General features: G+C 51.2%; 2 protein-coding genes across 4 annotated transcripts; both read right to left on the minus strand.

Moving 5' to 3' along the window:
- Positions 1–24,274: 24,274 nt before the first annotated feature.
- LOC135307615 (TOG array regulator of axonemal microtubules protein 2-like) lies at positions 24,275–27,931 on the minus strand. Its single transcript, XM_064432024.1, has 3 exons — positions 27,071–27,931; positions 25,229–25,783; positions 24,275–24,749 (listed from the first exon to the last, which is right to left on the minus strand). Exons 1-2 carry the CDS (start codon positions 27,141–27,143, stop codon positions 25,548–25,550), a joined length of 309 nt encoding a protein of 102 aa, XP_064288094.1. The 5' UTR covers positions 27,144–27,931; the 3' UTR covers positions 24,275–24,749; positions 25,229–25,547.
- Positions 27,932–27,940: 9 nt separating this feature from the next.
- On the minus strand, positions 27,941–52,652 carry LOC135307614 (TOG array regulator of axonemal microtubules protein 2-like). 3 transcript variants are annotated; one of them, XM_064432022.1, is made up of 13 exons: positions 52,425–52,652; positions 51,373–51,419; positions 48,601–48,815; positions 47,596–47,756; positions 47,115–47,161; positions 44,342–44,556; positions 43,337–43,497; positions 42,193–42,239; positions 40,534–40,622; positions 39,434–39,581; positions 38,178–38,339; positions 35,671–35,776; positions 34,801–34,939 (listed from the first exon to the last, which is right to left on the minus strand). In XM_064432022.1, the coding sequence occupies exons 3-12, from the start codon at positions 48,763–48,765 to the stop codon at positions 35,751–35,753; spliced, it is 1,221 nt and encodes a 406-aa protein (XP_064288092.1). In that variant the 5' UTR covers positions 48,766–48,815; positions 51,373–51,419; positions 52,425–52,652; the 3' UTR covers positions 34,801–34,939; positions 35,671–35,750. The 3 variants fall into 3 exon arrangements, with proteins under 3 accessions (XP_064288091.1, XP_064288092.1, XP_064288090.1); XM_064432020.1 differs by lacking the exon at positions 52,425–52,652 and adding an exon at positions 51,503–51,547; XM_064432021.1 differs by lacking the exons at positions 38,178–38,339; positions 39,434–39,581; positions 40,534–40,622; ... (6 more) ...; positions 51,373–51,419; positions 52,425–52,652 and adding exons at positions 27,941–28,459; positions 29,631–29,835; positions 31,213–31,316; ... (1 more) ...; positions 32,271–32,388; positions 33,537–33,689 and having other exon boundaries at positions 34,704–34,939; positions 35,671–36,736.
- Positions 52,653–69,808: the final 17,156 nt, after the last annotated feature.

The raw sequence follows: 69,808 nt of genomic DNA on the forward strand, positions 1-69,808 counted from the left end.
ACACCTCAAGGCCTGGATGTGGAAGGCACTGCTAGGGCACGCTCAAGCAGGTCTGCATCCTCACAGCTGCAGGGGGGTCTGGCTGCCCTTGGGACACTGAGCTGGCAGCTCCCACATGAAGGGAAAAGCCGTGGCGTGCCCACATGATCTGTGTGCGGGTCAGCCCTGGAGCCGGGCCAGAAGGCTGGACACCCAGAGCGGAGGGACGGACAGCCACTGCTGAGTGATGGAGAACTGGTGCTGAGCTTCCGGGCCTGACCCGACCCTCCCCACATCCTTGCTCCTTAGGAAGCTCTCTCCATGCTGCACCCTAAAGCAGCTGCAGCCCCTCACACCTCCCCTGGAGCCTCTGCCCCTCTGCCTGCCCCGTGCTGCCTTCCTGGCTCAGCCATCCCTGCTCCCGGCCCCGCTGCTGCCAGCCAGGCCTGTGTGCTGGCCCCTGCCTGCCTACCTGCTCCCTGCCCAGCTGCTGGAGCACTCTGGGCATTCTGGGCTGGCAGGGCCACGAGAAAGAGCAGCAGGAGGTAGCGGCTCAGGACCATGATCCCCCCTGCTAGCAACACTCTGCTGCTGCTGCTGCTGCTGCTGCTGCTGCTGCTGCTGCTGCTGCAGTGTTGCCCAGAGCGAGCACTGAAGAGCACAGTGGGGCTCTGGAACCTGACATCAAACAGAGCTCTGTGACCTCAGAACAAAGTGATGGCTGTGAAGGCCCCAATGTACGCCCACGTTGCCTGTGAATTCCTGCACCTCCCCTCTACTGAATTTCCTTCTTCTGCACAGGAATGGAAGGAGCCAAATGGAGAAGGGCTGGAGTATTTTGGAGGCAGCATTGTGCATGGGAATGCAGAGGCACTCATGTCTTATTCCTCAGAAATTCCCTAGAAGAAGACCTGGATGAAGGCTGCTGTAAAAAGCCCAAATTCAAGAGTGTTTCTTTGGTAGTATTTTTGTCTGAAAGAATTGTGGCAAAAACCTGCTTTTCCCATGACTTCTGCTACACTTTCATGACCTTTGATGGCAGCACTGCTTCCATCCTCCACTGTCACCCAAACATGGCTGTGCAGTGCTGACGCATCTCCCCCGTCAGCCTGGTTTACTCCCTTTTCCACTTCCAATGCTACTTAAAGCTCTCTCAAGGAGCCCTGCTAACTCTGGAGCCAAGAGCCTTTTTACCTTTCAGGCAGATGTAGCCCATGTGCCACCATCAGGCCTGCTGTCCTGTAGAGTAACCCACGGTCAAACTCCCACACTGTTGCTGGGAACACCGGGCTGCCGCCTATTCACCTCTAGAGCCTTCCTGGGTCTGGCTCACTGCACGTGGGGGAAGAAAATACCACATGCGCCCCAGATCCCTCAAGCAGTCATCCAGAGCCCCTGAGCTCCCTCTGCCTTGTCCTCGGACACCATCAGGCACCGCCACGGGACACACACAAATGTCTTGGTTGCTGCAGATATCAGGTAACACTGCTGGCCTTTTAGCCGAGCAGCTCTTCTGGCAAATAAATATGCATGACTTATGTGTGCCAGGCAACCTACGCTCAGAAGCTCTTGGACAGCCTTCTAGAGCACCTTTGGTACGGTTGTCCCTGAAGCACTACTTAAGCCCCAGGTGTTTCCAGCTGCAAGCAAAGAGGCACTGACAGATTTCCACCCCTCGGGTCTCTCTCCAAGGCTCGTAAGAGTCCTATGCAGCTGACAAGCTGCAGAAACTCGGCCCATGGCATCCTCTGGAATCAAGCACACATCACTGCCCACCGTGAAGGCCGCAGCCCATAATGAGCAGAGGGCCAGAGCAGGCTGGAGGGTGTCTTGGTGACATCTCCTTCCTACGTAGGACCCAGGCAGGCTGCCCAGCTGCCTCGGCCTTGGCTCTGAGCGCCATCTCGGGCCCTCCATTCCTGCCCCAGGGGAGGCACCGATGAACACGGCCCTCCTTTTTTCCTTAAGGGGCCACACGCCCAGGCTCTCCGTTACCGCGCTCAGCGCCATTGTGCTGCTCGGCGGCCCGTCACCAGCTGCGGCACCAGTGTCCCCAGAGCTCCTGTGCTGCTGCTGAAGCCGCCCGCGGCGTGTGGCCCGGCGGGGCGGCAGCGCTGCCCACAGCCCGCGGCCTCCTCGTCCCCTGCTGCCGCCATTGCGCACGGGGCCGTGAGGGGCGGGCACGGGGCTGCGGGGCTGTGCCGGCCCCGCTTGCCGGGCCTCAGCCCCAGCTGCTGCCGCTGGCTCGCAGCGACCACTGCAGCAGGAAAACACCTCGGGGTTTACTGGAGTGCATACAAAAACTGCCCCTGGGCTTCTCCTTGTGTGTTGCTCTAGCCACTTGCCAGTCCCTTGCTTGCCCGCTGTTCTTTGCCACTCGCTCTCTATTTTGTTGTCCCTGCAAAGCTTCTTCAACAGTCTCCATCCCGCCCCAGCCCAGCGTTCGCTCTCTCCTGCTCCCTCCTGCTCATTCTGTGTCTCTTCCTCTGTCCCTGCTGCCCCTTCCCGCAGCTCCGGCCCCGTTCCCTGGCCCTCTTTTGCTCCCGTTGTCTCTCCGTTCTGCTTCCTGCCCCTGTCTCTTCGGTCTCTATTTCTCGGCTCCGCTCCCTGGGCCATGCTCGCTTCAGACTCCCAGGCGAACCGCCCCGGCAGCCGCTCTCTGCAGCCGGGACACGGCCGGGAGCTCTCCTGCGGCCGCACGACAGCGGCCAATGGGGCCCGGCACCGGCGCCTCGGCCCTGGCGCCGGAGCGGGGCCGCTCCGAGGCAGCGGCGGCAGCTGGAGCTGCGGCCCGGGAAGCGGGGCCGGCACAGCCCCACAGCCCCGGGCCCGCCCCTCCCGGCCCCAGTGGCAGAGAGCAGGGATGAGGTGGCAAACCAAGGCACTGGCCACTGGACAGAGCAACACACAAGGCAAATGCCAGGCACGCTTTTTGCCGGACCCCATTGAATCCAGAGCTCTTTTGCTGCTGCAGTGGCATGTCAGCTCCCTCAGAAGCAGCCGAGGCATTTCAGAAAGGGCACTGCAGGGCATGAGCGTGCATATGTCCCACAGCTCTCAGTTGTGCATCTGGAAGGCTGCAAGTGTGGGTGTCTATATGAGAAGAGTTTGTGAGGCTTGCTTCAAGGCTTGAGGCACAGCTCTCTTCTGAACAGAGCCTTGGGCTGCCCTCTCAGGAGGTGGCTATCTCAGAGCTGCTGCTATCTCAGAGAGGCCCATGAGAGACAGCGCAGAGGCGCAGCTGGAGCTGCTGTGGAGAGCAGAGGAGAGGAACAAGGGTGAGGAGCTCAGTGGTTCCTCTTCATCACTTCAAAGGGAAGAGCATTGTCTTGGGACAGTCTTTACCGCCCGAGCAAGAAGTAGAAGGACCCCCCCAAAAGCCCACTGTCCAGAGATGCCTTCAAGCATCTCTCGGGCAATTGCTGCCGGCAATATCCTCCCCACACACTGCAGGCAACAGTCAGCCTCAACAGCAGCTGTGCTGCGTTCCTTGGACAGCAGCTTTGCTGCACTCACACCTCCAGCTTTGGCTGCAGATGGCCCAGCTGGAGCAGGCACGGGCAAAGGCCTGCAGGACCACCGTCAGTCGGACTCGTGAGCCCAGGACAGCAGTTCCCTGGCATGCTGGTTTCTTGCAGTGCCTCGCTTTCTTCATCTGAGACAGGCACTCCGTCACTTCTTTCCACCTGGAAGGCCTTCCTACATTCCATCACTTGAGAAATCCAGCAGGAAATACCCCCATCTATATTGCCTGAGTCTTAATCTCCCTGAACTAAAAGTTAAGTCAAGTCCAAAAACAGGAATAAATGAGCCTGCATCTGCCACACTCGCTCAAGCAAAAGATCACATCAAAGTTTGTGGTAATCGGCGGAAGAAATGCGGCACTCAATAGGAGTGATCAGCAAATCTCAAAACTTTATTGGTAGGCACATACATTTATATTGGTGTTAATGAGGCCAATACATATTGCAAAAGGTGAGCTCATTATTGGTTAGTTACTTATCAGCTAACTACGCCTACCTTAGCATTCTTGTGGCTACTATGTTGCAGCTGTCCACATCTTTTCTTCATATTTCTAACTAACCATCCTCTCCCCCATCCTGATGTTGCACCAAGGGCTCAGTGCCCTTGCCAGGTTTGGACACTGTCCGCTGACTCCTATCCTCATCTCCTTCTTGCTTAACTAACGGTATTATATCAGTGTGACCTTTGTCAACTAGCTAGCTGTTCACAAAATCCTCCACAAAAGTTCTCTGTTCTATTCCAGCTCTGGGCTTTTTTCCCATACTGCGTGCGACAAGACTGTAATTTTTATTATAATTATAGTCGCTGTTATCCATCTAATTTTTAAGAAGGCTCCTGTGATTGATAGGACATTCCTTCCCCTCTCACACAGCCCGGCTCCAGCTTTCTGCTCCTTGATGCTCCTCTCTTGAAGCTCTTCGGGGAGGGACTGCCACGACCTAAGTCACCACCTCGGGTCTCTTGATGTGCTCACTGCTGGACAGCCATCCCTCGCAGAACATCTTTCCCTCTCTGCCCAGACCTTCCTGATTCAGGGCAGCATCCCAAATGAGCTCCCAGAGAAGTTTCTGCATGTCACTGCTAGCCAGCGTGTCCCCGTGCTGGTGCAGGAAAGCTTTGTGAACGGCCACTGCTGGGAAAGCAGGCTGAGGTGGCACAAGCAGCTCCTGCACTGCAGTGCAAGTTTCTCAGAGCTCCTGTCACAGCCCCAGCCCTGCTCCCAGCTCTGTGCATTCTACCCCAACAGAAACAGCCACACCAGGCAAGAACTTACTGCTTTTGGAAAAATATTTATTTATCAAGATCAAGAAAACAATCATTGTCTGCCAATACCAAGTATCACTATCACTAAATGTACCACTATCACAAAAACAATCACCATCCTCCAATATTAACTATCACTATTGCTAATACAATCATTGTCCTCTAATATCAAATAACGCTATCATTAAAACAATCACTATCCTCTAATATTAACTATCACTATCATTAAAACAACCACCACCCTCTAATATCAAGTATCCCTATCACTATCACTAAAACAATCACTACCACTATCACTATTTATGACTATCACTATCACTAATACAATCACCCTCCTCTAATATCAAGTAACGCTATCATTGAAACAATCACTATCCCCTAATATTAACTAACGCTATCATTAAAACCATCACTATCCTCTAATATTAACTATCACTATCATTAAAACAACCACCACCCTCTAATATCAAGTGTCCCTATCACTATCACTAAAAGAATCACTACCGCTATCACTATTTATGGCTATCACTATCACTAACCATCTATCACTATCACTAATCTTCGTCCTCTAACAGATAGTAGTCCTGCAGGTATTGGTAGGAGGGCCAAGAGGATGCTGTGGGCTGAGGTGACTCCAGGGAAATCCAGTGGTCCCGTGAAGAGGTGTTGTCAGCCAGAGCACAGAAGGAGCAGGTGGGCAGAGGTGACGGGTCTGCGCTCATGTTCTTGTGCAGCTGGGCAAGCTCTGCTGCAAAGAGCTCAGGAAACAGGCGGCAGCTCTCCCTGAACCCGTTGCCTTGGGCTCTCTCGCTGCTTCCTGCTCCTTCTCCTGACTCTGCTTCACCTCTAGGCTGACCACAGCTTTCCCAGGAAGAGTCCCAGTCCTGTCCTGTTGCCTCTTTGTCCTCCTGGCTCCTCCTGTAGAAACAGATTTCCAAGAAGACTCCTCACAGATAGGAATTTGGAGCACAGTTTCCTCAGAGCCCTGCTAGGAGCCGCCTGGGCGCTCCTGCATGCTGCAAAGACTTCCTTGCCAATGGCAGCAATTAATAACTCACCTGTCTCTCTTCAGCAGCTGATGCATGACTAGATAGCCAGACACTGCCCCAAGCAGAAGCAAAGCTGAGGCTGCTACTGTCCCTACTAGGATGTAGTACTTGCTCGGGTCACAGTGTCCAGCAGTCTGGGCTTTTTGCCCACCGGATGACCCTGGCAGGAGAAGAGACAATGCAAGAGTCAGCGTTTGTGCTCTGCACTAGGCATAACCCCACAGTGTGCTTCAGCTGCCCAAGGACTGGCACTGCTAGTGGATCAGAACTGACATCTGATGTTGTCTTCAGAGATGGCTTCCTCTGGCTCTGGTGTCTTAGCATCAGGGACCAAGAGGGATCCCATCAAGCTCTCATGCACAAGAGCCCAGTGTGTGCCAGGGAGCAGCACTGCCCCATCTACTCCTCCGGGCTGCAGGCCCGGGCTGCGTGCTGGGCACCTGCAATTCACCCATGGAGAGCACTGCAGGGATACAGCAGAAATGCTGCTCTTTGCCCAAGACAGCATCTAGCAAGCACTCACCTGAATATTCCTCAGGCTCAGCAAGTGTCCTGGTGTCCTCTGTTGGTTCTCTTTTTTCATGTGAGCCTGGCACACTGTCACTTTCTTCCACAGCTAAGGTCTCCGGCACAGTCTCAGAATCTGTCTCTTCAGAAAAACAAAACATTGCACACATTAACCAGAAGCCACTGCCCCTCAGCACAAGCACGGTACCATGGCCCGGGCATTCCGGCAAGCGGCGCTGACGAGGCCGCTGTCCCCCCCAAGACAGGAGGAATCGACAGCTGGATTTTCTGCAGTGCAACAAGAAGTGCAGACCCAAACCAGCCAAGACTTAACCAAATGACCCACAGAAGGAGTACCTTCAGGTTCCCCCTCACCCTTGGACTCCAGCTTCAACCCGTCCCTGAGCCTGAGCTTTGCAAGGGGCAGCCAAGGCTTGCTCTGATGTCATTGCTGCCTCCATGCTGTGCTGAGCGTGTGGCGAACCCAAATTCAGCACTGGCCTTTGCCCAACATCTGGATGCCAATGTCTGCACAGAGCAGCCCTGGCCAGGAATGCTGCAACTGCAGCAGCAGCTGGAGAAGCCCCTGGCAGTCATCTGGAAGAACAGCTGCGAGCGGAGGCTGTGCTGGACCATCTCTAGGGCTCCCTGCAGGAGCTGTGAAATGGAGTGGGCCTGCAGCAGGACTCTGACTGAGTGCTTCTGCCTGTCCAGGATACAGCACATGCCTACAGGAAGCAAAAGCTCAGCTTCCCGGCTGCCAGGGTTAACAGAGTGGGATATACTAACCAGATGGGGCTTCATGCAAGGCTGCCAGGAGCTCCTCTGGAACATCCGGCAATCCTTCAGGGAACTCTTCAGGAACCTTGTCATCCTTCATCCCTATTGTTAGATTTACAAAAGCACGTTAACCTATGACGGTATTTTTCTCGTGAATAAAACAGGGAAAAGGGGCGCTCCTTTTTGTGAAGGCAGGACAGACTGACTACTCACGCTTGAGGTACCAGCTCGGAGTCAGCACGGTATCTGCCCCTCGCTCAGGGCCTGAAAGAGCACTCTCGGTGTCCACAACTACAACCAAACACCCACAAGAAGTTACCATCACGTGCACTGCCCTCATGGGCACACCTCAAGGCCTGGATGTGGAAGGCACTGCTAGGGCACGCTCAAGCAGGTCTGCATCCTCACAGCTGCAGGGGGGTCTGGCTGCCCTTGGGACACTGAGCTGGCAGCTCCCACATGAAGGGAAAAGCCGTGGCGTGCCCACACGATCTGTGTGCGGGTCAGCCCTGGAGCCGGGCCAGAAGGCTGGACACCCAGAGCGGAGGGACGGACAGCCACTGCTGAGTGATGGAGAACTGGTGCTGAGCTTCCGGGCCTGGCCCGACCCTCCCCACATCCTTGCTCCTTAGGAAGCTCTCTCCATGCTGCACCCTAAAGCAGCTGCAGCCCCTCACACCTCCCCTGGAGCCTCTGCCCCTCTGCCTGCCCCGTGCTGCCTTCCTGGCTCAGCCATCCCTGCTCCCGGCCCTGCTGCTGCCAGCCAGGGCTGTGTGCTGGCCCCTGCCTGCCTACCTGCTCCCTGCCCAGCTGCTGGAGCACTCTGGGCATTCTGGGCTGGCAGGGCCACGAGAAAGAGCAGCAGGAGGTAGCGGCTCAGGACCATGATCCCCCCTGCTAGCAACACTCTGCTGCTGCTGCTGCTGCTGCTGCTGCTGCTGCTGCTGCTGCTGCTGCTCCTGCTGCTGCTGCTGCTGCTGCTGCAGTGTTGCCCAGAGCGAGCACTGAAGAGCACAGTGGGGCTCTGGAACCTGACATCAAACAGAGCTCTGTGACCTCAGAACAAAGTGATGGCTGTGAAGGCCCCAATGTACGCCCACGTTGCCTGTGAATTCCTGCACCTCCCCTCTACTGAATTTCCTTTTTCTGCACAGGAATGGAAGAAGCCAAATGGAGAAGGGCTGGAGTATTTTGGAGGCAGCATTGTGCATGGGAATGCAGAGGCACTCATGTCTTATTCCTCAGAAATTCCCTAGAAGAAGACCTGGATGAAGGCTGCTGTAAAAAGCCCAAATTCAAGAGTGTTTCTTTGGTAGTATTTTTGTCTGAAAGAATTGTGGCAAAAACCTGCTTTTCCCATGACTTCTGCTACACTTTCATGACCTTTGATGGCAGCACTGCTTCCATCCTCCACTGTCACCCAAACATGGCTGTGCAGTGCTGACGCATCTCCCCCGTCAGCCTGGTTTACTCCCTTTTCCACTTCCAATGCTACTTAAAGCTCTCTCAAGGAGCCCTGCTAACTCTGGAGCCAAGAGCCTTTTTACCGTTCAGGCAGATGTAGCCCATGTGCCACCATCAGGCCTGCTGTCCTGTAGAGTAACCCACGGTCAAACTCCCACACTGTTGCTGGGAACACCGGGCTGCCGCCTATTCACCTCTAGAGCCTTCCTGGGTCTGGCTCACTGCACGTGGGGGAAGAAAATACCACATGCGCCCCAGATCCCTCAAGCAGTCATCCAGAGCCCCTGAGCTCCCTCTGCCTTGTCCTCGGACACCATCAGGCACCGCCACGGGACACACACAAATGTCTTGGTTGCTGCAGATATCAGGTAACACTGCTGGCCTTTTAGCCGAGCAGCTCTTCTGGCAAATAAATATGCATGACTTATGTGTGCCAGGCAACCTACGCTCAGAAGCTCTTGGACAGCCTTCTAGAGCACCTTTGGTACGGTTGTCCCTGAAGCACTACTTAAGCCCCAGGTGTTTCCAGCTGCAAGCAAAGAGGCACTGACAGATTTCCACCCCTCGGGTCTCTCTCCAAGGCTCGTAAGAGTCCTATGCAGCTGACAAGCTGCAGAAACTCGGCCCATGGCATCCTCTGGAATCAAGCACACATCACTGCCCACCGTGAAGGCCGCAGCCCATAATGAGCAGAGGGCCAGAGCAGGCTGGAGGGTGTCTTGGTGACATCTCCTTCCTACGTAGGACCCAGGCAGGCTGCCCAGCTGCCTCGGCCTTGGCTCTGAGCGCCATCTCGGGCCCTCCATTCCTGCCCCAGGGGAGGCACCGATGAACACGGCCCTCCTTTTTTCCTTAAGGGGCCACACGCCCAGGCTCTCCGTTACCGCGCTCAGCGCCATTGTGCTGCTCGGCGGCCCGTCACCAGCTGCGGCACCAGTGTCCCCAGAGCTCCTGTGCTGCTGCTGAAGCCGCCCGCGGCGTGTGGCCCGGCGGGGCGGCAGCGCCGCCCGCAGCCCGCGGCCTCCTCGTCCCCTGCTGCCGCCATTGCGCACGGGGCCCTGAGGGGCGGGCACGGGGCTGCGGGGCTGTGCCGGCTCCGCTTGCCGGGCCTCAGCCCCAGCTGCTGCCGCTGGCTGGCAGCGACCACTGCAGCAGGAAAACACCTCGGAGTTTACTGGAGTGCATACAAAAACTGCCCCTGGGCTTCTCCTTGTGTGTTGCTCTAGCCACTTGCCAGTCCCTTGCTTGCCCACTGTTCTTTGCCACTCGCTCTCTATTTTGTTGTCCCTGCAAAGCTTCTTCAACAGTCTCCATCCCGCCCCAGCCCAGCGTTCGCTCTCTCCTGCTCCCTCCTGCTCATTCTGTGTCTCTTCCTCTGTCCCTGCTGCCCCTTCCCGCAGCTCCGGCCCCGTTCCCTGGCCCTCTTTTGCTCCCGTTGTCTCTCCGTTCTGCTTCCTGCCCCTGTCTCTTCGGTCTCTATTTCTCGGCTCCGCTCCCTGGGCCATGCTCACTTCAGACTCCCAGGCGAACTGCCCCGGCAGCCGCTCTCTGCAGCCGGGACACGGCGGGGAGCTCTCCTGCGGCCGCACGACAGCGGCCAATGGGGCCCGGCACCGGCGCCTCGGCCCTGGCGCTGGAGCGGGGCCGCTCCGAGGCAGCGGCGGCAGCTGGAGCTGCGGCCCGGGAAGCGGGGCCGGCACAGCCCCACAGCCCCGGGCCCGCCCCTCCCGGCCCCAGTGGCAGAGAGCAGGGATGAGGTGGCAAACCAAGGCACTGGCCACTGGACAGAGCAACACACAAGGCAAATGCCAGGCACGCTTTTTGCCGGACCCCATTGAATCCAGAGCTCTTTTGCTGCTGCAGTGGCATGTCAGCTCCCTCAGAAGCAGCCGAGGCATTTCAGAAAGGGCACTGCAGGGCATGAGCGTGCATATGTCCCACAGCTCTCAGTTGTGCATCTGGAAGGCTGCAAGTGTGGGTGTCTATATGAGAAGAGTTTGTGAGGCTTGCTTCAAGGCTTGAGGCACAGCTCTCTTCTGAACAGAGCCTTGGGCTGCCCTCTCAGGAGGTGGCTATCTCAGAGCTGCTGCTATCTCAGAGAGGCCCATGAGAGACAGCGCAGAGGCGCAGCTGGAGCTGCTGTGGAGAGCAGAGGAGAGGAACAAGGGTGAGGAGCTCAGTGGTTCCTCTTCATCACTTCAAAGGGAAGAGCATTGTCTTGGGACAGTCTTTACCGCCCGAGCAAGAAGTAGAAGGACCCCCCCAAAAGCCCACTGTCCAGAGATGCCTTCAAGCATCTCTCGGGCAATTGCTGCCGGCAATATCCTCCCCACACACTGCAGGCAACAGTCAGCCTCAACAGCAGCTGTGCTGCGTTCCTTGGACAGCAGCTTTGCTGCACTCACACCTCCAGCTTTGGCTGCAGATGGCCCAGCTGGAGCAGGCACGGGCAAAGGCCTGCAGGACCACCGTCAGTCGGACTCGTGAGCCCAGGACAGCAGTTCCCTGGCATGCTGGTTTCTTGCAGTGCCTCGCTTTCTTCATCTGAGACAGGCACTCCGTCACTTCTTTCCACCTGGAAGGCCTTCCTACATTCCATCACTTGAGAAATCCAGCAGGAAATACCCCCATCTATATTGCCTGAGTCTTAATCTCCCTGAACTAAAAGTTAAGTCAAGTCCAAAAACAGGAATAAATGAGCCTGCATCTGCCACACTCGCTCAAGCAAAAGATCACATCAAAGTTTGTGGTAATCGGCGGAAGAAATGCGGCACTCAATAGGAGTGATCAGCAAATCTCAAAACTTTATTGGTAGGCACATACATTTATATTGGTGTTAATGAGGCCAATACATATTGCAAAAGGTGAGCTCATTATTGGTTAGTTACTTATCAGCTAACTACGCCTACCTTAGCATTCTTGTGGCTACTATGTTGCAGCTGTCCACATCTTTTCTTCATATTTCTAACTAACCATCCTCTCCCCCATCCTGATGTTGCACCAAGGGCTCAGTGCCCTTGCCAGGTTTGGACACTGTCCGCTGACTCCTATCATCATCTCCTTCTTGCTTAACTAACGGTATTATATCAGTGTGACCTTTGTCAACTAGCTAGCTGTTCACAAAATCCTCCACAAAAGTTCTCTGTTCTATTCCAGCTCTGGGCTTTTTTCCCATACTGCGTGCGACAAGACTGTAATTTTTATTATAATTATAGTCGCTGTTATCCATCTAATTTTTAAGAAGGCTCCTGTGATTGATAGGACATTCCTTCCCCTCTCACACAGCCCGGCTCCAGCTTTCTGCTCCTTGATGCTCCTCTCTTGAAGCTCTTCGGGGAGGGACTGCCACGACCTAAGTCACCACCTCGGGTCTCTTGATGTGCTCACTGCTGGACAGCCATCCCTCGCAGAACATCTTTCCCTCTCTGCCCAGACCTTCCTGATTCAGGGCAGCATCCCAAATGAGCTCCCAGAGAAGTTTCTGCATGTCACTGCTAGCCAGCGTGTCCCCGTGCTGGTGCAGGAAAGCTTTGTGAACGGCCACTGCTGGGAAAGCAGGCTGAGGTGGCACAAGCAGCTCCTGCACTGCAGTGCAAGTTTCTCAGAGCTCCTGTCACAGCCCCAGCCCTGCTCCCAGCTCTGTGCATTCTACCCCAACAGAAACAGCCACACCAGGCAAGAACTTACTGCTTTTGGAAAAATATTTATTTATCAAGATCAAGAAAACAATCATTGTCTGCCAATACCAAGTATCACTATCACTAAATGTACCACTATCACAAAAACAATCACCATCCTCCAATATTAACTATCACTATTGCTAATACAATCATTGTCCTCTAATATCAAATAACGCTATCATTAAAACAATCACTATCCTCTAATATTAACTATCACTATCATTAAAACAACCACCACCCTCTAATATCAAGTATCCCTATCACTATCACTAAAAGAATCACTACCACTATCACTATTTATGACTATCACTATCACTAATACAATCACCCTCCTCTAATATCAAGTAACGCTATCATTGAAACAATCACTATCCCCTAATATTAACTAACGCTATCATTAAAACCATCACTATCCTCTAATATTAACTATCACTATCATTAAAACAACCACCACCCTCTAATATCAAGTGTCCCTATCACTATCACTAAAAGAATCACTACCGCTATCACTATTTATGGCTATCACTATCACTAACCATCTATCACTATCACTAATCTTCGTCCTCTAACAGATAGTAGTCCTGCAGGTATTGGTAGGAGGGCCAAGAGGATGCTGTGGGCTGAGGTGACTCCAGGGAAATCCAGTGGTCCCGTGAAGAGGTGTTGTCAGCCAGAGCACAGAAGGAGCAGGTGGGCAGAGGTGACGGGTCTGCGCTCATGTTCTTGTGCAGCTGGGCAAGCTCTGCTGCAAAGAGCTCAGGAAACAGGCGGCAGCTCTCCCTGAACCCGTTGCCTTGGGCTCTCTCGCTGCTTCCCGCTCCTTCTCCTGACTCTGCTTCACCTCTAGGCTGACCACAGCTTTCCCAGGAAGAGTCCCAGTCCTGTCCTGTTGCCTCTTTGTCCTCCTGGCTCCTCCTGTAGAAACAGATTTCCAAGAAGACTCCTCACAGATAGGAATTTGGAGCACAGTTTCCTCAGAGCCCTGCTAGGAGCCGCCTGGGCGCTCCTGCATGCTGCAAAGACTTCCTTGCCAATGGCAGCAATTAATAACTCACCTGTCTCTCTTCAGCAGCTGATGCATGACTAGATAGCCAGACACTGCCCCAAGCAGAAGCAAAGCTGAGGCTGCTACTGTCCCTACTAGGATGTAGTACTTGCTCGGGTCACAGTGTCCAGCAGTCTGGGCTTTTTGCCCACCGGATGACCCTGGCAGGAGAAGAGACAATGCAAGAGTCAGCGTTTGTGCTCTGCACTAGGCATAACCCCACAGTGTGCTTCAGCTGCCCAAGGACTGGCACTGCTAGTGGATCAGAACTGACATCTGATGTTGTCTTCAGAGATGGCTTCCTCTGGCTCTGGTGTCTTAGCATCAGGGACCAAGAGGGATCCCATCAAGCTCTCATGCACAAGAGCCCAGTGTGTGCCAGGGAGCAGCACTGCCCCATCTACTCCTCCGGGCTGCAGGCCCGGGCTGCGTGCTGGGCACCTGCAATTCACCCATGGAGAGCACTGCAGGGATACAGCAGAAATGCTGCTCTTTGCCCAAGACAGCATCTAGCAAGCACTCACCTGAATATTCCTCAGGCTCAGCAAGTGTCCTGGTGTCCTCTGTTGGTTCTCTTTTTTCATGTGAGCCTGGCACACTGTCACTTTCTTCCACAGCTAAGGTCTCCGGCACAGTCTCAGAATCTGTCTCTTCAGAAAAACAAAACATTGCACACATTAACCAGAAGCCACTGCCCCTCAGCACAAGCACGGTACCATGGCCTGGGCATTCCGGCAAGCGGCGCTGACGAGGCCGCTGTCCCCCCCAAGACAGGAGGAATCGACAGCTGGATTTTCTGCAGTGCAACAAGAAGTGCAGACCCAAACCAGCCAAGACTTAACCAAATGACCCACAGAAGGAGTACCTTCAGGTTCCCCCTCACCCTTGGACTCCAGCTTCAACCCGTCCCTGAGCCTGAGCTTTGCAAGGGGCAGCCAAGGCTTGCTCTGATGTCATTGCTGCCTCCATGCTGTGCTGAGCGTGTGGCGAACCCAAATTCAGCACTGGCCTTTGCCCAACATCTGGATGCCAATGTCTGCACAGAGCAGCCCTGGCCAGGAATGCTGCAACTGCAGCAGCAGCTGGAGAAGCCCCTGGCAGTCATCTGGAAGAACAGCTGCGAGCGGAGGCTGTGCTGGACCATCTCTAGGGCTCCCTGCAGGAGCTGTGAAATGGAGTGGGCCTGCAGCAGGACTCTGACTGAGTGCTTCTGCCTGTCCAGGATACAGCACATGCCTACAGGAAGCAAAAGCTCAGCTTCCCGGCTGCCAGGGTTAACAGAGTGGGATATACTAACCAGATGGGGCTTCATGCAAGGCTGCCAGGAGCTCCTCTGGAACATCCGGCAATCCTTCAGGGAACTCTTCAGGAACCTTGTCATCCTTCATCCCTATTGTTAGATTTACAAAAGCACGTTAACCTATGACGGTATTTTTCTCGTGAATAAAACAGGGAAAAGGGGCGCTCCTTTTTGTGAAGGCAGGACAGACTGACTACTCACGCTTGAGGTACCAGCTCGGAGTCAGCACGGTATCTGCCCCTCGCTCAGGGCCTGAAAGATCACTCTCTGTGTCCACAACTACAACCAAACACCCACAAGAAGTTACCATCACGTGCACTGCCCTCATGGGCACACCTCAAGGCCTGGATGTGGAAGGCACTGCTAGGGCACGCTCAAGCAGGTCTGCATCCTCACAGCTGCAGGGGGGTCTGGCTGCCCTTGGGACACTGAGCTGGCAGCTCCCACATGAAGGGAAAAGCCGTGGCGTGCCCACACAATCTGTGTGCGGGTCAGCCCTGGAGCCGGGCCAGAAGGCTGGACACCCAGAGCGGAGGGACGGACAGCCACTGCTGAGTGATGGAGAACTGGTGCTGAGCTTCCGGGCCTGACCCGACCCTCCCCACATCCTTGCTCCTTAGGAAGCTCTCTCCATGCTGCACCCTAAAGCAGCTGCAGCCCCTCACACCTCCCCTGGAGCCTCTGCCTCTCTGCCTGCCCCGTGCTGCCTTCCTGGCTCAGCCATCCCTGCTCCCGGCCCTGCTGCTGCCAGCCAGGGCTGTGTGCTGGCCCCTGCCTGCCTACCTGCTCCCTGCCCAGCTGCTGGAGCACTCTGGGCATTCTGGGCTGGCAGGGCCACGAGAAAGAGCAGCAGGAGGTAGCGGCTCAGGACCATGATCCCCCCTGCTAGCAACACTCTGCTGCTGCTGCTGCTGCTGCTGCTGCTGCTGCAGTGTTGCCCAGAGCGAGCACTGAAGAGCACAGTGGGGCTCTGGAACCTGACATCAAACAGAGCTCTGTGACCTCAGAACAAAGTGATGGCTGTGAAGGCCCCAATGTACGCCCACGTTGCCTGTGAATTCCTGCACCTCCCCTCTACTGAATTTCCTTTTTCTGCACAGGAATGGAAGAAGCCAAATGGAGAAGGGCTGGAGTATTTTGGAGGCAGCATTGTGCATGGGAATGCAGAGGCACTCATGTCTTATTCCTCAGAAATTCCCTAGAAGAAGACCTGGATGAAGGCTGCTGTAAAAAGCCCAAATTCAAGAGTGTTTCTTTGGTAGTATTTTTGTCTGAAAGAATTGTGGCAAAAACCTGCTTTTCCCATGACTTCTGCTACACTTTCATGACCTTTGATGGCAGCACTGCTTCCATCCTCCACTGTCACCCAAACATGGCTGTGCAGTGCTGACGCATCTCCCCCGTCAGCCTGGTTTACTCCCTTTTCCACTTCCAATGCTACTTAAAGCTCTCTCAAGGAGCCCTGCTAACTCTGGAGCCAAGAGCCTTTTTACCGTTCAGGCAGATGTAGCCCATGTGCCACCATCAGGCCTGCTGTCCTGTAGAGTAACCCACGGTCAAACTCCCACACTGTTGCTGGGAACACCGGGCTGCCGCCTATTCACCTCTAGAGCCTTCCTGGGTCTGGCTCACTGCACGTGGGGGAAGAAAATACCACATGCGCCCCAGATCCCTCAAGCAGTCATCCAGAGCCCCTGAGCTCCCTCTGCCTTGTCCTCGGACACCATCAGGCACCGCCACGGGACACACACAAATGTCTTGGTTGCTGCAGATATCAGGTAACACTGCTGGCCTTTTAGCCGAGCAGCTCTTCTGGCAAATAAATATGCATGACTTATGTGTGCCAGGCAACCTACGCTCAGAAGCTCTTGGACAGCCTTCTAGAGCACCTTTGGTACGGTTGTCCCTGAAGCACTACTTAAGCCCCAGGTGTTTCCAGCTGCAAGCAAAGAGGCACTGACAGATTTCCACCCCTCGGGTCTCTCTCCAAGGCTCGTAAGAGTCCTATGCAGCTGACAAGCTGCAGAAACTTGGCCCATGGCATCCTCTGGAATCAAGCACACATCACTGCCCACCGTGAAGGCCGCAGCCCATAATGAGCAGAGGGCCAGAGCAGGCTGGAGGGTGTCTTGGTGACATCTCCTTCCTACGTAGGACCCAGGCAGGCTGCCCAGCTGCCTCGGCCTTGGCTCTGAGCGCCATCTCGGGCCCTCCATTCCTGCCCCAGGGGAGGCACCGATGAACACGGCCCTCCTTTTTTCCTTAAGGGGCCACACGCCCAGGCTCTCCGTTACCGCGCTCAGCGCCATTGTGCTGCTCGGCGGCCCGTCACCAGCTGCGGCACCAGTGTCCCCAGAGCTCCTGTGCTGCTGCTGAAGCCGCCCGCGGCGTGTGGCCCGGCGGGGCGGCAGCGCTGCCCGCAGCCCGCGGCCTCCTCGTCCCCTGCTGCCGCCATTGCGCACGGGGCCCTGAGGGGCGGGCACGGGGCTGCGGGGCTGTGCCGGCCCCGCTTGCCGGGCCTCAGCCCCAGCTGCTGCCGCTGGCTCGCAGCGACCACTGCAGCAGGAAAACACCTCGGGGTTTACTGGAGTGCATACAAAAACTGCCCCTGGGCTTCTCCTTGTGTGTTGCTTTAGCCACTTGCCAGTCCCTTGCTTGCCCGCTGTTCTTTGCCACTCGCTCTCTATTTTGTTGTCCCTGCAAAGCTTCTTCAACAGTCTCCATCCCGCCCCAGCCCAGCGTTCGCTCTCTCCTGCTCCCTCCTGCTCATTCTGTGTCTCTTCCTCTGTCCCTGCTGCCCCTTCCCGCAGCTCCGGCCCCGTTCCCTGGCCCTCTTTTGCTCCCGTTGTCTCTCCGTTCTGCTTCCTGCCCCTGTCTCTTCGGTCTCTATTTCTCGGCTCCGCTCCCTGGGCCATGCTCGCTTCAGACTCCCAGGCGAACTGCCCCGGCAGCCGCTCTCTGCAGCCGGGACACGGCGGGGAGCTCTCCTGCGGCCGCACGACAGCGGCCAATGGGGCCCGGCACCGGCGCCTCGGCCCTGGCGCCGGAGCGGGGCCGCTCCGAGGCAGCGGCGGCAGCTGGAGCTGCGGCCCGGGAAGCGGGGCCGGCACAGCCCCACAGCCCCGGGCCCGCCCCTCCCGGCCCCAGTGGCAGAGAGCAGGGATGAGGTGGCAAACCAAGGCACTGGCCACTGGACAGAGCAACACACAAGGCAAATGCCAGGCACGCTTTTTGCCGGACCCCATTGAATCCAGAGCTCTTTTGCTGCTGCAGTGGCATGTCAGCTCCCTCAGAAGCAGCCGAGGCATTTCAGAAAGGGCACTGCAGGGCATGAGCGTGCATATGTCCCACAGCTCTCAGTTGTGCATCTGGAAGGCTGCAAGTGTGGGTGTCTATATGAGAAGAGTTTGTGAGGCTTGCTTCAAGGCTTGAGGCACAGCTCTCTTCTGAACAGAGCCTTGGGCTGCCCTCTCAGGAGGTGGCTATCTCAGAGCTGCTGCTATCTCAGAGAGGCCCATGAGAGACAGCGCAGAGGCGCAGCTGGAGCTGCTGTGGAGAGCAGAGGAGAGGAACAAGGGTGAGGAGCTCAGTGGTTCCTCTTCATCACTTCAAAGGGAAGAGCATTGTCTTGGGACAGTCTTTACCGCCCGAGCAAGAAGTAGAAGGACCCCCCCAAAAGCCCACTGTCCAGAGATGCCTTCAAGCATCTCTCGGGCAATTGCTGCCGGCAATATCCTCCCCACACACTGCAGGCAACAGTCAGCCTCAACAGCAGCTGTGCTGCGTTCCTTGGACAGCAGCTTTGCTGCACTCACACCTCCAGCTTTGGCTGCAGATGGCCCAGCTGGAGCAGGCACGGGCAAAGGCCTGCAGGACCACCGTCAGTCGGACTCGTGAGCCCAGGACAGCAGTTCCCTGGCATGCTGGTTTCTTGCAGTGCCTCGCTTTCTTCATCTGAGACAGGCACTCCGTCACTTCTTTCCACCTGGAAGGCCTTCCTACATTCCCTCACTTGAGAAATCCAGCAGGAAATACCCCCATCTATATTGCCTGAGTCTTAATCTCCCTGAACTAAAAGTTAAGTCAAGTCCAAAAACAGGAATAAAGGAGCCTGCAACTGCCACACTCGCTCAAGCAAAAGATCACATCAAAGTTTGTGGTATTCCTCACTCTCCCACAATCCAAGCAATTATTGAAAGAGCACATCAAACATTAAAATGCATTTTAGATCAACAGAGTGGGGGAGCAGAGGTCACACCGCAGATGAGACTGAACAAAGCTTTGTATGTTTTTAATTTCCTAAACAGTTCGTTTTGCAGAACCCGATCCATCAATTTTTAGGCATTTTTCAAATAACACTCAGGCGAAACTGAAAGAAAATCCACCTGTTTTAATTAGAAACCCTGAATCTGGACAAATTGAAGGTCTTTTCCAATTAATAACCTGGGGCGAAGGGTATGCTTCTGTCTCTACAGGTGCTGGAATTAGGTGGGTCCCAGCCAAAAATGTCAAACCATATCGCACCCCAGAACGTGTTGACAAGTCCAGAACCGAGGAAGCAAGTACGCAGATGTGAGCCGAGCACAGAGATCCCTGGTCACGCCTGACGTTCCTTGTTCATCGGTGGAACCTGCAAATTCTGGCTTTGTGTTAATGTTATTTATAAGTGTGTCAATTGTATGTCAAATGTTTGTTTTGTAGAGCTGACTTTTGGCAAAAGTTTGGGTTTTTGTTTTTGTTGAAAGCAAAATTTTAGAAATGGATATATATGTAAGGATTCTGCCAAAATTTAGCTCATGGATAAGATGAAGCAAATGCAAGTTGTATGTTGGTATTGGTGGGTTTTAATTCTTTTTTGTCGTGCAGATTTGCCTGTGGAACAACCAAAACCAAATGTTTGGGTGACCTTAGCCAAGGCAGCCGGCTCAGATACCATATGGTTGTCTAATTCGGAACCAGAAAAACCTTTCTCAACCTGTCTGGTTGGTGTGCCAGTAAAAGAGTTGCCTTTAGTCAAAAAACAATCCAATGGTAAGCCAGGTGAAATTGACAATGGAAACAATCCCACACTGAATTGGAACCTTTGGGCCAAAAAACTTCCGAGGTCAGCTTCTAAACCCCAAGAATTGGAAATCCTTGGTTCTTTAACAATAGATTTTTGCTTTACCTTCATAGCTAGTGCTTGGCGAAAAGGTGATCCTCCAAATTTCAATGTTACTCCCCATTACTTTGCATATAGAAATTTGAGGTTTTGGTGTAATTCTTCAGTTGGGATGTGCTTCCTGAGGCTGACCTACATCCCCGGCAATTGCCTAAGGGATATTGGTTCATTTGTGGAGACAGGGCTTGGCAAGGCATTCCAGCACACCTTGAAGGTGACCCTTGTGGCATTGGGATGCTCACTGTAATTGCACCCTCAGCTAAAGCGGTCATGAAAAGGAAACAAAGGAAAACAAGATCTGCTCATCATTACGATGAGAACTGTCAGAGTGATTTCATGCCTTGGAAAACTGCAAGAAGGGTTTCAGCAAGTATATTTTTACCCCAATTGACTTCAGCAGTGGCTTTGAAACAATTAGATCGAGTTGGGTGTTGGCTGAGCAAGCAAACTAATGCCACATCCTCTGCCATTAGTGATATGTTGACCGATGTTGATAGTGTTGGACATGCTACCCTTCCAAACAGAGAAGCAATTGACTTTCTTTTACTGGCACATGGACATGGTTGTGAGGAATTTGAAGGACTGTGTTGTATGAACCTGTCTGATCATTCGGAATCCATTCACAAAAGCGTACAAAAACTGAAAGATTTGACAGCCCAAATCAAAGAGGATGGTGAATTCTGGTTGGATGATCTGTTCCAAGAATGGAGCTTTGCACCTTGGCTAAGGCAACTTTGCAAGATAGGTCTCTATATATTGGGTGTTTTGTTAATGCTTCATCATGGCCACACTGTGGGTCAGCAGCCTGTCTCTGAAAGGGGGAGAAGAAGGATGTTGTGCCACTGAGGCAAGAAAAGTGGTTTCCAAGGCAGTTCACAGGACACCCCAGGAGCTCGTCAGACAGCACAAGCTCCTGGGAGTGCTCAGTGTCTCTGACAAGCTCAGGAGGAGCTGGGCCCAGGGGCTGTTCAGCAAGGCCCAGGCCTCACAAGCCTTTCTCAGGCCACCGTGTGGCCGGACAAGGCCGGGGGCATTCACCACCACAACCTGAAGCACAAAGTTTTGATGTAGGATAAAAAGCCATGGCCCAGTGGAAGTGGGCTGTGTCCTCAGGCCTGTGGGAGAATCACAATGCAGATCCTGTGCACCTGATTCCATCTCTCCCACTTTTCTAAGTTCTTGGTGGCAAGGTCATTTAGGTTAGACACACAGCTCACTGTAGCTTTCTGCACAATGAATTAAAGTGAGATTACACATCCCAAATCGTGTTCTCTTACCGTTTAACTGACTGATTTAAGGAATTTCTGGAGCAGCAAACTTGCTTCCTCAAATCATTACTGTGTGTGGCACAGAGAACAGAGGAAAGATTTAATGTCAAAGGCATCACCCAGGCAATGCTCTTTTGACAAGTTCTGCCCTGAGCTTTCCTGAGGAAGATCGGAAAGGTTCAGTGTCACTAGCACAAGCTCCTGCAATGGCTGCTGGCCAGCAGAGCAGGGCTGGCAGCTGGGAAACAAGTGTTGCCACAAGCAGCAGCTCAACCAGGGCAGCAAATCCAGAGCAGGGAAGGAGTTGATCTGAAAGCCAAACCCCCTTTTAGCTCCTCCCAAGAGGGCTGGAACAGTTCCTCATCCCAGTGAGGTGCAGTGCTGGACCCCACAGCTCTGTGTGAGCACTGGACAAAAGTTTGCTCCCACTGGCTGGTGTGATGGTTTCTGCAGGAGCTCTGGGCTCCTGTTTGTGCTGGACACAAGGAGGAGACGAGGAGCCAAGTGCACTGACACACCTTTGCCTTGAGCATAGCCCGGCCTGGACCAAACACACTGCAAGGGTTCCCCTTTGGCCCATGTCTCGAAACATCAGGTGCACTGTTTGATGACTCAGGTTGGTTTGGTGCCAAGGAATTTCCCTCAGAAATACTGGGTTTGTCTCCCTCTGTGCCTTCCCCTCAGCAGCATTGCGGATGTTCCTGTGTGAAGCCATCTATCCCATGCAGTTTGAGACAACTTAAAACAATAAGTTGTGTCCTCTAAACTGTTCCAACAATCCCCTTCCAGCAACAGGAAATGAAAACTAAAGAAAAAAGGCCAGTGACTTCTAGATATCAAACTGTCAGACCTCACTGTCCCCCCTCTGGAACAAAGGCCCAAAATGCCGGAGGACAATCCCCCCAGGACACGCGTCACAAGATGGCTCCGGGTTCTCCCTCAGGAAGAACAGGAGCTGTCACGGAGCAGTTCCAGCAGGAGATGAAAGTTCGGTGGCTCGTCTGGCATCTGGGACTTTCTCCCAATGGCAGAGCTCTGTGGAGTGGTCACGGCAGGGGAATCAGCTGGGCTGGAGACCCTCGTGTCTTTTCTGCCCAGCGTGGCACAGCTCACACTCTTGGGCTGGGAGCGGGGCCGTTCCACTTCTGCCAGCACGATGTCCCTGGGCTTGGACAAGCAGTTTTCTGCTCAGAGAGCCCTGCAGACTGTTCCACATATCTTTCATAAAGCCCATAAAAACAACTACAAACACTCTGCCTATAGCAGCTTTCAGAAAGAGCTGCAGAAATCCAGGACAGCTTAAAGCGAGAGTCAGAAGGCTTTTGTCTTGTTCCTGCCTGCAGAATTCTTGATGATCTGATGCAATTTTATTCAGATGTAACAGGGGATCTGAGTTTTTCTATTAAAATATTTCATGATGAGTGCAAGCCTTGAGAGCATGAGGTATAGGAGTGATGTGTGAAACCATGAGCATATCCTCCAAAGTGGCCAGTTTAGTTGTCCATTTTACTATTCTTGTATTTATTCTATACTAATAAGCAAAATCAAGCTTTGCTTGGATGTAAAACAGGCATGGCATACACTACAGTCCCTCACAGGGTCACCAGGGCTGGCAGTGACAAAGCATGCAATCTGCTTCATTGTGAACCACTACAGAGCTACATCACAATGTGGGTTTAAGTAGCATGGTATTATTAAGACCTCCTTTTTTACATGAGATACAAAAAGGAGGTCCCACATGACCTTCATGCAAGCATGCAGTAAAGAACTGATCCTGCTATCCTAACAAAGCTTTGGCTTTGGCATTTACACTCTTCCCATTCATCTTTTGACGCAGACACTCCAGGTTTTCCCCCACCCCTGCAAGGCTGGCAGTCGCTGTTTCCCATTTACTGTTCTTCCCTAGAGCCAGTCCAGCAGCTGCTGAAACTAAAATCCCAGAGATCTGGATATTGTGAAGGAGAATGAAATGCTAATTAAGTGTTCACATTAGTAATACCCAGGTCTGCATTCCCAGTGCTCTGAAGCAGCAGCTGGAGGTCCTCGCATTGTTCCTGTTTGTGGATGTTCATGTTTCTGGTCTGCAACAGCAATGGCTTTGAGGAGGGACAAGAATGCCCGTATTCAAACAGTGGCTTTGCAAGGAGATGTGAAGTTTCACTGCCCTTTTTAGAATATTTTAGAAAGATCTAAGAGAATATTGTGGCATGGAGCAGGTCCCTAATTGTGTCTCCAGAGAAAGCCCCAAAACACACGTTCACTCTGCTGCTGATGGCAACCCCATAAGCACACGGACTTGTTTTCCCTGCAACATGCCACCCTGCCTGGGCTTTACTAGGCCAGGACTAGACTCATAGCTAAGCAAACACATGCAGCCACGTGACATAGAGTTTTTCCATCAGAAAACCTAATTAACGCATTCACACGCAGTTTCTTCTGTAACATCACAAGCTGGCAACCATGAGGACTTTGCTGTCAAGAGCTTGCAGTATGCATTGGGCCCAGGAAGTGTTTTCCCTTAAGGCAAAGCAAATTGAAATGTGAACTTTAAAAGCTTCAAAAGACTATGAAAGGAAACTGCAAAAGAATTTCTGGATAGGGAGTATTGTCAATGATTATGCAGCCCACCAAGCAATTCTGGAGCAGAATCCTGAATTGCTTGTTCCAGCTATGCAGGAATTCATTACCCTGGCAGGCAGTGGTCCATGGGAACAAATGATCCCTCAGCTCTGGGCTGAATGGCACACAGGCTGCACTTTAGGTTTGAGGAAACCTTGTCACCCGTTATTGGCCTCCCAATCCACTCATCCTTCTGCAAACAAGTTGCAAACAACAAAGTTGGACTGCTGGCCTGGGTAAATCTATATACAGATGACTTTTCCAAAGCAGTGCATCGTTTCCCAGTGAAATACACGACCTCTTCTTACCTATGAAATTGTGATTGAAGACACCTGTGAGCCAGCTCTGTGCGAGATGGCAAAGGAGCAAAGCTTTGGCATTTGGGCACACTTCTCTTTGTTTCTTTGCTCAGGCCTTTGGTGAGCACAGAACTCATCTAGGTAGAAAACTTTTGACCATACAGGATCTTTTGGATCCATTGTCCCCCAAACATGTCAATGTGTGGCCCTGTTGTCATGACAAGTTAAAAACAGCAGCACAAGTGACACAAAGAAAACATGGCAAACGAGGAAGAAGAGAGGCCCAGTGAAGAAAGGATGTGGTGAGACACTGCACTCCCATAATCTCCAGGAGATCCTGGTGTCACATTCTTCTTTTGGTTTATTTAAATTTAATTGATTCATTAAAGTTTTTTTAAATCATCAAAATAAAATATATACAATTAAAATATGTCATCAAAATTTAAATATACAATCAAACACATTTATTCAAAACTATCAGAACATAGATACATCTGCAACTATGAAGCCTAAACCTATTCCAAATTCCTAAATCCTATTGTTGATGAATCCTATAGTTGATGAATCCTATTCTTGATGAATCCTATTGTTGATGAATACTTTTCTTGATGAATCCTATTCTTAATGAATCCTATTCTTGATAATCCTAAAGCCTAAATCCTATTCTTGAAACATTCTTTGGACAGTTGGCAGCTTCTTCCTGATCTTGGAGGAAAGAGCATTTCTGGACTGGAGGCAAGGACTTTCTTGGTAAGGGAGTATCAGAAATGTCCAGAGAAAACTTCTTGGAAAGACTGTAGCCAGTCGTATCTGTGGAGACACAAAGTTTAACAGAGCCTGGAATGCAAACCTAAAGCATCTGAAGCTCCGTATTTAATGGGACAGATTCCTTGGAAATTTCTAAAGAGCTGCACAGGGAAACATGCTCCTGCTGGCTGCAACTTGAAGCAGACCAGAGGAAAACCCTGCCCCACTTCCACAGAGCTGCCACAGGAACAGCCTGGCCTCTGGGCTGCCCTGGGACAGCAGGGAGCCCAGAGCCCTGTGCTCTCCAGCCACGGCTCAACTGCACATGCACCCTGCTGCTGCTCTCCCTGCCCCACAGCTGAGCAGCCCTACAGCTCCACGGGGCACTGCCAGCAGCACAGCTCATTGCAGGGCACATGCAGGGCACAATGTGTACAGCCATTGTGTAATTCAAGCCAATGTTCCCTGCCAATGTGCACAGCCTCTCTGGGCTGCCACAAGACCCTTCCTCCCAACAGAGAGCGGCCCAGCTCCCACCTCACCTCTGTGTGAGACTGATCCATGCTTGGTCTTCACCTTGTCCTCAGTCTGCAGTTGCTTCAGGCTGATCCATGCTTAGTCTTCACCTTTTCCTCTGTCTGGATTCACTTGAGGCTGATCCATACTTCATCTTTACCTCGTCATCTGTCTGCTGTTGCTTCAGGCCCCCCATGTCATGACTAGGAAGGGCAATGCTGATAACAGAGCGGGGGCAGGTGCACACCCTTCCTTAGTATTTTGTCATTTCTGGCACAGCTGAAAAGTCACGTCCGGTGGTGTCCAGCTCAGAAATTTGTCCGCTTTCTGGAGAACATCAAACCTTCACCAGCCCAGAAGGCTGTTGAGGTTTTCCTGCACGTGTGGAGGTGTGCTGTCAGCAAACTTAATGATCTGGCTGCCCAGTGCCTCGCAGAGGGCACAGGCCAGCTTGGTGACCACAGGGCAGACGTTGGCGCTTCGCACAGGCAGCGCCTTGTTCTCCAGGCAGGACCAGAGCACGGGCAGGGCGTAGCGCTCGACCGCTTCAGGGCTCCTGGCATGAGCCCATTCCACAAGCACTGCCGGGAGAGAGACACAGCTGCTTACCCACCAGCCTCCATGCAAACAGGGATCTACCTCTGCTCTTGCCTCTTGGAAGCCTCTCGGGCCAAGATCAGTGAAACAGCACACACAGCCCCACAACCCAGAAATGGGCAAAGCCGCTGATCATCCTTGAAACACAACCACCAACCCCTTGGGACTAATATCTCCAACCAGAGCCTTGTACCTGTGGCAGACTTTGTACCTTTACTCAATTATTGCACAATTTCTTTCTGCATGAACAATGAATGAAACGTCAAATTGCCTACTATTTCCATTTACAAGTTGTCTAAACCCACGTAGAAGATTTGGAAATGCACCCTAGAGAGACAATTGAGAGATTTCTAATAAAAGCAATTATTCCATTTTTGTAACTTTGATGTCAAGGGCCAAAAGTCTAATCTGGCTCTCCCCTTTGCTCCATGGCCCACAGCAAAGGGCAGTATTAGAACACACTCCAAAACTCCAGCCCACCAGAGATGCTACTTGACAGCTGGATGAGAACCACCAGAGACTAGCTGGTGTCTTTGGCAGAATGCTTTTGTGGCTTCCAACAAAGAGCTGTTTCAAACCTCAGGGTGTCTTGGAGAATTACCCAGACCCATTGCCCTGGCATTTGCCCTGTCACTTGAGCATCTCCACATTTTAATGACATTTCCCCTCCCAATGTTAATAGCATTTCTTCTTAAAATGTGCACTGAAATAGGGGCATAGAGAGAGAAAAAGGCTACATAGGGGACTGAAATTTAGCCAAAACACAAGGGTTTTCTCAGATTGCCTCTGGAATCTGCTCTCTGCTCATTTTCTGAACTGAACTATATCAAACACAGACAAAAAGTGACTACCAACAGGCTCCTTGCATGGCAGATTTGGCTGAAAGATCAAAACCTGAAATGCTCAGGAGACCAGTCTTGTTTCCTGATCAGGCAAACTGTTATGTAGTAGCCATTTACTATTCTGTGGTGGAAGAAACTTCATTTCCTCTATGCTGTTAATCCACCAGCAGTCATCAACATTGAAAGAGCTCCTGAAAGTACCCAAAACCAATTTGGCTAAGCAGGAAAAGGGTTATGGTACCCATTCAAAAACTGGACTTCATTTGAGTTTAAATGCAATTAAAGACACTGGCCACTATGGGACTTGAGAAGGGCCCCAGTGAGAGCTCAGCACCTCCTGATGTGGAGGAACTACTCTACTGTCTGTTCACTGGCATTCCCTGTAAATACTCCCTCGGAGACCTCTTGGCTTAGAAGGGGAGGCCGTACCTGTGATACGTTCCGTGACATCCAGCAGAGCTTGGCCACTCAGTTGTCTCCATTGGTGGCAGAGCTCTTTCATCAGTGATACTTCATCTACAAGTGAAACACACGTTTCTGTTCACTCTTCTGAGGGCATAGGAGAGAGGACAGTGGCAAGGGAAAAAGCAGGGGCAACCCCATTTTATACAATAAAGTCCATTTCTGCTGATTTTTTAATCCTTTTCTTCTTTCCTTCCAGCCTACTTGTTGGTGTTTAAAACGCCAAAAGAAAAGCTCTCCTTTCACATTTGTAAATCCAAAGTTGTCTGCTCCACCAGGAGCTATGTTAAAATATTTCACATCAGGGTCCTTGAGAGTTCAGTCACATGGAAGCAGTGAAAAGGTTCTGCATCGCAGAGCCAAAAGGAAGAAGCCCATACTTGGGACACAGAGAGGCACTGAGTCAGGTAATCCCTGACTTCACAGAGCAGCTGAGGTGGAGAAAGTGGAAACTCCCCTTGAAGACCTGCCTCTTCAACACTCCATTGTTCAGCCATATTCCCCCAGTGTGGCATTTTCAGACCTGACATCAATCTGTGTGGCAGAAAAATTTACAGCTGCCCTTGCCTCTGTAGGTATTTGCCATTTCCTTCTTGTCAAACATGCAAAACAACGTGTGGAACAAGGCATCATTGACAGATGGATTTTGACCCATGTGTTATAAAGAAATGAACTTGATGAATCCTATGGTCCCCTTTGAAAAAAGAAGACAAAGAAGAAAGGTGGAAAACAGGCAGCTACTGCCTATAATGTAGAGCCTTCCAGGTGGCTGCTGTGCAGAAGCTCTGATGGGCCAGTGTCCCTTCATGCCTACAGCAAAGCTGTTCATTTGGCAAGTCAGACGGGGCCCAAGCAAACTCCAAAACCCCTTTGCCTCTGAATTGCAGCAAAGCTCTAGTCCAGGACTTGCTCTTCAGACCAGCAGCACAGAGCCAAGGGCTCCTGGGACTGTTGGGAAATGCTGCTGCACATTCCAGCCAGTTGGGGATGGTGCATAAGGACTGCACCTGCACAGCTTCTGGTGGGTGTCAGCTGGAGCATTCCACAGACAGCAACAGCTACCAAGGCACTCAGCGTTCTCTTGTGTCGGAGAGACAGAGACACAGGTGAGGAGAGTCCATGCCAGGGCTCAGCCTTACCTAAATGCACAACAGATTGGTCCAGAGCCGTCATAGCTGCAGCATGAACCCCGGGATCCTTTGAGTTTAGGTTCTTTGTTATGCCTTCAACCAAACAGATCATCAATGGGTTCATGGCATCCTGCAGGAGTCCTATGATTTCTGCCAGCGCCTCCAGCGCCTTCTGCTTCACTTTCTTATGTGTGTCACAGATTCTCAGGCCAAAATAATCAAAAATCTGTGAAGAGAACAAACAACATGAAAGCTTGATTAAAATGACCTTTTTTGAAGAAGCGATGTAGAAATGAGCACTCAGGAATCTAAAAGATGAAAGTGATCCTTTCTCTCAGGTCAGCCCTTGCTTGCACATTTTCACTGTTTTCCTGTGGGCCACTCACTGGAATGGTTGCACAACCTCATGCTGCTTGAAAGATTTTCATCTGTTTTTAAGAGGTTTGGGTGGGGACAGAAAAATTCCTATGGTGTTTCTCTCATCCTATAAATCATTGAATCAATTCCATTTATTAATTCAAAAGACTACCTTTGCTTTACAAGTATGGAAGCAGATGTTTACAATGCCCAGTTTTTTATACAGTTGCCTCAAGTATTGAGGGCAGCTATGATTTTGCCTAAACTATGGCTGGAGGAGATCTAAGTTTTATTTTCTCTGTCTCAGAACCTGTGTCTGGAGAAGGGCAGGGCTCAGATCAACTCTTCCAGGATCCAGACCATTGCTCTGACTAACAGGTGGACTTGTGAAATATAATGTGCTGTACAGCTCTCATTCCAGCAGGTTCAGTCCCTTGACAGCCACATTATCAGGCACACTTTTCTGGAAAAAGGGGAAAAGCAGCTACAGGGAGGAGAAGGGATGGATCTGTCCTTATTTGTTTTCTTCCTTTCCAAAGAGAAAAAAAGGCCCCCCAAGAAGGGTGAGCACCATCTTTACCAAGAGGAATAGGGACGAGGATGGAAATGAGTTTTACCTGTGCAAGACAAGATGGAGTTCACAGAAGTATCATTTTAAAAACATTTTGTTTAAACCAACCCAGCCTGATACTTCTCTTCCCCATGCAAACCCATTTTTTCTCTAGAAAATAATTGCCATGTCTTCAATGGCTCAATTCCCTCCACTTAACCCAACTGGGAGTAGGAGACAGCAGAGGTTACACCAGCAGAAAATTCTGCCATCATCTGATGAACAGCAGCAATAGGCACCTGCCAGAAAAATACAGCTGGACTGAAATAACTTGTCCTGAAGCCTGGAGCTCAATTAATTTGTCTGGATAAGAAGGGCCAGTCTGTCCCAAACAGCCAGGATATAGTGCCAAGACACACTGAATTAACTTTACTTCCGCAGGCTTGGGAAAGGAGCTAAATGAAAGGAGCAATGAAGATATCCTACATACTTGGACAATGTTAGTGGAGATCAGTTGGGGTCTGGTTTTGGACAGGTCTAGGAGGAGTGCCACTCCTTCCATCCGTGTCTGGAACGCCTTGGCTTCCAGGAGATGGTAAAGCTTCTGGAGCAGCTCCCTTTCTTCCACAGATGCAGGTAATGTGACCTGGGCTCTTGCACGGTGTAGGCGGCGTCCACCAGTGGCAGACTTTGCCCTGGAAAACAAAGTCAAATTAGGATCTGTTTCTGATAATCCCTTCAGTTAATTGTGAGCCAAACATCTTGGGGAGCTTTCCTAATGATGTGATTTCAAGCTAGAAAATCATGAGGCTCTGAAGTGAAGAACAACGTGGACCTCATGACAATCATTATGGGAAACAATCTGCAAGTCACATTCTTCTAGTGCTCACGCAGCAAAACCAAGGATGAGATGCATCTGCTCTATCTTCAGATGGCTTCTAAGACACACAGGCCACGTTGCTTTGTGGGGAAAGAGAGACACTGCTTCCAAGTTTAAATGCCTCCTCATACGGGATGTGTGTGTCTTACAATAAGGAAACTCATCACTCTGGAGAAGTGTCTCTACAACCAGGCATGACAATCTGCAAAAGTAGCTCAGATGCATCTGAACAGATGAACAGGGGCATAGCTAAATGATCCAGAAAATCAGTAACAGAGAGAAAAACAGAAATCAGACATCCCAGAACTACGCTCACATTTCATTTGCTTCCCTAGAAACTAGATGCACAGCGTAACAAACCCACTAGGAATAATCCTCTTGGATCAACCTGCCTCTTCCATGAGAATGGGAAGATGCTAGCTATGCTACTGAGGCATGTGGTCACTTTCTTGCCACTGCTGAGCATGACAGAGCTAAATAAATCCCCCTCTGTTGTCAGAGGAAAACAGTACAAGTAGCTCTGCCACTGGCATGACGAGACAGCAAGGACCAAATTCCTGTCTTAAATGCTGATTGCAGCACAGGGGGAAATAAACCAAACACGCTGTCCATCAAGCAAACTGTAGGAAGGGCAGCAATCACAAGACAAAAAGTCCACCTTGAGATACCTGTTGACCAAAATGGCTTAGGAATTGTCTTGCTCCTTACTACTCAAACTTGGTACTGCTGTTTGAGGGTAAGAAAACCAACAATCAGCTAGACCAAACCTCATGGAAGGGAACTGCTTGTTTGAGGAATGGCATCCTGCCTCTACACTGGGACTTCTCATTAAAACACCCATCTAAAAAGGACTCCACTTGGATGAAAAAAACCCTGGTTGAATTTACTTGTCTCAAGTCAGGCAGCACAGACTTGGCCCTCTCCTAGCCTCCACAGCCCTGCCCTTGCCACTGCACTGGATCATCTGAACTGCAAGCAATGGGTGACTTTTTGTCGCCCAGTATTTGTGGAAAGCCCTCCAGAGAAGCTGTGTTCAACACAATGCAGAAATAGATATTTTTTATCCTAGAGCATTTGTAGGGAAAGGAAACAATCTTTGGCACTGGTCATCTCCATCAGAAAGATGTGCCTGAGGAAGAGGCATGTGAAGCATGTCATGGGCTTTGTCACATCTGGCAAAAGTGCTCAGTACCGTTTGCTAGGAGGTGATGTGGCCTGGGGCTCCTTGGAGCCTTCATTCCTCTTCTTCACCGGCTCCTGCACAGGTGGGCGTTCAGCCTTCTGGTTTTCCATCCCCTACAGAGACACAGAGAAACCCCATCAATCTTTAGAATAGAACTAGGAAATTCCCTCTTTAAAACACCAGTTAGAACCAGGATCACTGCTACCAAGGCCTAGGGAAACATTTCCTAACTTACAGAAATAAACAGACCAGAGATTCAGTGATGCCAGCTCTTTGTTTTTGGTAGCCCAAGGCAGGTTATGGGTGCTACCAGACTGAGCTGCTGTCTAAAATCCCAAATTTATGAGTTTTGACCATAAATGGGAATTATGCAAACTGGTAGGCAATGAGTGGTCTTAAAGGAAGCAGCAGAAAAAATTGGACTCTTTGGGGGTTGGCCCATTGTGTTGGAAGTTGATTTGGTTCAACACTTACTCTCCCTGCCCCTGCACAAAGAAAAACTCCCTTCTGTAATGTAGATAAAAAGAATAAAATCCCTCCCAATCAAAAAAATGATTTTCCACTGGATGCTGCTGAATTTACCAAGCTTCTTCCAGCTCCACAGGGCTTGACAGCAGGGCAGTATTCCTAAAATAATTGTAGTATTTAGGATTGACTTGGACATCTTTTGTGTATTTGGAAATTTTCTTGGTAGTACTAAGAGACTTAGAGTCTCTTTTGCAAAGACTCTGTTATGTTCAGAAGCACTATTGTCACTTAATTGCTTTACTGAGGGCAGGGTAGGGAGAGTGCTGTGGGGGCTTACACGTGAATGTAAACCCATTTTCTCCTCTCTCCCTTTCCTCTTTGTGACCCATATTCAAAGTATTCAAAACCCTACTTTTCCCCTAAGAATACAGTTCCTGTGTGGTCTGCAGAAGAACAGGCTGAGGATTAACAGCTCATTTTCAGGAATAAAATGATTCAGCAAAAGAGGAATGAGATACAGACACATTGGGTATATTTGATCTCCTATTAGCAGTGGCAATACTTGCACAAAGGAGACATTTGTCCTGCCAAGCACTTACTTTCTTCTTAATTCTCTTCAGGATATCTTCCAGGTCATGCGTGGAAAGAGATTGTTCCAAAAGCTTTTTAAATTTTTGATTACTAAGCAACATCTTCACCATCTCCTGTCCATAATGCCTAAGGAAGGAAGGAAGGAAACAAAAGAAAAGTGAACAAAGGAAGAGTGTTAACAGAAGATGCTGATGCCTTAAACTCATCCGGTGCAATGTTTGCATGAGAAGGCGTTACCTAGACTCAGCAAAGAGGGAGATTTACCTCACTTGACACTGCACAGTGCTGTCAGCTGAACACAAGAGGCAAGAGGAGAATGTGGGCCAACAGAAAAACACCATTTCTCTCTGAAACTGAGGGTGTGCTTCTGTGGGATCAAAGGACCCCAGGCAACAAGGGAAACACATCTGCTTTGTTGTCAGAGCCTATTAGCAGTGTTCTGCTGCCCTTGCACATACATTTTCCTTCCTTTAACTGGCAGGGAAGCCAGGACAAAACACCTCATCCTTGCTTTTGATTATTCTATACTATCTGTATACACATGGGCAGCTAGTTGCTCTGGTGTTCTTGGCAGCTATTAATGGGAATTTCATCATCAAAGGAAGGGGATTTTGGTGGCTTGGGGTGATTTTGCCACTAGGAAACCACAATTTTCTTCAAGAAGAAATTTGGAGGTCACTGAGCCACAGATAATAGCACTCTAGAAATCTGCAGAAGAGGTTTAGAAAGACTGAATACATTGGCTAAAGACCTCTAAAATATTTCTAGGGAAGTCTTAAGTTAATGAGAAACAGATGTTTGGGATCCTTCAGTGATGAACATTAGCCTACACTTGGCTTTCTCTTGTGCGCCTAAGGCTAAACAAAACTGTTGGACTGGCTAATCAGAGCTCTTGTAATCTCAGTAAAGAATCTCGCAAGTCACAGGGAGCTGGCAATGCTCCTTGCTGCCAACCTCAGGTTACCCAGTACAGTCATTTCCCCAGACAACCCAGAGCAGTGGTCACAGCACCAAGCCTGACAGAGCTCAAGAAGCGTTTGGACAATGCTCTCAGGCACGTGGAGTGACTCTTGGGCTGTCCTGCACATGGCCGGGAGCTGGACTGTATGATCTACATGGCTCCCCTCCAACTCTGCATATTCCATGATTCTATGCCCCTTAGCCACACTGTGAGGTCACTTATTATTGCCTTGAGTTTCCACTCTTTCTGGTTTTAGTTTAAAGCCAAACACAAAACGGTTTTCCTGTTTTAGGAGGTGAAAGAAGATCATTACCTCGTGTCCTTGTGACTGTCCTGAGCGAGTGTCCCTGCCACCTGTGCCAGCCTCTCAGCCCTGGGTGTGCCTGCAAGCTTCGTGACTCCCATTTTCTCCATCAAGGACAGGAGGAGTTCGGCCGTACACTTCTGTGCCGGGACGTAGCGGCTCCTGGGAAGGAGAGAGCAAACCCTGGGACACAGGGAGAAGGAGCAGCAGCAGCACAGGCCTTGGCCACAGCCTGCTCCCTGTCCTTGCTGGGGGAAGGAGCCTGGCTTCTCCCTGCAGCTGCAGACACCTGTAGAAGGTTCTGTCCTCAGATAAACACAAAGTTAGCATTGTACAGATGGGCTGTCTGCATGGAAAAGGGAAGCATTCAGTCTCCCTGCACTATTGGATGCTCAATTTCTTTCCCAAAGTTTACTCAGAGAAAGATTAAAGTAATAGGTTACATATGAATTATTTAGAAATTAAGGACAATTCGTGCTGACCCATCAGAGGGCACCCACTACCCAGAGCTGCAGCAGGATGAGGCTCTTTCCACCCATTCATCCCCAAATCTGCAGACCCCTGGGAAAACACAAATGCAGAGAAAACACGCCGTGGGCCGTGAAGTTGAGGAACACCCAGCAATGCAGCCTGTTTCTTTTGTAAAGCTTGGCAAGGGATACGTCTGAGTGCTTTACCATATTCCAAAGCTGAGGAAAGGGTGGCAGTCAGTGCAGACAGCTTGTCCTATTCTAGAGACTGTCTCTTGGGAACTATCAGGCCCAGCACCAACACTTCAGGCAGCATTTGCTTCAGCTGTCACATGGCACTCAGCCAGTGAGGGTGCCTGGAAAGTGCTTCATCATCTCAGGGCTAACATGAAACATCAGTTTGAATAGAAAACACAGCTCTAAGGCCAGGACAGTCACACAAGACTCCTTTTGGCAGGAGCTGCATCTGCTGTGCAGGCTGTGCCACACCCAGCACATTCTCCCTGATGTGCTCCATGCCCCAGCAAGTACCCTCCTTATTTCTCAGAAAGGAGAAATGAGGTTGATCAGAGAATCAAGTCACTGAGTCCACAGGAGATGCAGGATACAGGGCCCTTCCCTTCCACCATTCCTGTTCTCTCTGTCATCCCTTCCCTCACCCACACACTAGAAGGTCAAGAATATCACAGAAAGAAGAAGAACCTACTTGACTCCATTGTCCATGAGAGCAGTCATTGCTCGTGTAGGAGTCACGTTCTCTACCATCATGCCCAGGCTCTGACAGGCTGCCTTCTGAATAAACTCTGGGGAGTTCCGCAACATGTGGAGAAGGACTGTAGCAATCTGATCCACCTCGGAGTCCATGTCCTTCCCCAAGATCGCAAAGAGCTCTCCCAGAGTGACAACTGCAGAGCAGGACACGTTGGACCGGAGGTTGGTCACCTGGGGAAGTCATGAGGGGAAACATAAGCATCACCTTGCAAAGAAAACCAGTTTCCTTAGACAAGACTCCCAGGAAATCACAACACGTCCCACTGTGTATAAAAGCACAGTAGGAGCAGAAGAGCCCAAGCATGAAAGACACTTACTCTGGCACCAGTTTCTGCCCACACACCTTCTTACTGCAGGCATGAAAAATAGGCTTCACTAAAGTGTTCCACTTAAACCTTCTATAATGTCTACTGCTTTGATTTTAGGCCCTTTTATTTGAAAAACATAGAAGCAAAATAAAGAAAGGGCTGCTTTCAAACCATAAAGGCACAAGGCATAAAGATAAAACAGTCAGATGCTCCTGTTCAAAAAAGCAACACCTGTAGTTGAAGCACCCAGGCAGAAAACAGAAAACACAGGCTCAGGTCTACAGACTCATTTGCAGTGTTCAATTACAGCTTGGGCAGAGATTGGGAATCTGGCATATCATGTTATTAGTGTCTCTTTTCTGCCTTGCATTATAATGGTACCTCACTCACAGACAAGTGTCAGATACCCGACCTGCCAGTAAATACAGCTACATGTACACACAGATCCTACAGATAGCTGACAGACACTAGAAATAGAAGGTCTAAAACCAGAATGAAGGCAGTCCCTGAGCACACATGGAGATGAACAAGCACATATTCTACTCTACAAGCCGTGTATCGAGTATGGGGGACAATTCAGAGCAATGTTCTCACCTCTCTGGTAACTGCCAAGCAAATCTCACGAAGCCGACAGAGCAGGACTTCTGAATGGGACTCAGCCAGCAGTGTGATGTTCAAGAGTCCCTTCTTCTTCCGTTCCCTGAAAGGCAAGTACAAAAAAGATTGATTTTTCTCTCTACCCAAGCACTTGGCAGCACCCTTTCAAATCACCAGGCTGGCAGCTCAGTCAAAGCATGGCAGGTGCTTTTCAAGGAGTACTTAATGAAATCGTGGAACACATTGCCACAGGATGCTGTGGCTGTCAAAAGCATACACAAATCCAAGAGGCAAAGAGAGGGCTTTCAGAGTCTTCATTTGTGACCTTTCTGAAAATCTCTGCTATTAAGTCCCTCTGTCATCACTGCTTCCTAGAAGCTGTGAGGCCAGGCCATGCTGCTGGTTCTTGTCACCTCCCTGTACCTGTCCCTGAGACACAGTCCCATTGGGCTGTTACTGGGACATTTTCCTTCTTTGGCAGCCCCAGCAGGCAGTTCAGCACTGAGAGTCTGCACTGGCACTCTGGAGCTGAGTTTCCACTCTACAATCGAGGCCTGTGTGTCACCCACTCCACCTCACACGTTCCCCAAAAAAGCAGCAGGATGTCCCAGAAGATTAAGATTCCACCGCTGGGCAAGAACTGTTAAAACTCTGGCTTTTCCCAGAACACTCCGACCTAAAACAATGCCCACAACAGCAAAGTGTTATTGAAAAGGTGCAAACAACTCCATCTCTCAGCACTTGCTTTGTGCAGGCCCTCAGCTACAGGAAGGTGTGTGAGGCATCAGGGCTGCAGCCAGGGCTGGCAACTGATCCCATGGGCACCCCTGAGTGTCATCAGGACCCCCACACCTGCAGAAGCTCTCTGCACCTCCCAGGGCATCAAAGAGAAATGGGGAAGAGAAAGCAGAAGAGAAAGGGCAAAGCAAAGAAGACTGCACAAGGAGATGCAACGTGGCTAATTTTTCATGCTGTGAAATTTTTCATTCCCTGTGAGAATGAAGCATCCACCAGTGAGTGGATGCTAACCCAGACATCAAAAAGACAACCAATATCACCTAACATTTGGAAGGGTATCACCTCTGGGCCTCCTTCTGTCTGTGTAAAGTTTTGGGACACATTGTGAGTATTGACAAAACATCTCAAGCCCGTATGATTCCTTGAGAAGGAAAAGTTGAATTGCAAAAGTGCAAGATTCCCAGAGGATTTTATTTCTCTTTCCTTCTCTTCTGCCATGAGCCCTTCAGGAGTAATGGTAGGCAGAAGGACTTGAAGGCACAACTCAGTCCATTTCTCAAAAAGAGGAGCTGCCTGGAGCAGCTTCTGGGACTCACATGCAGGAGTCCCTGCCATTGCTGTCAGCAGTGGGAGCAGAGAGGAATCTTACTCAGTCCCACTGGGCCAGTGGCCCAAGGCACCCAAATCTCTACACTCAAAACTGCTGCCATCCTGCTTCTGCCTTCAGCCAGCAAAGCATCTCGTCCCACAGCTTTCTCTCTTCCCTCAGCATTTCCTTTGCAGCTCCATGGAGCAGCAGCCAAAGCCAGGAAACAGCATGGACCTGCTGCAGTTGGAGCAGTGCTGCAGAGCAAGGCCAAGAAAAGGCTGCTCTCCACTCTTTATCCTCTCACAGCTCCACAGTGGTTTCAGCAGTGCCCTTTGGCCCTCTGGGCTCTCGGGGCTCAGAGGCACCAGCAAGACTCGCTTCTGACCGACCTTAACGCCAAGAGGGACACAGAGTGATGGGGCCTTTCTTACCAGTCATCACTGCCCAGCAAGGACAGTGCCTCCTGCAAGGCCTGCTGTGGGTCCGAAAAGGCTCTGTCCTTCTGCCTTGCCCACGGAGCGGCTCCTCTCGGTGCAGGGCACCAGTGGCTGTCTGCGAGGTCACTGCAAGGACTTCCCTGCTCTCTGGATCCTGGGGCTCCCTGCTTTCTCTCAGCCTCCCCAGCTGAGCACAGCTCCAGGCTAAACCTGAAAATTGCCCCACAGCCCCAGCTCCAAGTGCCACAGGTGCCACGGCCAGCGGCAGGTTCCTGAGGCCGCAGAGCTCCCACTCCCTGCCAGGCAGTGCCAACAGCAGGACTGGCCAGCCCAGGAGGGAACCCCTCAGGTGCCCCTCTTGTCTCAGCACCCTGATTTCCCACAGCCCTGAGGACAGGGGCTCTCGGCAAGTCCCTGAGGAGAGACCTGCAGCTGCCTCGTGACAGCACCAAGCCAAGCCTGAAGAACCCAGCCCTGCTGGGCCCAGCTCAATCCCCAGGGAGCAACAACCAGGGAACAGCCACACCTGACCCTTCACACCTGACAGTGCCTCTGTTTCCATTGACTTCAAATATTCTAGACTACCAAGCTGGAGTAACTCCAAAGTAGATTTGCTGTTCATTCTCAGGACACACTATGAACCCAAGATCCCGGCTGTGCTGGCTGAGGCAGGAGGCAGTTTGTGCTCCTTTTGCAAGGACAAACCCCTGCAGGAAAATGCTGCCATGGAGCAGGCTTACCCGAGGAGCTGCGTGGGAAGCTGCCATCTCCATGGAGGGTGGGCGTACTGGGCTGTAAGGGCACCATGTCCTGCTTTCTCACGACCGTTTTCTTCATGGCGCTACCAGGGTCTTTTCTCTGTACACTGGGAGCTGTGCCATTGATAGGTGGTAGGCTGAAGCCTGCAGGCACCAAAGAGGAGCCTGTAAGTGGAGAGTGCTGGACGGGGTGATGATGGAAAAGGCCAGAGAAGTTGCTAGAGCTGGGTAACATTCTTTGTTGTCCCAAAGAACTACAAGTATAACAATGGCACACTAACATGGGACAGTGATCACAGAATCCCAGAGGAGTTTGGGCTGGAAGGCACCTTTAACCACCATCTAGTCCAACCCCTGTGAGCAGGGACGTTGTCTAGATCAGGTTTCTCAGAGCCCTACGTAAACTGGCCTTGAACACCTTCAAGGATAGACCAACAACAGCTTCCCTTGGCAAATCCTGCCAGCTTTTCATCCCCTTCATTTAAAAAAAAATTCTCCTTAATATCTAATGTAAATCTGCCCTCTTCTAGTTTAAAAGCAAACTGCAGTGACGCTTCTCCTAAGAAACAAAGAAAACCCAGAGTATTGCTTTGCTTTTGTTCTTCTGTTCCAGAGGCAGGCAGGGAAGTTACCAAAGTGCAGATAGCCTGGTGTGATGCCCTCGGGCTGAGTGCTGCCCCTGAGGGCCCCGCTGCCGCCCTCGGGCAGCACTCACAGCCCTGCAGGCTGAGCCCCTCAGCCAGGATTCAGTTGGGAACGCTGCTTGCTCCTGGGACGAAAACACAAGCACTGCCTGGGGCTTCAGCACAGCTCTACAGCGCCAGCTCCTCAGCAGGGAGCGGCAGGAGAAGGATCTCTGGTGTTTTCATCAGAAGGAATGGAATTTAGTTCCTTCCAGGTTGCAGCCTGGTTGAAAAGCATCCTTTTGGCCTCACCTTCCCTGGAGGCTGCTCTCCAGGAGAGAGTCTGAAGCCCCAGTGTACTTTGCAAGACAGAATTTTCTACTCTGAAAGACTTTACAAGTGGAGGTGGGAAGCTAATATTCTGTTACTGACTCAATGAGGCCATGGGCAAGACACTTCATGTCTCTCTATTTTTCTTTGGGAAACAGAATTAAATCCTAATGCAAGCTTCTTACTCAGATGCAAGCAGAACAGCCCCCCCAGTCTGATTGCAACATTGTGCAAAGGGCAAGCAAGTGGTCAAAAAGGACCACTACAAGTGTAGCCACCACTTACTTGCTTCAGCTGCATCTCCAGGCTCAAATGTCTCTGGAGGAAGCTGCAATGATTTCTCATTTTGTCTCCTCTTCATCTCTTCCATCAAAATCTCCATTTTCTTCTGCCCTAAGTTCTCTTTAGCCAACCTGCACAATTCAGCGCGGGTCTAGGTGCAATGGAAACACATCACAGACTGTAAGCAGAGACACACCAAGCAGACACAACACCTCATCAGGAGCACAGAGTGCACAGAGTGCCACAGTCTTCCATGCAGCTCCATATCCATTCCAATAGTTTCAGAGGAATGTCTCCCATGCTCGCCTTGGCAATTACACACAGTGAGGTGGAACACTTCACTGCCACAACCTCACACTGCTGCAACTGCAACCTATGTCAGGAAGCCCTGCTTGAAGCATGAAAGTCATAGGAGTGCTCCAAGACAGATGAAGAGCTCACATGACAGTGAGCAGGCAGTGCAGTTCCTACAGGCCATGGCAGAAGAACGAAAACCGTGTGCAATACCCAGCAAGGAGGGGGAATGACTGTTGCTTAACACTCATGGCCAGGAATTGCAGCTGTTTCTCACTTCCTGGCTTCTGAAGGACTCAGCTCTGAAGGACTTGGTCTCTGAGGCCAGCAGACCAAAAGGAGGAGTCTTGTGAAAACAAGTTGCACAAATGCTGATGTTAATGAGCAGAAAACTTGAGAATGAGAGGGCTGTGAGATACAGCCACAAAGGTAACCAGGAAAAAGCAAACTCTCCCATTTTAGTTTGCAGCCTTGCTTACACTCAACATTAGAGTCTTTGCTTCTCTGCATCCAAGGATGCACTTCTCCCACATTCACTGATGTCTAGCATGATCTGCCATTCAGAACTTCTCTAAACCAGCCTTTGCACATACAGAATGCTTCTGGCGTGACCTTAGCACCATCTCCAAACCAGTCACCTTGGCACTACTGGAAATAGCCAAGCAATTGCTCTGTAGCTGTCAAATACATTCCCAAGAGAATCCCCATCCCCCAAGGAGTGGAAGATTATGATTTTCAGTGGCATTTTGGGCCAAGCACTAAACAGCCACTGGAAAGGAAGTCTGCTCATCCCTGTTCTTATCCCTTACCTTTCCAAAGATGTCCCTCCGCTCCTTGTCACTCCTAAGACCAGGACTGCTGGGATGATCTGTCTCCTTGACCTGACTCAGTGAGAGGCCTGGGAATGGAAGCAAAGGTTCCTGTAAATCTCTGGCACCACGTGTTGGAAGCAAAAGAAGCTTTGCTTTCCTCATTAGATGTGCCCAGCATTCTGCAATCCTGTATTTGCAGGGAACAAAGTGCTCATCCAAAAGTTCCACTTTTGCTCTCCTTCCTTGTTCCAGGGGTTTATTCTCTGCTTCCTCTTCAGCAGAGACATCCAAACCCAAATAAACATGACCTATCTCAAAATAATTTTGATCTTGGCTGATATTGACAATTCAAAATGTCCTTAATAGAAATAGCTGATGGCCGGTCATTCTGAAACACTTCCCAACAGAGCTGGTAGAACTAGGAGAACTAATTCTTCACATGGTTTCACAGAGGATAAAATCATGTAGCAGTCAAGCACTATGAGAGGTATACCTGTCTTAAAACTGGATTCTATCACCCTGCTAAATTATTGGGTCAGTAACAAAAGAAAGACCGGAAAGGATGAATGACAGAAGTGATTTATAGTCCAGAATTAATCCAGAAAAAATGTCATTTACTTACTGAGGACTACCGCTGCCTAGCTGCAGTAAGCATTGCAGTTGCATATACACAATTAGGGAGTTATTCCAAAGGTGCCATACTCAGGATGTGGCAGAACAAACCCTGAGCAAAGGGACCAGGGGATCTGATCCCTTTTTCTGCATCGGCAGAATTACTTCTCCAAGTCTCATCTCTCCTATCATTACACAACCAGAGATGTCAAAGGAACTACAACAGTGTCATTGAAGCTTACAGCTTGAAAGCAGTGGATGACCCAGAGGTGCCAGAGACTGCATTTTGCCTGGCACAATTCCACTTGTCAGGGATCAGGCAAGGCAGGGACAGGGACAAGGCAGGAGGCACCTCCTCCCCAGCCTCAGCCTGCAGCACTGACACAGGCAGAGACAGCCGGGGAAGAGATTTGTCATTGGGAACCTGCCACAGGTGGCTTTGGGCTTGTGCTGTCAGAGGATGACAAACTCACACCCTGCCTAGGCTGCAGCCATTTGGAAGTCTCCTTCTCCTTCACTGGAAAATTCAAAAGGACTTTCCATCATAGGAGGTTTCCCTATTCCTCCCAGTGCAAAATTAGGCAATATCCATGAATCTCCAGCAAATCTCACACAGTTCAGATCAGAAATTACCCCAAGGAATGATTTTCTCCTTCAAGGGCAGTCGGAAGGAGTGGAAACATTTCTCATTTCATGCTAATTGGCTTGTTTTTCCATTCTGAGTTTGGAACTAGAAAGGCTGCAGGGAGATAAAAGGCATGACCAAGAAGGAGAGGAATGTTTCCTCTTCCTGCACAGCACATCCAGGAGCCCAAGGTACCCCTTCAGCTCCTGTCAATCAACAATTAACACTGGAGGAGTTTTCACTGCACCACCAGAGAACACTCCCAGGGACTGGGCTCTGGGAGAGTCCTCTGAGCCCATTAGGAAATTGAAATAAATGTAAAGATATCTTTACATAAATGGGCTTAACCAAGCTTTCCAAATGTCACTTCCGTGTCAAGACTAGAAAGGCCACTTTCGGACAGACATCCCTGTACATACCTGCATACTCTGGGGTCTTCTCTTGGCTTCTGCTGCTGGGTCTTGCGCTGGAGAAAATGGAGGACAAAAGAACATATGAGGAGCTAGAAGGAGAAGGGAGAGAATGGGTGTACCATGCTGTCCTGGGTTGACTATATGATGCTTTTATCCCCAATCGTCTTGTTCTGTTTATACTGAATAATAAATTTTACACCTTTAAGACTCTCTTCCAGACAGTGAGGAGGGGAGGGAAGAAGCGCGCAGTTTGTTTTCAGACTGCTCTCACTCCTCCACATTCCTGCTCCTGGACTGTGCTGTCTGCGGATGGACAGACAGCCGGACAGAGCTCCTTTTTTCCCTTTTTCTTGCTTTTAGTTAGTTTTAGCTAGCTGAGGCAAAGAAGTTCTCTGCATTGTGATTTTTTTCCTTTTTTCTTGGACCTGTTCAAGCCTGCTCTGGACTGAACACCCAGAAGAGCACCGGCAGCTCCACCTGTCGCCCCCCTGGCTGGGCCTGGGCCACGGCGTTTCCAGCACCAGAGAGACTGATCAGAGACTGAGTGAGCCGAGCTGCAACCTGGGGAGGGGACTGTTCTGAGTTTGCTTTCTTTGGAGCAGTGAGAAGTTTTATTGTTAATATTGTTTGGTTTCTATTGTTTAATAAATAGGTTTCTTTCCACTTTTCTCCAAGGAGATATTTTCTCCCGAACCGGTTGGAGGGGGGAGGGGCAATTGAATCTGCTTTTGTAGAGAAGCCCCTTTGGGGGTTATCTCCCAAACTTGCCCTAAACCAGGACACATGCAAGGAGGCAAACCTTCTTAGCATGGTCACTGTGATGAAGGAGGAATTGTAACACATAAACCCAAATATGATTTATTGTCCTTAAGCTTTCAGTTGCTGGAATCACACAGAACTGGGCAAGCTCTGGCTGAAATAACAGCCAAGTCCAGCTGGGGACCCATCCTGAGACACTCTGAAGCCCTGCCTCCTCTTCCCCAGCACCACCTCTGCTCTTGGGGCGTTGCTCTTGGGTTTGACATTGGATGGGCAAAATGCGGAATATTCAGAGGTTTGCCTAAATACATGGGAGACTGTGCCAAATCACCACAGGAGATGGGAAGAGTGAGGTGAAGAGCACACTGGAGCAGCAGACACCTTGGCTTACCTCATCTCCTGGGACTCCTGCAATTCCATCTTTGGAGAGCTGTGCACAGACCCAGCAGCACTGCCCACAGGGGGAATTCCTGCCTTGCGTAGACGGGGGATTAAAGATTTTCCCAATTGTCTCTTCTTCATTTCCCCGCCAGTGGAGCACAGCAAGGAGGTCTGGAAAGAGTAGAACACAGTGCTCAGATCAATCATCCACACTTGCCCCCTTTGATGCCTCAAGAATTTTATCAATGCTCTTAACTGGGACCTGGTAGGAAAAGTCAAACTGATGCAGCAGCTTGGCTGTGGATTGGGAATGCAAAGGGAACTGGGAGAGACCATGTCCCACATTTCCGAGCTCTCCCCACCTTCTCACTTCCCTGGAAATGTGACTACATTCCCAGCTGGCATCCACATGTTTGACATCAAGGTGTTCTGGGGTGCCACTGCCTCCCCTGGCCTTTTGGATGCCATGGCAGTGGGTTTAGATCACTGTTCTCTCCCTGCCCCTAACGTGTCTCACAGCCAGTGCTGATCTCCAGCCAAATCCCCACAAAGCCATTCTGCAGCATGTCCAAACCTGCTTGTCTCAAGTCCCTCATTCCTTCTGCTGCTGCCCTTCCCTCCTACACTTCCCCAGCAGCCTTGGAGCCCAGATGCTGCTGCTGAGCTCTCGGGATGCTCGCTGCTCTCCAGCTCCCCCACATCCATCATCTCAGCCTCACTGCCATTCAGGAAGTTCAGCAGAGCTCCCTGCCCTGCTGCTCTCTGCAAGGTCTCTGCCTGCCCAACTTGCTCCAGAGCCCCCATGCCATGGCCAGGAATGGGGGTGGAGGCAGCAGGGGCAGATGCACACCCATGCTTAGTATCCCATCATTTCTGGCCCAGCCAAAGAGCCAAGCCAGGACCTGTTCAAAATTCAGTGAAAGGGTCAGTTCCTGTCAGGGAAGAGGTCTCAGAGCTCTGCTGACAGCACATGATATGAAAATTTAGCACAAAGGACTTAGCTTGGTCTCCTTACCTCTCTTCCTTTTCCCTCTGCTCTGAGCTCCTGGCTTTTTCTACTCTCCTCATCCCAGCCGTTGCCAGCATTCCCAGTCTCCTGCTCTCCGCTGCACATCTTGCTTGGCGTGGCAGAAGGAGAGCTCCTCTGGATGGGAGGCAACGGCTTGGAGGGAAGGAGCATCGAGGGACTTGCCAGGGAAAACCTCTTGGCAAGAGGATAGCCAGTCAGAGCTGCAAAGTGGAGACATAAAATATAAGAGAGTCCACAAAGTAAATCTAAATCATCTGAAGCTCCGTATTTCATGGGACAGATTCCTTGGAAGCTTCTAAATAGCTGCACAGGGAAACATGCTCCTGCCACCAGCAGCTTGAAGCAGGCCAGGGGGAAAACCCTGCCCCACTTCCACAGAGCTGCCACAGGAACAGCCTGGCCTCTGGGCTGCCCTGGGACAGCAGGGAGCCCAGAGCCCTGTGCTCTCCAGCCATGGCTCAGCTGCACATGCACCCTGCTGCTGCTCTCCCTGCCCCACAGCTGAGCAGCCCTACAGCTCCACGGGGCACTGCCAGCAGCACAGCTCATTGCAGGGGCACATGCAGGGCACAGCTGTTCCCTGCCAATGTGCACAGCCTCTCTGGGCTGCCACAAGACCCTTCCTCCCAACAGAGAGCGGCCCAGCTCCCACCTCACCTCTGTGTGAGGCTGAGCCACGCTCACAAGGGAAGAAGTGAGTTCGGTGAATTCCCACCTTTACAATCAATCCATCTAATGGGTGAGGCATGCAAGGGGTGTTTTCATTATTCAGAAGATCTCTCTGCTTTTTCTTTTCATGCAACTACCATCACTAGAATTCCTTTGAAATGTATGGAGCTGGCAAACCAGGAGAGAAAGCTTCTACAACTTTGCTTATGTGTTGTTCATTACCCATCCACTACTTTGAAATCCCTTTCCTTCTAAACTGTGGGCAACCCACAGTGGTCAACAGAATTTGACAATTACAACTCAGAAGTAATTGCTTTCCAAGTTAGTGTTCATGGCCTTTGTTTCAGTAACTCCCACTCAGTTCCAGGGTGGGTTTTGTTGCTTCATTGCTTTTCTTTCTCTTCACAACAGAGGAAGTGCTGGCACATGAACAATGGCACCTCATGTTGGAAGAAGCTTTGCAATCCAGGTTACATGTCCCCAGTACTCAAGGAGTCTGCATTTGCAGGGCATAAACTGGCCATTCAATTGGAAATTGCCACTTTTGCTGTGCTTCATTGCTCCATGGGTTTTTCTTCCTGATTTCTTTCATGCAGTCAACAAACTACCATCATAAAACCCAAAACCTACATAAACATGATCTGCCTCAAAACATTTCTGATCTTGGCTAATACTATCAATTCAAATTTTTCTCAGTGGAAATAGTACAGGGCAGGTCATTCTGATATATTCTCCAACTGAACTGTTGGAAGTAAGAGAACTAAGTTTTTACATAGTTTCACCAAGAATAAACCCATGTGGTATACAGGCCATTAGTGAGGAATACCGCTCTCTTAAAACTGGATTTGTTTCCTGCTATAAAACATCCCGGTCAGTAACAAAAGAGAGACAGTGATGGATTAATGAGATGGTTCATTCCTAGTCCAGAATTCATACAGCAAAATTGGCAACGACATTGATGAGTGATACTACTCCCTTGCTGCATTCAGCATTGCAGATGCATTCCAGCAATGAAGGAGTCATTCCAAAGGTGCCATACCCAGCATTTGGCAGAACTAACCCTGAGCAAAGGGACCAGGGGATCTGATCCCTTTTTCTGCATCGGCAGAATTACTTCTCCAAGTCTCATCTCTCCTATCATTACACAACCAGAGATGTCAAAGGAACTACAACAGTGTCATTGAAGCTTACAGCTTGAAAGCAGTGGATGACCCAGAGGTGCCAGAGACTGCATTTTGCCTGGCACAATTCCACTTGTCAGGGATCAGGCAAGGCAGGGACAGGGACAAGGCAGGAGGCATCTCCTCCCCAGCCTCAGCCTGCAGCACTGACACAGGCAGAGACAGCCGGGGAAGAGATTTGTCATTGGGAACCTGCCACAGGTGGCTTTGGGCTTGTGCTGTCAGAGGATGACAAACTCACACCCTGCCTAGGCTGCAGCCATTTGGAAGTCTCCTTCTCCTTCACTGGAAAATTCAAAAGGACTTTCCATCATAGGAGGTTTCCCTATTCCTCCCAGTGCAAAACCAGGCAATATACAGGAATCTCCTTCAACTCTCAAGGGATTCAGATCAGAAACTACCCCAAGGAATGGTTTTCTCCTTCAAGGGCAGTCGGAAGGAGTGGAAACATTTCTCATTTCATGCTAATTGGCTTATTTTTCCATTCCCCATTTGGCACTAGAAAGGCTGCAAGGAGGTAAAAGGGATGTGCAGGATGGAGAGGAATGTATCCGTTTCCTGCCCAGCTTATCCAAGACCCCAAGGTATCCCTCCAGCTCCTTCCACTCAAAAATTAACACTGGAGGAATTTTCACTGCACCACCAGAGAACACTCCTAGGGACTGGGCTCTGGGAGAGTCCTCTGAGCCCATTAGGAAATTGAAATACATTTAAAGATACCTTTAAATGAATGGGTGTTAACCAAGATTTCCAAATGTCAACTCAGTGTGAAGACTAGAAAGGCCACTTTCGGACAAAATGTGGAATACAGAAAAGTTCACCTAAATACGTGGGACAGCTGACTGTGCCAAATCACCACAGGAGATGCGAAGAGTGAGGTGAAAAGTACACTGGAGCCCTGTGCCTACCTGCATACTCCGGGCTCTTCTCTTGGCTTCTGGTGCTGGGTCTTGGCCTGGAGAAAATGGAGGACAAAGGAACATATGAGGAGCTAGAAAGAGAAGGGAGGGAATGGATGTACCATGCAAGCAGGCAAACCTTCTAAGCATGGTCCCTGTGATGAAGGAGGAATTGCAAAACATAATCCCAAAGATGATTTATTGTCCTTAAGCTTTCAGTTGCTGGAATCACACAGAACTGGGCAAGCTCTGGCTGAAATAACAGCCAAGTCCAGCTGGGGACCCATCCTGAGACATTTTGAAGCCCTGCCTCCTCTTCCCCAGCACCACCTCTGCTCTTGGGGCGTTGCTCTTGGGTTTGACATTGGATGGGCAAAATGCGGAATATTCAGAGGTTTGCCTAAATACATGGGAGACTGTGCCAAATCACCACAGGAGATGGGAAGAGTGAGTTGAAGAGCACACTGGAGCAGCAGACACCTTGGCTTACCTCATCTCCTGGGACTCCTGCAATTCCATCTTTGGAGAGCTGTGCACAGACCCAGCAGCACTGCCCACAGGGGGAATTCCTGCCTTGCGTAGACGGGGGATTAAAGATTTTCCCAATTGTCTCTTCTTCATTTCCCCGCCAGTGGAGCACAGCAAGGAGGTCTGGAAAGAGTAGAACACAGTGCTCAGATCAATCATCCACACTTGCCCCCTTTGATGCCTCAAGAATTTTATCAATGCTCTTAACTGGGACCTGGTAGGAAAAGTCAAACTGATGCAGCAGCTTGGCTGTGGATTGGGAATGCAAAGGGAACTGGGAGAGACCATGTCCCACATTTCCGAGCTCTCCCCACCTTCTCACTTCCCTGGAAATGTGACTACATTCCCAGCTGGCATCCACATGTTTGACATCAAGGTGTTCTGGGGTGCCACTGCCTCCCCTGGCCTTTTGGATGCCATGGCAGTGGGTTTAGATCACTGTTCTCTCCCTGCCCCTAACGTGTCTCACAGCCAGTGCTGATCTCCAGCCAAATCCCCACAAAGCCATTCTGCAGCATGTCCAAACCTGCTTGTCTCAAGTCCCTCATTCCTTCTGCTGCTGCCCTTCCCTCCTACACTTCCCCAGCAGCCTTGGAGCCCAGATGCTGCTGCTGAGCTCTCGGGATGCTCGCTGCTCTCCAGCTCCCCCACATCCATCATCTCAGCCTCACTGCCATTTAGGGAGTTCAGCAGAGCTCCCTGCCCTGCTGCTCTCTGCAAGGTCTCTGCCTGCCCAACTTGCTCCAGAGCCCCCATGCCATGGCCAGGAATGGGGGTGGAGGCAGCAGGGGCAGATGCACACCCATGCTTAGTATCCCATCATTTCTGGCCCAGCCAAAGAGCCAAGCCAGGACCTGTTCAAAATTCAGTGAAAGGGTCAGTTCCTGTCAGGGAAGAGGTCTCAGAGCTCTGCTGACAGCACATGATATGAAAATTTAGCACAAAGGACTTAGCTTGGTCTCCTTACCTCTCTTCCTTTTCCCTCTGCTCTGAGCTCCTGGCTTTTTCTACTCTCCTCATCCCAGCCGTTGCCAGCATTCCCAGTCTCCTGCTCTCCGCTGCACATCTTGCTTGGCGTGGCAGAAGGAGAGCTCCTCTGGATGGGAGGCAACGGCTTGGAGGGAAGGAGCATCGAGGGACTTGCCAGGGAAAACCTCTTGGCAAGAGGATAGCCAGTCAGAGCTGCAAAGTGGAGACATAAAATATAAGAGAGTCCACAAAGTAAATCTAAATCATCTGAAGCTCCGTATTTCATGGGACAGATTCCTTGGAAGCTTCTAAATAGCTGCACAGGGAAACATGCTCCTGCCACCAGCAGCTTGAAGCAGGCCAGGGGGAAAACCCTGCCCCACTTCCACAGAGCTGCCACAGGAACAGCCTGGCCTCTGGGCTGCCCTGGGACAGCAGGGAGCCCAGAGCCCTGTGCTCTCCAGCCATGGCTCAGCTGCACATGCACCCTGCTGCTGCTCTCCCTGCCCCACAGCTGAGCAGCTCTACAGCTCCACGGGGCACTGCCACCAGCACAGCTCATTGCAGGGGCACATGCAGGGCACAGCTGTTCCCTGCCAATGTGCACAGCCTCTCTGGGCTGCCACAAGACCCTTCCTCCCAACAGAGAGCGGCCCAGCTCCCACCTCACCTCTGTGTGAGGCTGAGCCACGCTCACAAGGGAAGAAGTGAGTTCGGTGAATTCCCACCTTTACAATCAATCCATCTAATGGGTGAGGCATGCAAGGGGTGTTTTCATTATTCAGAAGATCTCTCTGCTTTTTCTTTTCATGCAACTACCATCACTAGAATTCCTTTGAAATGTATGGAGCTGGCAAACCAGGAGAGAAAGCTTCTACAACTTTGCTTATGTGTTGTTCATTACCCATCCACTACTTTGAAATCCCTTTCCTTCTAAACTGTGGGCAACCCACAGTGGTCAACAGAATTGACAATTACAACTCAGAAGTAATTGCTTTCCAAGTTAGTGTTCATGGCCTTTGTTTCAGTAACTCCCACTCAGTTCCAGGGTGGGTTTTGTTGCTTCATTGCTTTTCTTTCTCTTCACAACAGAGGAAGTGCTGGCACATGAACAATGGCACCTCATGTTGGAAGAAGCTTTGCAATCCAGGTTACATGTCCCCAGTACTCAAGGAGTCTGCATTTGCAGGGCATAAACTGGCCATTCAATTGGAAATTGCCACTTTTGCTGTGCTTCATTGCTCCATGGGTTTTTCTTCCTGATTTCTTTCATGCAGTCAACAAACTACCATCATAAAACCCAAAACCTACATAAACATGATCTGCCTCAAAACATTTCTGATCTTGGCTAATACTATCAATTCAAATTTTTCTCAGTGGAAATAGTACAGGGCAGGTCATTCTGATATATTCTCCAACTGAACTGTTGGAAGTAAGAGAACTAAGTTTTTACATAGTTTCACCAAGAATAAACCCATGTGGTATACAGGCCATTAGTGAGGAATACCGCTCTCTTAAAACTGGATTTGTTTCCTGCTATAAAACATCCCGGTCAGTAACAAAAGAGAGACAGTGATGGATTAATGAGATGGTTCATTCCTAGTCCAGAATTCATACAGCAAAATTGGCAACGACATTGATGAGTGATACTACTCCCTTGCTGCATTCAGCATTGCAGATGCATTCCAGCAATGAAGGAGTCATTCCAAAGGTGCCATACCCAGCATTTGGCAGAACTAACCCTGAGCAAAGGGACCAGGGGATCTGATCCCTTTTTCTGCATCGGCAGAATTACTTCTCCAAGTCTCATCTCTCCTATCATTACACAACCAGAGATGTCAAAGGAACTACAACAGTGTCATTGAAGCTTACAGCTTGAAAGCAGTGGATGACCCAGAGGTGCCAGAGACTGCATTTTGCCTGGCACAATTCCACTTGTCAGGGATCAGGCAAGGCAGGGACAGGGACAAGGCAGGAGGCATCTCCTCCCCAGCCTCAGCCTGCAGCACTGACACAGGCAGAGACAGCCGGGGAAGAGATTTGTCATTGGGAACCTGCCACAGGTGGCTTTGGGCTTGTGCTGTCAGAGGATGACAAACTCACACCCTGCCTAGGCTGCAGCCATTTGGAAGTCTCCTTCTCCTTCACTGGAAAATTCAAAAGGACTTTCCATCATAGGAGGTTTCCCTATTCCTCCCAGTGCAAAACCAGGCAATATACAGGAATCTCCTTCAACTCTCAAGGGATTCAGATCAGAAACTACCCCAAGGAATGGTTTTCTCCTTCAAGGGCAGTCGGAAGGAGTGGAAACATTTCTCATTTCATGCTAATTGGCTTATTTTTCCATTCCCCATTTGGCACTAGAAAGGCTGCAAGGAGGTAAAAGGGATGTGCAGGATGGAGAGGAATGTATCCGTTTCCTGCCCAGCTTATCCAAGACCCCAAGGTATCCCTCCAGCTCCTTCCACTCAAAAATTAACACTGGAGGAATTTTCACTGCACCACCAGAGAACACTCCTAGGGACTGGGCTCTGGGAGAGTCCTCTGAGCCCATTAGGAAATTGAAATACATTTAAAGATACCTTTAAATGAATGGGTGTTAACCAAGATTTCCAAATGTCAACTCAGTGTGAAGACTAGAAAGGCCACTTTCGGACAAAATGTGGAATACAGAAAAGTTCACCTAAATACGTGGGACAGCTGACTGTGCCAAATCACCACAGGAGATGCGAAGAGTGAGGTGAAAAGTACACTGGAGCCCTGTGCCTACCTGCATACTCCGGGCTCTTCTCTTGGCTTCTGGTGCTGGGTCTTGGCCTGGAGAAAATGGAGGACAAAGGAACATATGAGGAGCTAGAAAGAGAAGGGAGGGAATGGATGTACCATGCAAGCAGGCAAACCTTCTAAGCATGGTCCCTGTGATGAAGGAGGAATTGCAAAACATAATCCCAAAGATGATTTATTGTCCTTAAGCTTTCAGTTGCTGGAATCACACAGAACTGGGCAAGCTCTGGCTGAAATAACAGCCAAGTCCAGCTGGGGACCCATCCTGAGACACTTTGAAGCCCTGCCTCCCTTTCCCCAGCACCACCTCTGCTCTTGGGGCATTGCTCTTGGGTTTGACATTCTGCTGGATCACCATAGATGGGCAAAATATGGTGTTGCCAGGATTTTTAGTGAAAAAGCCTCTGCTAGGATTTTTCCTGTCCTGAGGAGCTGAGGGCCTCAGGAAAGAAATGTAAACAATAACTATCTGCTCCTGTGGAGTGCCACAGGTGAATCTTCCATTGGTCCATGTGGATTGTTTTCAATCAGTGACCAATCACAGCTACCTGTGCCAAGGCTGTGAGCAGTCACAGGATGTTTGTTATTGATTCCTGTTCTATTCTTGTCTTTGTAGCCTTCTGATCTTTCTCTCTGTTCTTTTAGTATAGTTGTAATGTAGCATTTTAGTATAATATATATCATAATAAATCAGCCTTCTGATGAAAGTGGAGTCAAGCCTCGTGTCCTCGCACCAGGGGTTGCAGTCAAAGCAAGAATTGGTGACCCCTGGACGTGTGAAACTGATGGTCACCCCAAGAGTGACCGTGGAATCTAGCCTGGAGCTGAAGAAACGAGACCCTGAAGATGGGCAGAGTTCACAGCCAAGGCAAACAGGAGAACCTGTTGGACTTTCCTGGAGATTGTGTCCAGAGACCGCAGAGCAGCAGAGCTGCACAGCTGGATCCACAAGGACACTGTCTAAAGGTACTGTTATTTTTTCCCTTCCTGAAGATCCTGCCATTCGCAAAAGGTGGGAGGAAAGTTGGGAAAATGCACCTTCGGAAGCTCAGGTTCCGTTTACTGCGTCAGAGGAGAAAGTTATTAAACTCTGGTGCAAATGGGGACACGATTTGATTTTTTGGAAGGAAGATTATTATGACGTTTTCAGATAGGCAAAATTTCATAGATTTTTTACAAATGTGATATACTCCCTCGATTTAGATGTTTGGGAGTTCATGAAGGCTGCTGTTGAGTGGACAGAGCACCAGGGTGTTAAACGCCCGTTGATATATTCAATATCCCAAGACATCCTGGGTTTTGACAGTAAAAAAGGCTGGGGGGGACGTCATGGCTCGGTGGCGCGGCCGCGCTCCGTACCCGCCAGGTTCGGCACGAGAGAAGCCTCTCCAAAAAGACGAACCGCGGGTTTGCAGCCCCCCCGCACTGCCCACAGCTGAGCAAAAGTTTTTCTCTGTTCCTTCGGAGCAGACAGAGCTGCCTTCCCCCCCCTCTCCTTCTCTTGGGGGGGATGGGGAGCCGAGCCCGCCGCTTTCCGGGCCGGCCCCGCCCATTTCACCGCGGATCTTTCCGCCTTCCCCACCCCGGGAGGGGGCGGATCCGATTCCGCCTCAGCCAGCCCCGCGGGAGGCGCCGGACCCCGCGGCTCCGCCTCAGCCAGCCCCGCGGGAGGCGCCGGACCCCGCGGCTCCGCCTCAGCCGGCTCCGCCCGCGGCCCCGCAGCCGCCCGGGCCAGCTCCGCCGGCTCTGATAACTGCGCCTGCGCCGCGGCACCCGGAACCGCCTCCCGCCGATCCGCCCGTGTTGCCAGGCAGCGCGATCAACAACAGTGATTCCCCGGCTGTGCTGCTGCTCCCGGGAGCTGCAGGAGCTGCCTCCGTGTCTTCTTCTTTCTCTGCATCCCAGCCGGCAACGGAATTCGCAACGGTGCAGGCGGCGCCTGCGCGGGCCGACCCCGCTCCGAGCCCGCCGCCCCCGCCTGTCCCGCCGCTCCCTGCCGATCCAATTGCAGTGCAAGAGCTTGCTGAGAATAGTGCTGAGCCCACGAGATCGCCTCAAGAGTCGACACCAGCGCCCGTGCTGCCTGCACCACCCACCCCAGTTGTCCCGCAGGTTTCCGAAACTCCATCATTCACATCAAACCCTGCGAAAAGCCTATCCTTCCGTAAAAAAAGCATAACCCTCCAGCTGACTGCAGGAGCAGTTCGGCTGGCTGTGTTCAAAATCAATATAGTTTTTAAATCACTTCTCGTATAGTCGAGAGCTTCTCCCTAGAAGTTAAAGTGCCTGCCTTCCCCCGAGCGCCCCAGCGGCGTGGGGGAGTTGGCTCCTGTAACATCTACCTCTAGTTCCCAACCCAGTAGAGATAAAAGTAGTGCCAAAAAGCAAAAAGCAGAAAAAATAACATTTACCTTACAAAAACAAGAGACACAGAGCAAAGCAAGCACTGCTCGCTTGCTCTGGAGACAAGAAACCCTCAAATCTAAAATAACAATTCCTGAGAAAACTTCTCTTCTCCAGCTGCCAGTGTGCACCAGTGCTTCTAAAAAAAAAACATTTCGTCATTTCTACTCTCAAAACACTAGCAGCATAGTCCTACCAAGTTCTGAGCGTGCAGAGCCCGCCTCACAAGCTAGTTCTAAGCCGTTTAACTCATTTCCCTGGGCCGGGGCCATCGCCCCGTCCAGTGCTGAGTTCAAAAGCTTTGCTTTCCCCACAAGAACCTAGGCCACCATTCTGTGAGCCAAGTCTGAGTTCTCTGGTCCGCCCACCAGGACCAGAGCCACCCAAGGGTCCTAGAGACACTCTGCTGCTGCTACTCTTCTTCTAATGAAAAAAAATAATAATAATAAAGAAAAGTGGAAAGAGCTAGCAGCTCAAAAGCATTGAAAAGCCAAAAATTAGCCTCAGCCCAAGTGGTTCAATGAAGGGCTGTGGCCAGGGCATTCCAGAAATTTTCTCTGAATTGTTTCATGACTGTCAATGAATTATTTGCTAATTCTTGTTTTCTTTAGCAGTTCTTTGTTTCAGAATTCTGCAAGCCTGTTTCAGGACCAAAGGGGACTTCCAGAGATGTCAAAAAAGAACATCTTCAGTCCATGGACTCTGTCCTGAAGTTCAGCTGCTTGGACTTGAAACAATGAACTTTCCTTGCATGAGTTTTTGCATTTTCTTATTTTTTAAGATTGTTTTAGTGATATGATATAATTAGATGTTTGATAAGTGAAGAATTTCCCTGAATGTTCTACAGGTGAAGAATTTCCCTGACCATTCCGCATCAGCAAATGATTGAGATTTTGATTGGCAACAGATGAACCTCAAGAGGTGTTGTTCTCTCTTCTACAAAGCCCTAGTAGAAGAAATTGCAAACATTTCTTTTTCTATTTAATTTAATAATTTAAAAGGGTGAGATGTTGCCATGATAATTTAGGGAAAAAGCCTCTGCTAGGACTTTTCCTGTCCTGAGGAGTTGAGAGCCTCAGGAAAGAAATGTAAACAATGGCTATCTGCTGCTGTGGAATGCCATGGGTGCATCTTCCATTAGTTCGTGTAGATTGTTTTCAACCAGTGACCAATCACAGCCACCTGTGCCAAGGCTGTGAGCAGTCACAGGTTTTTGTTATTGATTCCTATTCTATTCTTGTCTTGGTAGCTTTCTGATCTTCTTCTCTCTGTCCTTTTCGTATAGTTGTAATGTAGTATTTTAGTATAATATATAACATAATAAATCAGCCTTCTGATGAAAATGGAGTCAAGCCTCGTGTCCTCGTCCAAAGGGTCGCAGTTTAAACAAGAGAGCCTCACACTGGTTTTGCTTTCAAACTAGGAAACAAATCCATCTCTTTATTTGAACACAGGAATGGGCCATTGCCTACCCTGCAAGCGGGAGTTGGAGGGGCGGGGAGGGGGGGGGTGGGGTGGGGTGGGGTGTCACCTTCAGTGTTGCCTAGAGGGCAAGGCCAGGGGGCTCAGGGGCAGAGGGAGGGATGTGTTGGTCTCAGGAAGGGCTGGAGGGTGCTGGGCTGGTCCTGGGGTCCCTAGAGGTACTCGAGTTGGCTGGGATGGGACAGACGGAGAGAAAAAAAGGAATAAAGGAAGCTTGGGGAGGCCCATGGGGAGAGCAGGTGGCAGTGGGATCTACGGGGCAATAAGAGGCTTCCTTGTCGACGGTTGTTCTGGGGTCCTTTTCACAGAACACTTGAGAGGGCTGTCCGGGCCGTTCCTGCTGCTGGAGGAGCTGCCCACGCTGTCTGGGTGTGAGGTGCAGCCACCGTCTTCCAACTCCTGTCCCGAGGTGCTCCTGTGCAGACAGGAGGTGGCCGAGGCCCCAGCTGGCAGTGGCACACAGGGACGCTCGTGCACAGCAGGGCCCAGAGCTGGCAAGGCTCCCCAGCACGGCTGGAGCTGCTGGCACAGCTGGGCCCAGCTGGACAGCTGCCCCTCAAGGCCCCGGCCAGCAGGGCACGGCTCTGGGCAGGGTCCCTGGCCAGGAGCGGGCCCCAGAGCGCCTCTGCCTTTCAAGGGCAATCTCGGCCCTGCTCTTTCTCCTCCCCACCTCCCTCTGCCTCTGCCCCGTGCCCCTGGAGCTGCTCTTAGCCAGGCAGCCTCAGTGGGAGCCAGCTCTGGCTGCAGCCCCAGCGGGGCCCCCAGGACAAGGCCCAGCAATTGAGAGGCCAATGGAAGCACTGGGCAGCAGCAGAAGCCTCAGCAGAGTCATTTGGAAAATCATGGACTGGCCACAACTCCACTGCAGTCTCAATAGGAATGTTCCCTCTCCACGTTAGACTTTCAAAAGAAGCTGTTGGAGGGGGAGAGCAACAAAACACTCACCGTTTTCTGTTCCAGGAATACCCGATTCCAAAGCAGCACAACATGAAAACAAGCTCCAAACAAAGCATGCCGGCCAGTAACCCTAGCCAGCAGCCTGTTCCCTGACAGAAACCCCTTCCGAGGCCATCCTGGGCATTGGGAATAGGTCTTGTGGTGCCGGCTGCATCTGTGGGAGCGATGGGGAGCGTGAGCCCGTGCTGTGCTGCACTGCTGAGCTGGCAGCATGGTGAATACGGGCAGGACGTTCTCTGTTTCCCCCAGAGCTGGGGCCTGCAGGCACCTTGCCGGCCCTTGGCACAGGCTGTGCCAGCCAACAAAGTCCAGCAGGCCGGGAGGAGAGCCCGGGGGCAGCGCAGCTGCTTGGGCAGTGGCTGCTGCCAGGGACACGGGCCAAAGCCATCCCTGAGCAGCCACTGCCACCCCTGGCCCTCCCTGCCCCGTGACAGCTCCCCCAGCCCCAGGGGACAGGCTCAGGCCCTGTCAGGACCCAGCGCAGCCCCTGCCCAGTCGGGAGCCAGGGCTGGCTCTGGCCCTGGGCTGGCGGCAGGGCTCCCGCTCGGGGCTGCTCCTGTGCCTTGGGCCTCTGGGCACTCAGGGCCAGCTCCGCAGCAGCTGCAGCGCCAGGGACGTTGCTGCAGCAGTCCCGTTTCCCCGGGGCTCTGAACCAGCTCCAGAGGCCTGGAAGCCCAGGCGCCTCCAGCTTTGGCTGCTGCCGGGCCGGGCAAGGGCAGGCCCTGGGGGAAGAGCTGCTGCCACACAGCCCCGGCCAGGCCTGAGCCCGGCACAGCAATTACCTGCTGTGCCTGTGCCCGTGTCTGGCTTTGCCTTCCTTCCTGCAGCAGGGGCTCGCACCGAAGATGGAGTGCTTCCTTCAAGAAATACTACCTTCCACTGAAGCACTATGTCCATCTCTTGACAAAGGAAGGGAGACAGCTGCATCAGATGGAGCTGTTTCCCACTTGGGTGGTGGCATCAGAGGTAATATTTGTGAAATTTATGGAGCAGGAAAATGGCCAGGTTACAGTGGCATGATGAGAGCACTTCCACCTCCAAACAGCCACCCTTTTCCTAATCTGCAGGGCTGGATATAGTGGGGGATCTCAGGGTGTCTTACAGTTTGGGCATGGCCTGTCAGCTGATGCCCAGTAACTTCCGGCAGAGGCTGGGCAGAAGCTGCAGCCAGGCCAGGCTGGCAAACAGCCCTGCAGGGCGTGAAAGCAGCAGCGGGGCAGCGAGGCTGCCATGGATCCCTTCCCACTGTGCCGGGCATGGCGTGTCCAGATGTGCAGCCAAAGCCCCCGGCTGCTGACTCCCAGGGGAAGCATGAGGGAAATGCACCCACCTTCTCTTGTCTGCAGGGGTTCCTTCAGCTCTTGCCTCATCTGTTTGGATGGTTCCAGGGATATCTTATCTGTTGTATCTTGGATTTTCCCTGTTGGAGTACCTTAGAGAAAAATATTTCCATTTGCCAGGAATGGATCCCAGAAAAGCAGGGTTCAGCCTGTGGGGTCAGCAGGGACACACTACTCACCCCTGAGATGGGAGCTGGGCTTGAGTGCAGCATCCAAGGTAGCAGCTGGAGAAGCTGGAGAAGTCTTCCCTGTAGACACATCTGTAACACAACAGCCACAGAAGCTTCTGTCACCTGGTGCCTGCCCGCTTGTCTACAATTCTTCCTTGGTGGCACACTGAGAACATACCTGCAGGAGGCTCCAAGGGCTTCAAAACTTTCTTCATCCAAGCTGATGGAGAAGCCTTCCCAGCACCCTCATCTACAATGCAGCACAGATGAGAACATTTTCCAGTGTGTGCTGGGATCTCTTTCTGCCACAGGGAACTGGGCACTGCCAGGGAGTCGGGTAAGGCCGTGGGAGCCAGATGTGAATAGACATGGCCAAAGCTGCCCAGGGGCCTGGGGAGCTCTGGGCTGGCTCCTGGTCACTCTCCACACTCTTTCCCTGCCCTCAGCAACATCCCTGGGAGGGGTGGCTGCAGCAGTGCAGGGACCTGGGACTCTCCCCCTCCCACACAGAAGAAATCCTCCCTAAAGCATGGGGGAAAACTGCAGCAGGCAGTGCCACAGCTATCCATCCTGCCCTCCCTCTGTCCCTCCTGCCCTCCTTCTGTGGGGAAACCCCCCAGATCCCAAGGGCAAACAGCCAGGCCCTCTCAGGACACACTGGAGCCTTGCTCTCCCCCTCTGTCCTTTCCCCACCGTGGGCACCCCGTGCAGTCACTCCCAGGTTTCAGGACATGTCTCCCATGGAGGGACCCCAGCAGGACTGCTCAGTGCCCTGAGCCTGCTCGGGATAATTCCCCTGGGCTGTGCCGCTCTAGTCCAGGCTGTGCCCGCACTGCCAAACAGCAGAGAGGGCAGCTCAAGCCTCAGCAGGGCTCAGGCCCAGAGGCACAGCAATTACCTCCTGTGCCTGTGCCTGGCATGGCCTCCCTTCCTGGAGCTGAGGCTGGCATGCAACCACTGCTTCCTCCGGGAAATGCTTCTTTCTCCGCAGGCTCTCCTTTCATTTCTGGAGAATGGAAAAGAGACAGCTGGATCAGATGAAAACATTCCTGACTGGGAATGGGGAAGGGGACAATTTCAGGAGGCATCACTTGTGAAAGGAATGCATAAGGATCAGAAAACACCCAGGATTTTGGGACAACCCAAGGCTGCTTCCTTCCCCAAACAGCCCCAACATCTGATCTGCCTGGACACCAGGAAATTGCAGGGCATCTGAGGGTGGGCATGGCCTGTGGTGCAACTGGGGCTGTCTGCCAGCTGATGCCAAATGCCTTCCTGCAGAGGCTGGACAGAAGCTGCAGCCAGGCCAGGCTGGCAAACAGCCCTGCAGGGCATGAAAGCAGCAGTGGGGCAGCGAGACTGCCATGGATCCCTTCCTGCTGTGCCGGGCACGACGTGTCCAGATGTGCAGCCAACGCCCCCGGCTGCTGTGTCCCAGGAGCAGCATGAGGGAAATGCACCCACCTTGTCTTCTCTGCAGACGTTCCTTCAGCATTTGCCACATGATTTCTAATGGGTCCTGGAATTTCCTGCCTGCCATGTCTTTGGTCTTTCCTGTCAGAGGACCTTAAGAGAAAGTAGTTCCATTTCCCAGGAATGGACCCCACAAAAGCAGGGCTCAGCCTGAGGGGTCAGCAGGGACACAGTACTCACCCCTGCCATGGGAGCTGGCCTTTTGTGCAGCATCCAAGGTAGGAGTTGGTGAGGTCGTCCCTGCAGACACGCCTGTAACACAACAGCCACAGAAGCTTCTGTCACCTGGTTCTTACCAGTCAGTCAAACATTACGCCTTGGTGGGACAGTGAGAACATACCTGCAGAATGCTCAGAGGGCTTCACAACTTCAGAGCGCCAGGCTAATGGAGAATCCTTCCCAGCATCCCAGTCTGGAAGCAAACCAAGATGAGAACTGTTTCCATTGTGTGCCAGGGCTGGCTCTGGCCCTGGGCTGGCGGCAGGGCTCCCGCTCGGGGCTGCTCCTGTGCCTTGGGCCTCTGGGCACTCAGGGCCAGCTCCGCAGCAGCAGCAGCGCCAGGGACGTTGCTGCACCAGTCCCGTTTCCCCGGGGCTCTGAACCAGCTCCAGAGGCCTGGAAGCCGAGGCGCCTCCAGCTTTGGCTGCTGCCGGGCCGGGCAAGGGCAGGCCCTGGGGGAAGAGCTGCTGCCACACAGCCCCGGCCAGGGCTGAGCCCGGCACAGCAATTACCTGCTGTGCCTGTGCCCGTGTCTGGCATTGCCTTCCTTCCTGCAGCAGGGGCTGGCACCGAAGATGGAGTGCTTCCTTCAAGAAATGCCACCTTCCACTGTAGCACTATGTCCATCTCTTGACAAAGGAAGGGAGACAGCTGCATCAGATGGGGCTGTTTCCCACTTGGGTGGTGGCATCAGAGGTAATATTTGTGAAATTTATGGAGCAGGAAAATGGCCAGGTTACAGTGGCATGATGAGAGCACTTCCACCTCCAAACAGCCACCCTTTTCCTAATCTGCAGGGCTGGATATAGTGGGGGATCTCAGGGTGTCTTACAGTTTGGGCATGGCCTGTCAGCTGATGCCCAATAACTTCCGGCAGAGGCTGGGCAGAAGCTGCAGCCAGGCCAGGCTGGCAAACAGCCCTGCAGGGCGTGAAAGCAGCAGCGGGGCAGCGAGGCTGCCATGGATCCCTTCCCACTGTGCCGGGCATGGCGTGTCCAGATGTGCAGCCAAAGCCCCCGGCTGCTGACTCCCAGGGGAAGCATGAGGGAAATGCACCCACCTTCTCTTGTCTGCAGGGGTTCCTTCAGCTCTTGCCTCATCTGTTTGGATGGTTCCAGGGATATCTTATCTGTTGTATCTTGGATTTTCCCTGTTGGAGTACCTTAGAGAAAAATATTTCCATTTGCCAGGAATGGATCCCAGAAAAGCAGGGTTCAGCCTGTGGGGTCAGCAGGGACACACTACTCACCCCTGAGATGGGAGCTGGGCTTGAGTGCAGCATCCAAGGTAGCAGCTGGAGAAGCTGGAGTCTTCCCTGTAGACACATCTGTAACACAACAGCCACAGAAGCTTCTGTCACCTGGTGCCGGCCCGCTTGTCTACAATTCTTCCTTGGTGGCACACTGAGAACATACCTGCAGGAGGCTCCAAGGGCTTCAAAACTTTCTTCATCCAAGCTGATGGAGAAGCCTTCCCAGCACCCTCATCTACAATGCAGCACAGATGAGAACATTTTCCAGTGTGCGCTGGGATCTCTTTCTGCCACAGGGAACTGGGCACTGCCAGGGAGTCGGCTAAGGCCATGGGAGCCAGATGTGAATAGACATGGCCAAAGCTGCCCAGGGGCCTGGGGAGCTCTGGGCTGGCTCCTGGTCACTCTCCACACTCTTTCCCTGCCCTCAGCAACATCCCTGGGAGGGGTGGCTGCAGCAGTGCAGGGACCTGGGACTCTCCCCCTCCCACACAGAAGAAATCCTCCCTAAAGCATGGGGGAAAACTGCAGCAGGCAGTGCCACAGCTATCCATCCTGCCCTCCCTCTGTCCCTCCTGCCCTCCTTCTGTGGGGAAACCCCCCAGATCCCAAGGGCAAACAGCCAGGCCCTCTCAGGACACACTGGAGCCTTGCTCTCCCCCTCTGTCCTTTCCCCACCGTGGGCACCCCGTGCAGTCACTCCCAGGTTTCAGGACATGTCTCCCATGGAGGGACCCCAGCAGGACTGCTCAGTGCCCTGAGCCTGCTCGGGATAATTCCCCTGGGCTGTGCTGCTCTAGTCCAGGCTGTGCCCGCACTGCCAAACAGCAGAGAGGGCAGCTCAAGCCTCAGCAGGGCTCAGGCCCAGAGGCACAGCAATTACCTCCTGTGCCTGTGCCTGGCATGGCCTCCCTTCCTGGAGCTGAGGCTGGCATGCAACCACTGCTTCCTCCGGGAAATGCTTCTTTCTCCGCAGGCTCTCCTTTCATTTCTGGAGAATGGAAAAGAGACAGCTGGATCAGATGAAAACATTCCTGACTGGGAATGGGGAAGGGGACAATTTCAGGAGGCATCACTTGTGAAAGGAATGCATAAGGATCAGAAAACACCCAGGATTTTGGGACAACCCAAGGCTGCTTCCTTCCCCAAACAGCCCCAACATCTGATCTGCCTGGACACCAGGAAATTGCAGGGCATCTGAGGGTGGGCATGGCCTGTGGTGCAATTGGGGCTGTCTGCCAGCTGATGCCAAATAACTTCCTGCAGAGGCTGGGCAGAAGCTGCAGCCAGGCCAGGCTGGGAAACAGCCCTGCAGGGCGTGAAAGCAGCAGCGGGGCAGCGAGACTGCCATGGATCCCTTCCTGCTGTGCCGGGCACGGAGTGTCCAGATGTGCAGCCAACGCCCCCGGCTGCTGAGTCCCAGGAGCAGCATGAGGGAAATGCACCCACCTTGTCTTCTCTGCAGACGTTCCTTCAGCATTTGCCACATGATTTCTAATGGGTCCTGGAATTTCCTGCCTGCCATGTCTTTGGTCTTTCCTGTCAGAGGACCTTAAGAGAAAGTAGTTCCATTTCCCAGGAATGGACCCCACAAAAGCAGGGCTCAGCCTGAGGGGTCAGCAGGGACACACTACTCACCCCTGCCATGGGAGCTGGCCTTTTGTGCAGCATCCAAGGTAGGAGTTGGTGAGGTCGTCCCTGCAGACACGCCTGTAACACAACAGCCACAGAAGCTTCTGTCACCTGGTTCTTACCAGTCAGTCAAACATTACGCCTTGGTGGGACAGTGAGAACATACCTGCAGAATGCTCAGAGTGCTTCACAACTTCAGAGCGCCAGGCTAATGGAGAATCCTTCCCAGCATCCCAGTCTGGAAGCAAACCAAGATGAGAACTGTTTCCATTGTGTGCCAGGGCTGGCTCTGGCCCTGGGCTGGCGGCAGGGCTCCCGCTCGGGGCTGCTCCTGTGCCTTGGGCCTCTGGGCACTCAGGGCCAGCTCCGCAGCAGCTGCAGCGCCAGGGACGTTGCTGCACCAGTCCCGTTTCCCCGGGGCTCTGAACCAGCTCCAGAGGCCTGGAAGCCGAGGCGCCTCCAGCTTTGGCTGCTGCTGGGCCGGGCAAGGGCAGGCCCTGGGGGAAGAGCTGCTGCCACACAGCCCCGGCCAGGGCTGAGCCCGGCACAGCAATTACCTGCTGTGCCTGTGCCCGTGTCTGGCTTTGCCTTCCTTCCTGCAGCAGGGGCTGGCACCGAAGATGGAGTGCTTCCTTCAAGAAATACCACCTTCCACTGAAGCACTATGTCCATCTCTTGACAAAGGAAGGGAGACAGCTGCATCAGATGGGGCTGTTTCCCACTTGGGTGGTGGCATCAGAGGTAATATTTGTGAAATTTATGGAGCAGGAAAATGGCCAGGTTACAGTGGCATGATGAGAGCACTTCCACCTCCAAACAGCCACCCTTTTCCTAATCTGCAGGGCTGGATATTGTGGGGGATCTCAGGGTGTCTTACAGTTTGGGCATGGCCTGTCAGCTTATGCCAAATAACTTCCGGCAGAGGCTGGGCAGAAGCTGCAGCCAGGCCAGGCTGGCAAACAGCCCTGCAGGGCGTGAAAGCAGCCGCAGGGCAGCGAGGCTGCCATGGATCCCTTCCCGCTGTGCCGGGCACGGCGTGTCCAGATGTGCTGCCAGAGGCCCTGGCTGCTGAGTCCCAGGGGAAGCATGAGGGAAATGCACCCACCTTGTCCTCCTCCCTGCAGCAATTCTTTCAGCATTTGCCTCATGTTTTTGGATGGCTCATGGGGTTTCTGGTGTCCTGTAGCTTTGTTCTTTCCCCTCAGAGGACCTTCGAGCAACAGAGTTCCATTTCCCGGGAATGGATCCCACAAAAGCAGGGCTCAGCCTGTGGGGTCATCAGGGACACACTACTCACCCCTGCCATGGGAGCTGGGCTTTTGTGTAGGAATCAGCAAAGCAGCTAGACAAGTCCTCCCTGCAGACACACCTGGAACACAAGAGCCACAGAAGCTTCTGTCACCTGATTCCTGCCAGGTTCACAACAATTATTCCTTGGTGGCACACTGAGAACATACCTGACGGTGGCTCAGATAGGACCAAGACTTTATGCAGCCAAGCTAATGGAGAAGCCTTCCCAGACACCTCATCTAGAAGGGAGCAGAGATCAGACCCATTTCCATGGTGTGCTGGAGTCCCCTTCTGCCTCAGGGAACTGGGCACTGCAAGGGGCTCAGGTAAGTTTGTGGGAGTCGGACGTGAATGGATAAGGCCAAAGCTGCACAGCAGCCTGGAGAGCTCTGGGCTGGCTCCTGGTCACACTCCAGACTCTTTTCAGGCTCTGTGAAACATCCCTGGATGTAGGAATGTAGGAGAGTGCCCCCCTAATTACAGAGTGGCAAAGCTAACCTTTATCCCCCAAAAAAGGAAAGAAGCCCAGAAGTTTCTCCCAACGATCAGGTGACAAGCCACCTCAAAGGACCCCAGAGGCTTCAGTAAAAACTCTGGGTCACCTAACTGGATAGAAGCCAAAAAGTCCTGCCTGAACCATCAGGTAGAAAAGGGGAGGACAAAAGAACCAAAGGGCTTTTGTGAAGGTGTTTCTACCAGTGGCAGACTGCTGTACCTGCATCGGATTTTTCTGTTTGTTATTTTGCCTTTTATTAAACCTTTTTGTTTCTAACACTGCAGCAGAAGCCATCCTGCTCATTATTTGCCTCCAAAGGTAATAGCTGAGCTATCCTTGGGTGTGCTGGGTTCCCTTTTGAAGGTTTATAACACCTGGCCCGAGAAAAAAGAACCCAGCACGTGGCGCCCGGACAGTATTTCTCCTATTGAGGAAGATGGTCTAGGGATTTTTTGATTACCTCCATCAAAATAGGACATTTTTACTTGATATTTGCGTGTTTTGGGGGAGCAGGCCTGCACCTGAGTTTTTTGTCGCTTTAAAATAGAAAACCCAGAAGAAGGCATTTGAGATTGAGAGGGAATCTCGAATCAAAGCCTCATACTGGTGAAGAGGAGGCTGTAATCAGAGACGGGACTGGAGCAGCACCGCAGCCTCAGAGGACTCTGTCGCTCAGCTCAGCTGATTTGTCACTGTTGTGACCCAGGACCTGGGAAGAATTTCATACCAAGAAGGACAACTGGAAAACTCTGGTGAGTGCCACCATGGGAAATCGGTTGTCTTTAGCTGAGCAGGATTTTTTTTCATATTTCATTTATAAGTTAGAAATTCAAGATATTCAGTTTGACAAGAAACAGCTTAAAAAGCTTGTAAAATGGGTCTTAACAGAGTTCCCAAACTCAGACATGTCTCAGAAACTCGATCCAGACTTCTGGGATTCGGTCGGACTGAAATTACATAACATGGAAAAGAATAAGAAGTCCAACTTAAAGCTGCGTCCAATATTCAGGACGGTGTTAAAATTTGTAACAATGGAAAGTGCAAAGCAAGCAAAGAATGCACACAAGCAAGCAAAGATCAGGGACAGGGCAGAATGCAAGCAGCAACAGCAGGACCGGGAGGAGAGGAGAAAGAGGAGTTCTGAGGGGACCCAGAAGCCTTCCCTTATCCCAGTCGAGAACCAGAAACCCCGGAGGAGCGGCTGGGAGGTGGCCAGGCCAGCCGCCCTCCCCCTTCCCCACCCCCGTCCTGGGAGAGAGGGGAGCAGACCAGCCCTGGCCAGGCTCCTCTGCAAACCACATCTTTCACAATCCCTGCCATACCTAAGTCCTCTGTATTCCCTCTGAAAAGCTCCCTTTGGCGCTCGAAATCGGTGAATTTTGGCAGTACAATGGAAAAAAGCCGAGCCGATTGTGCCCACTCTGAGGACAGTGGAGCTCATGGCAGACGCCATGATGGCCCCGGCCCAGCCCCACCCTTCGTGGGCGTGGCTCGCCCTCCTCCTCGGGCTCCCAGCAGTCCCTGGGTGGCTCCTCCCTGAGCTCCTGCCCATCAGAACAGGGACACGCCCCTTTTGTGGGCGGAGCCTGGGCAGTGTCCCCGCCCCTGCTCCCCGCCCACAGCCCGGGAGGGCACGCCCCCTCCCTGCCGAGCGTGGGAACCGGATGTGATGCCCGGAAGTCACCCTGTCCAAGATGGCGGCGCCCATGTCAGACACCTTGCCGGAACAAAAAATAAATTATTCTTATGCTCCACATTGTAATTCCAAATAATCTAAGGAAGAGTTTAACACACAAGGAGTCACAGATACCTGTCAGAGGATAAGAAAGGATGCAGTTCAGGAAGGAGAGTGGGGAATTGCATCAAAGTTAAAAGTTTTTCCTGTGAGGTGCACAGCAGGTCCTGCACCGAGAGGGAGCTGGCAGCAGATCAGTTTTGCTGAGTTAAAAGAGATTTGCAAAGCCTCTCGTTTGTATGGTAGCGATTCTGCATATTTCAGAAGTCTTTTACAAGCCACCTTTACAGCAAATGTATTTACTCCACACGATTTAAAGCAGCTTTGTACATCCCTGCTGTCCCCAACAGAATTTTCTCAGTGGAAACTGGCATGGAAATGTTTGTTAAATGACCTTTTAGGAGGTTATGCAGGAACTCCAGCCTCTGCAAATTTGACTATAGATCAGCTCAGGTGGAGGAGCTCATACAGATCCTCAAACACAAGCCCGAACTCTCAGTAAACAAGTATTACAGGATATCAAAGAAGCAGCAAAAACAGCTTTGTTACAGGTTCCTGATGGCAACAAACCAGAACTAGATTTCACAGAAATAAAACACAGAATAGATGAGCCTTATATTAAGTTTTTGGACCGTTTGAAAATAGCATTGGAAAAGCAGATTCCAATAGACGGAGCCAGACAAGAGTTATTAAAATGGCTCGCAATTTCTAATGCAAACCCGAGCTGCAAAAAAGTATTAGGTGCATTGCCACAGGGTCCTGAGCCCAGCCTGACCCAGCTCGTGGATGCTTGAACCGCCTGGGCACCCCTGAGCCTGCAGCAGCCATGCAGGCAGAGGTGCTGGCCAGTGCCATCTCAGCAGCTCAGGAAAACACCCCAAAGCAGCAGGAAAAAGCAGCAGAAATGCAATCACAAGCCCTAGCAGAGGCTCTAAGAGCATTCAGAGGTGCAATTGAAAACCAGCAGACTCCAAGGGACACGTGCCATTCATGTGGCCAGAGAGGTCATTTCAAAGGGGATGTCCTGGGGCCCGCAGAAGGCCACTGCCCAGAAACAGTGGATGCAGAGGTTTCTGTCACGTGCTAACAGCTGTCACCCAGCACAGGGCTGTCCGTGCCATCTGCCGGGAAACGTGCAGCCCGGCACGGGGCAGTGGCTGCCATGACACAGGAACCCTGCACCAGGGGCAGAGAGCACCACAGGCCACCAGGGTCAGAGCTGCAGCACGTCTGTGCAGGACTGCCGACCACAATGTCCCCAGGTGCCAGACTGGAGCTGTCCCCAGCCCAGCCAGTGGTGCTGACCAATGCCATTGCTCACACAGTGCCCACAGGACAGCTGGGGCCTGAACCACAACCACGTCAGTTCCTCATCGTGGGAGTGAGCAGATCCCATGCAGAAGGTTTTTATGTCATTCCAGCTGTGCTCTCTGTCACCTGTTCACAGGAAATTACAGTCTTAGCTTTGTGTCCAGACCCTCCATGCTTTTTCCCCAAAGGACTGACCACAGCACAAGCTTTCCTCCTACCAGAGTCCCAGAACAGCACAGCTGCCATGGCCTGGACCAGGCTCATCAGCCGCGGGCGGCCTCAGCTCACCTGTGTGCTGCAGCCCCTCGGGCAGCCATCACCCTCAGTGGCCTGACAGATCCCGGAGCAGACGGCATCTGACACCGGAATGGCCACAGGACTGGGCCACGGTGCCTGCGCTGGCTCAGCTGGCAGCTATTGGTGGTCACTGTGAGAGCTCTCGAAGCTCCCACTCAGGCACATTTGAGGGGCCTGAAGGTCGTGTTGCCACCACAAGACCATTCGTTGTAGGAGCTGATTTTGTTCTTTGGGGCCGGGACATTTTGTCGCAATGGGGTCTGAGGTTAGAAACTGGATTTTAACAAAAGCTGTTGATGGACATAACACTTTAAAACTGACATGGACATCTAATACATCCATCTGGGTCAGCCAGTGGCCCTTACCCGAAGAGAAACTTGCTGCTTTAGAGCAGTTGGTACAGGAACAGTTAAACAAAGGTCACTTAACTCCAACTACTAGTCCCTGGAACACCCCAGTTTATGTAATCAAAAAGCCAAACAGTGGGAAGTGGAGGTTGTTGCAGGATCTCAGAAAAGTTAATGAAGTGATTCAAGAAATGGGTTCTTTACAACCAGGTTTACCCTCTCCTGTTATGATTCCAAAAGATTGGAAGTTAAGTGTTATTGATTTAAAAGACTGTTTTTTCAATATTCCCTTGCATCCAGATGATGCACCAAGATTTGCATTTTCCATCCCATCCATAAATCAGCAAGCACCCTTGAAAAGATATCATTGGCTTTCTCTACCAGAAGGAATGAGAAATTCCCCGAGTATATGCCAGTGGTATGTTGCAAAAATACTTTCCTCAGTTCGTGCACAATATCCAAATTCTCTCATATTACATTACATGGAAGATATTTTAGTAGCAGCCAAGGACCAAACATCAATGCAAGAGACAACAGATCAGGTCATCTCAGCAGTGGAGAAAGCAGGACTCACTGTAGCGAAAGAAAAAATACAGACACTTCCTCCCTGGAAATATTTAGGATACAGGACGACAGAACAAACGGTAACCCCGCAGCCACTCCAGGTAAGGACAAATCCAAAGACATTGAATGAAGTGCAGCAGCTGGTGGGGACTCTGAACTGGCTTCGTCCACTACTAGGCCTTTCAAATCAGGACTTGGCTCCTCTGGCAGATTTGTTGAGAGGAGACACAGCCTTAAACTCACTGTGAGAATTCAACAAAGAAACTCAAAATGCTTTGGACAAAGTGATGAGAGCCATCCAGACGTGCCAGGCTCATCAGTATAATCCTAACCTGTCTTTTTTGTTTGCAGTTTTAGGAGACAGTCCACAGCTTCATGGTTTGATATTCCAGTGGGATCTAGAGAAGAAGGACCATCTGATAATCTTAGAGTGGGTTTTCCTATCGCGTCAATTGGGTAAAACTATAACAACTTGCCCTGAAGTTATTTCACAATTGATTATCAAGGCTAGATCTTGAATGCTTTCCCTTGCAGGAAAAGATTTTGCAGAAATCTTCCTGCCTGTCACATCCATCTATTTAGAATGGTTAATTCAAAATTCAGAAGTTATGCAATTTGCTTTGGAAAATTTTGCAGGAAAAATTTCAGTCAATTGTCCCAAACATGAGCTATTAAGTTCATCTTTAAAATTAATTCATAAGCCTTTAAGAAATAATGCACCCCTCGAGGCAATCACATTTTTTACAGACGGTTCTGGGAAGTCTAAAAGGTCTGTGATTGCTTGGCAAAATTCAGAGACAAAAAAATGGGAATCAGATATTGAGGAAGTAGATGGTTGTGCACAGATTACAGAGCTAGCAGCAGTTGTACAGGTCTTTTCAAAATTCACATTTCCTTTTAATTTAGTAACGGATTCAATTTACGTTGCAGGTGTGGTGGAAAGAGCAGAAGGATCTCTGCTGAAAGAAGTTTCTGATGATCAGTTATACGGTTTGCTTAAAAAGTTAATCCTACTTCTTTCCATTCAACAAGAACTTTACTTTGTAATGCACATTCGCTCACATTCTTCTCTTCCAGATTTTTTAGCAGAAGGCAATGCCATGGCTGATTTGTTAGCCGTGCCAATCCAGCACACACTTTTTAATGTTATTGAACTCTTCCTCTGTTGTTGTTGATTTAAGCTTCCACTCACCTTCCCTTCTTTTGGGTACCACTGTGCTTTTTCTTGATGTAATCCATTTAAAAATGTCTAGGGGACCTAAACTGATACTGTCCCATGGCCAAATTTCACTTAAGTGTGTCCCCCTGCACACTCAACAATGAGTCAAATTAAATTCTTTTGTACCATATTGATAAAAAAGATTCTTTCTGTATATTTGTCCCTCTCTATCCCTTTGTCTTTTCAATTGCACTTCTTTCTCTTTGAATGTATCACTTTCCTTGTGGTTTCACTT

Source organism: Passer domesticus, chromosome 9 (genome assembly GCF_036417665.1).
Source record: "Passer domesticus isolate bPasDom1 chromosome 9, bPasDom1.hap1, whole genome shotgun sequence".
Taxonomy (NCBI): Eukaryota; Metazoa; Chordata; class Aves; order Passeriformes; family Passeridae; genus Passer; species Passer domesticus.

Coding starts and splice junctions, on each gene's coding strand:
- LOC135307615 (XM_064432024.1), bottom strand. CDS start 27,143: ATGAAAGAGCTCTGCCACCAATGGAGACAACTGAGTGGCCAAGCTCTG. Junction 25,784..27,070: donor TGTCACGGAACGTATCACAG/GTACGGCCTCCC, acceptor CTCTCCCGGCAG/TGCTTGTGGAATGGGCTCAT.
- LOC135307614 (XM_064432020.1), bottom strand. CDS start 51,546: ATGTTTTGCAATTCCTCCTTCATCACAGGGACCATGCTTAGAAG. Junction 51,420..51,502: donor ACAGGGACCATGCTTAGAAG/GTTTGCCTGCTT, acceptor CATTTTCTCCAG/GCCAAGACCCAGCACCAGAA. Junction 42,240..43,336: donor CAGGAGTCCCAGGAGATGAG/GTAAGCCAAGGT, acceptor CATTTTCTCCAG/CGCAAGACCCAGCAGCAGAA.